General features: G+C 47.0%; 1 protein-coding gene and 1 long non-coding RNA gene across 2 annotated transcripts; one reads left to right on the top strand and one right to left on the bottom strand.

Moving 5' to 3' along the window:
* Positions 1-10632: 10632 nt before the first annotated feature.
* On the top strand, positions 10633-67390 carry LOC122543396 (activin receptor type-1B-like). Its single transcript, XM_043682096.2, has 9 exons — positions 10633-10756; positions 50700-50930; positions 54046-54294; positions 55158-55388; positions 56279-56446; positions 60448-60604; positions 63732-63856; positions 65231-65361; positions 67094-67390. Exons 1-9 carry the CDS (start codon positions 10696-10698, stop codon positions 67217-67219), a joined length of 1479 nt encoding a protein of 492 aa, XP_043538031.1. The 5' UTR covers positions 10633-10695; the 3' UTR covers positions 67220-67390.
* On the bottom strand, positions 28532-44849 carry LOC122543397 (uncharacterized). Its single transcript, XR_015755769.1, has 3 exons — positions 44758-44849; positions 37459-37622; positions 28532-28593 (listed from the first exon to the last, which is right to left on the bottom strand). It is a non-coding gene; the product is annotated as an uncharacterized LOC122543397 (long non-coding RNA).
* Positions 67391-71250: the final 3860 nt, after the last annotated feature.

Here is a 71250-nt window from a genome sequence, read left to right as displayed (position 1 = left end):
CAATTCAGACAGTACCGGCTGGTTAGGTTAGTCAGTCAGGGCTTTCCTGATTGCAACCCCAATCAATAACCTCATAATCAACAAGATCCACCTGGTTCCAATCGCTACAAAACCTTAGGTACAAATAAAATAGAGAGAAAAGGTTACCCAGACAGGGTTTTTCCTGATTTGGACAAGAAAGGGCCTTTTTTTTAAAATTACAGGTTTTTGTTTAAGTGAGTGAATTCAAATTTCACCATCTGCCACAGCAGATCTGCCTCTGGATTCTAATTCAGAGACTGGGACAGGAATCGTAGGCCCCAATCCCACCCTCCTCTAGCTTATCTCTCCACGCTTCAGGCTCTCTGCCTTTATTCCTGATGAAGGGCTTTTGCCCGAAACGTTGATTTTGCTGAAGCTCCTCGATGCTGCCTGAATTGCTGTGCTCTTCCAGCACCACTAATCCAGAACCTGGTTATTGGGCTCCAAGTGACTGGGTCACTATGTTCCCCCTGGCAATGGTGGATGTGTTTTATCTGTATTCAGGATCTACCAGCCTTTCATTAATACCCTGCCTGTCTTATCAGGAAAGATACGGCTGTTACGTTATGAGGAGCTGACTCATCATAGATGGGATTGGTGGAATCCTGAGCTTTCCAATGGATTGCAGCATCAAGGTCAAACTATTTAGGGATCGACTCTGTGGCATTTGTGGCATTGCGAAACCTGCTGAGTTTACAATCTAGAATGCACGCTACCTCAAGACTGGCTCCCTTTGTCCCCACCGCACCTAACTTTTACCTGGAAATGGATTTACCGTGGTGCTGACAGATCCTCAAACACTTCCTGTCTGGCCCGCCATCGGTATTGTTTGTCTGTTGGGAATATGCCCTGGCACCTGGTCAGATTTGTGGGTGGGCTGAGGTTTGTCCCATCGGGAATGGGCACTGTAAATGGATCTAAACAACTCGGCAATGATACAGGAAAGGACAGGGAGGCTAAAACCCCAAGTAATTGGTGAGATTTGTCCCTTTCTTGTCCAAATATTAGAACATTGAACAGTACAGCACAGGAAGGGGCCCTTTGGCCCACCATATTGAGCTGAACATGACGCCAAATTAAACTAATCTCCTCTGCCTGCCCTTGGCCCATATCCCTGTATTCCCTACATGTTCATGTGCTAATCTAAAAGTCTCTTAAAAGTCCCTATCGTGTCTGCCTCCACCAGCACCCATAGCAGCTCGTTCCAGACTCTTTATTTAAAAAAATCTGCCCCTCACATCTCCTTTGAACTCTCCCCTCCTCATCTTAAATGCATGCCCCCCAGCTTTCGAGATTTCGTCTCTGGAAAAAAGATTCTGACTGTTAACCCTATCTATGCATCTCGTCATTTTGTAGACTTCTATCAGCCTCTGCTACTCCAGAGCCTCTCCTTATAGCTCAGCCCCTCTTGGGCGGCACGGTGGCACAGTGGTTAGCACTGCTGCCTCACAGCGCCAGGGGCCCAGGTTCAATTCCCGCCTCAGGCAACTGTCTGTGTGGAGTTTTTACATTCTCCCCGTGTCTGCGTGGGTTTCCTCCGGGTGCTCCGGTTTCCTCCCACAGTCCAAAGATGTGCAGGTTAGGGTGAATTGGCCATGCTAAATTGCCCGTAGTGTTAGGTAAGGGGTAAATGTAGGGGACTGGGTCTGGGTGGGTTGCTCTTCGGAGGGTCGGTGTGGGCTTGTTGGGCCGAAGGGCCTGTTTCCACACTGTAGGGAATCTAATCTAAACTAAACCCCTTTCACACCCTCTCCTTAGCCTCCACATCTTTCCTGTAATGTAGTGACCAGAATTAATGTTAAATTGACCTTACTGAATGATGCTTCAGCTCTACTGGTAGCACTCATATCTCTGAGTGAGGAAAGTGGTGGGTTGGAGTGTCCTGACACAGACTTAAGCACAAACATGTGAACTGGTATTTTCATAGGGTACAAAGGGCTGTTCAGCATTTGTCTTCTCCCAGATGTCCACTTCATTTCCCAGACCTGGCGAAGCTTATTGGCTTAAAAACGGAAGCACTGCTTTCAAACTAGCATGGCACGGAGCCCGGACTCATTTAATGAACGTCACAGGGACTACAGCCCTCAAGAAATCAATCCCATCTTCCTGGCAATAAAGTCTTTGAAATCCGGAAAATTTACAAGGTGTGGAGTACAATAAAGTCACATCAGTGTTGACTGGCAGGGCATTTATGAGAATTTGTAAAGTTGTCTCCATGAGGGAGAGAAAGAGAGCGTGTGACTGCAGGAAGAGTGCCTGCTTTATCCCATGGTATTCGCAGTCCTTAGCTCACATCTCTCACAACAGCTTCCAAATCACTTGACATCTCACCTCTTTGAATCCGTACAAGTGTAGAAGCAGGCCATTCAGCCCATCGAGTCCACGCTGGCCCTCCAAAGAGCGTTCTCCACCCCCCCCACCCCCCCAAAAACCTTGCATTTCCCACGGCTAATCCACCTCGCCTGCACAATTTAGCAAGGCCAATCCACCCCAACCTGCACATTGTTGGAGGGAATCAGAGCACCTCAAGGAAATCTGCACAGACGCGGGGAGAATGTGCAAACTCCACACAGACGGTCGCCCGAGGCTGGAATCGAACCTGGGTCCCTGGCGCTGTCGGGCAGCAGTGCTACCCACTGAGCCACTGTGCCAGCCCCTTGTGCAGCCCTCATCTTAATAGCTCCAGTATCAGCCATCATGCCTTTCAGCTGTCGAGCCCCTAAACTGTGGGAATCTCTCCTTAAACCTCACTATCCCCTCTCTCTTTCACCTTTAAAATTCACTTTAAAACCTTTGACAAAGCTTTTGATCATCCGCTCTATTATTTCCCTAAGTGGCTCAGTATCAGATTTTGCTTCATAAATGCCAGCAAAGTGCCTTGAGACATCTGATTATGTTAAAATGCTGCAAAAATGCGAGTGATGTTAGCTCTTGAATGCTTGCATGTTTCTTTGGGTGTGAGTGCCTGTATATCTGTGAACACAAACGTGCATTTGTGCAGGAGTGTATACCCGAGTGGCATATACCTCCCCAGTGCAGATAACCATGTGTATCTGCCTGAGTGTGTCGACATGACTGCATATCTGTGGGTGCATATACTGTATATATGCACATAGGAACAGCAGTAGGCCATTCAGCCCCTCAAACCTGTTCCTCCATTCAAAGACAGAAGTCGCACGACACAAGGTTATAGTCCAACAGGTTTATTTGGAATCACAAGCTTTCAGGGCGCTGCTCCTTCGCCTGATGAAGGGGCAGCGCTCCAAAAGCTTGTGATTTCTAATAAACCTGTTGGACTATAACCTGGTATCGTGTGACTTTGCCCACCCCAGTCCAACACTGGTACCTCTACTCCATTCAATGAGATCATGGCTGATCTGTGGCCTAAGGGTGACTAAGAGGGTAACTGGACAAAGGAAAGAAGTTATGCCTGGAGTCAGAGAAAATGGGTGAGATTCTTAATGAGTACTTTGCCTTGAGGAGAGGGTCATGATGGATGTTGAATTTAGGGATAAGTGTTTGATTGCTCTAGGTCAAGTCGACAGATGGAGGGAGGAAGTGTTGGGTGTTCTAAAAGGCATTAAGGTGGACAAGTTCCCAGGTCTGGATGGGATTAATCCAGGTTACTGAGGGAAGTAAGAGAGGAAATAGCTGGGCCCTTAACAGATATCTTTGCAGCATCCTTGAACACGGGTGAGGTCCCAGAGGACTGGAGAATTGTTAATGTTGTCCCCTTGTTTAAGAAGGGTAACACGGATAATCCAAGTAATTATAGACCGGTGAGCCTGACGTTAGTGGTAGGGAAGCTGCTGGAGAAGATACTGAGGGATAGGATCTATTTACATTTGGAAGAAAATGGGCTTATCAGTGATAGGCAACATGGTTTTTTGCGGGGAAGGTCAAATCTTACCAACTTAATAGAATTCTTTGAGGAAGTGACAAAGTTGATTGATGAGGGAAGGGCTGTAGATGTCATATACATGGACTTCAGTAAGGCATTTGATAAGGTTCCCTATGGTAGGCTGATGGAGAAGTGAAGTTGCGTGGGGTCCAGGGGGTACTAGCTAGACGGATAGAGAACTAGCTGGGTAACAGGAGGCAGAGAGTTGTACTGGAAGGGAGTTTCTCAAACTGGAGACCTGTGACCAGTGGTGTTCCGTAGAGATCCTTGCTGGGACCACTATTGTTTGTGATATAAATAAATGATCTGGATGAAGGCATAGGTGGTCTGATTAGAAAGTTTGCAGATGACACGAAGATTGGTGTAGGGGAAGATAGTGAAGGAACTGTCAGAGAGTGCAGCAGAATATAGATAGATGGAAGAGTTGGGCAGAGAAATGGCAGATGGAATTCAATCTGGGCAAATGCGAGGTGATGCATTTTGGAAGATCCAATTCCCAAGCAAACTAGACCGCAAATAGAAAAGCCCTGAGGAAAATTGATGTACAGAGAGATCTGGGTGTTCAGGTCCATTGCCACCTTCAAGGAACAACGCAGGTCGATAGAGTGGTCAAGAAGGCATACATCGGACGGGGTATTGAGTACAAGGGTTGGCAGGTCATGTTACAGTTGTATAGGACTTTGGTTCGGCTACATTTGGAATACTGCGTACAGTTCTGGTCGCCACATTACCAAAAGGATGTGGATGCTTTGGAGAGGGTGCAGAGGCGGTTCACCAGGATGTTGCCTGGTAAGGAGGATGATTTGAGTAAATGAAGAGAGGTTGAGTAGATTAGGATTATTTTCATTAGAAAGAAGGAGGTTGAGGGGGGTGACCTGGTTGAGGTCTACAAAATCATGAGAGATATAGACAGGGTGGATAGCAAGGAGCTTTCTCTCAGAGTAAGGGACTCAATTACTTGGGGTCACGTGTTCAAGGTGAGAGGGGAAAAGTTTAAGGGAGATATGCGTGGAAAGGTTTTTATGCAGATGGTGATGGGTGCCTGGAACACGTTGCCAGCGGAGGTGGTAGAGGTGGGCACAATAGTGTCATTTAAGATGTATCTAGACAGATACATGAATGGGCAGGGAGCAACGGGATACAAATCCTTAGAAAATAGGTGACAGGTTTAGATAGAGGATCTGGATCAGCGCAGGCTTGGAGGGCCGAAGGGCCTTTTCCTGTGCTGTAAATTTCTTTGTTCTAATTACATAGGCCTGCCTTTGGCCCATATCCATTAATACCTAAGCTTAACAACAAAAAAATGCACCGCAGACTTAAAATTAACAACTGAAATACATACATGCGAATGCATATATGTCTGTGTGTGTATATATGCACATGCAATTGTGTATATGTGTAAGTGTGTGTAGGTGAGTATATACGAGCGTGTATATGTGAATATACATTTGTGTATGCATGTATATCTGAATGAGTGTGTACATGTGTGTATCAATATACATGGGTATATGGATATGTGAGAGTTTGTGTTTTATAATTTGTCCTTTTGTTCATTCACCCAGTTCTCACATGTTTCTGCCCTACCTTCTCCCCTTCAGGCACTGCCGGTCTCCCTTGTTTACAGCTTGTTTGTGTTCAAGCCCACACAGTGCCAAGGACAATGTAGCAGAGCCCGATAACATCTTTGACCCAGGTTGCCATTGAGAGGCAAGATCAGAAAGCCTGGCAGCCAGTGAAACTCCCAGAGCTGGTCATTGCTGAGTTTGTTCATCAGGATTTTACAGTTGGTCCCTTGGCCACAGCATTATTTCGCTCTGAATGAGGGTCGCCGGACTTGAGGCATTAACTCTGTTTCTCTGTTTCGGTAACAAAGATTTTGTACCTGAGATGGTGCGGTGTACACTTCTCCCTGTACTCTTGCACTTGAGTACACATGACAATAAAACCACAACCTAAATCTCGATCTAATCTCAGCACATATGCTGTCAGACCTGCTGAGTTTCCCCAGCACTTGCTGGTTTTGGCCAGGTTTCCTGCTTCTGGTCATTATTCAGTAACATTTCAGATTCGTCGGAGTAGTACTGTTGTCTTGACATCAGGTATTCGTGATTTTAAGCTCCAGACTAAAGACTTGAGAAGGTAATCTGGGCTGATGATGCCACACTGCTAATTGCCCTTCCAATGAGGGCCTGTCTGATCTCTTAGCAGGATGTAGATGATCCCAAGGCACGAATATTGAAGGTTATGACATCCCAACCAATACTTACCACTTCGACTGACGTCAGAAAACCAATTCTCTGGGCCATTATCAGATTGTTGTTGATAGGAGCCCCCTGTGGACAGGTTTGGTACCACATTTCGATATTAAGAAGGAAAAAAGACTTATTGTTAATTTATTCATAGGATGTGGGCAGCCCAGACCAGGCCAGCATTTATTGTCCATCCCTAATTGCCCAGAGGGCAGCTAAGAGTCAACCACATTGGCTGTGGGTCCGGACTCACATACAGTTCAGAACAGGTAAGGAGGGCAGTTTCCTTCCCTAAAGGACACTAGTAAACCAGGTGGGTTTTTCTGACAATGGATTTGTGGTCATCATTCGACTCTTAGTTCCAGGTTTTATTGCATTCAAATTCCACCATCTGCTGGGTTCCCGGAACATACCTGGACCTCTGGGTTACGAGTCTAACAATAAAACCAAATATTTATCGTCTTTCACAATCCTGGGACATACTACAGTGCCAATTCAGTAAGCCAAACGCAGAGGTGGGGTGGATGGGAAAGCATCAGTTCCATTAGCAGAAGGGTTAATAACCAGGGTGGGGCATCTATTTAAGTTTGAAGGTGAAGAGAAGAGTTGGCAAGAATTGGTTTCTGGGGAACTCACTGCCTGAACAGACAGATAAGGGAGAAGCTCTTGGTGGTTAGCACTGCTGCCTCACAGCACCAGAGACCTGGGTTCAATTCCTGCCTCAGACAACTGTCTGTGTAGAGTTTGTACATTCACTGCGTGGGTTTCCTCCCACAGTCCAAAGATGTGCAGGTTAGGGTGAATTGGCCATGCTAAATTGCTGAAAATGTGTTGCTGGAAAAGCGCAGCAGGTCAGGCAGCATCCAAGGAACAGGAGAATCGACGTTTCGGGCATAAGCCCTTCTTCAGGAATGAGGAAAGTGTGTCCAGCAGGCGAAGATAAAAGGTAGGGAGGAGGGGCTTGGGGGAGGGGCGTTGGAAATGCGATAGGTGGAGGGAGGTCAAGGTGAGGGTGATAGGCCGGAGTGGGGTGGGGGCGGAGAGGTCAGGAAGAAGATTGAATGCTAAATTGCCCATAGTGTTGGGTGAAGGGGTAAATGTAAGGGAATGGGTCTGGGAGGGTTGGTGTGGACTTGTTGGGCTGAAGGGCCTGTTTCCACACTTTAAGTAATCTAATCAAACATTTCAGCAGTATTTAGACATTCACTTGCATTGCCATAGCCTCCAGGGATATGGGCTAAGAGCTGGAAACCGGGACTGGGGTGGTCTGATCTTTGTTGACTTGTGCATCCCAGTGGGTCAAATGTCAACGCTAATGAGTCTACAATCCAATGATTTGGGGGTGTGAAGTTTCTGGGGACGTCTACCATGCATGGAGGTTGTAGGATTCTTTCACTGAAGGATTTCTTCATGCTTCAGATGGTGTGGAAGAAATGTGCATGGAGACACGTTTCCATCGTTAGATGTTGGGTGGGCCCCATCCCCTTCCTTTTCATTGGGCTTTCAAGGATAGACCCTACCATGTATTCCCCACCCCCCACCCCCCTTCCCCCCAATCACCACAATATGGGAAAGAGCCGTGACCAAACTGCATCAGCCTGATTGGTTTTCCAGCACAGAAACGATGGGGCCAATGGCTGCACCATCCTATAGTGCCCTCCAATGCTGAATATGGCTGGCTGAGCTCATGGAGGTGCTTCCGCCATTCCCAGTTTTCACTGGGAGAGATGCAGAGAAACTACTCGAGGAGTCAAAAACGGGAGCGCGCCCATTGTTCGGATTGAAATCAGGAAATGCTTTCCTTTCCAACAGCGGATCAGGAATTCAAGACTGAGATGATTAGATTTTTAATCGGGGAAGTGTGTATAGCTGAGTGCGGTGGCAGTGCCCCTGCATTAGTAAGCCGGGGGCGAATGCTAATGCAGTGCTCCCTGTCCCCTTTTCCTACTGTGACCCCGCTTTGAGGCCTGAAAGCTGTTGGGAGCCCCCTGAGGGATCTCGGAGAGAGTGGGAGGACAGCAGAACAGCTGTTCAAGCTTGCTCATTGCAACCTCGGGCTCATGGGCAGCAAACGTTCTGACTGTGACCCTACATTTTCAGCTTGGGCTCTCGGGCCCCGAGTGTGGGAAGCACTGGTTTATACTTGGGGCACACAGGTTCAAATCCCACAACAGCGGCTGGTGGAGTTTAACCTCAGTGATGACACCCGGTATTGAAAGTCTCAGTGTTGGCGACCATGACAACTATCTGTTGTTATAAGAGCCTATCTGGTTCCCTTTAGGGAAGGAAATCTGCTGTCCTTACCTGGGCTGGCCCACATATGACTCAAGACCCCACAGCGATGTGGTCGTCTCCTACCTACCCTCTGAAATCAGCAAGCACCTCAGCTCAAAGGGCATTTAAGGATGATGGTTAAAAACAATGACTGCAGGTGCTGGTTCCAAACTTCCAGCTCAGCACTGTCCCCATGATGCCTGGAGGAAGAACGCCTCATCTTCCGTCTCGGAACACTTCAACCCCAGGGCATCAATGTGGACTTCAACAGTTTCCTCATTTCCCCTTCCCCCACCTCACCCTCGTTCTAAACTTCCAGCTCAGCACTGTCCCCATGACTTGTCTGGACTTGTCCTACCTGCCTATCTCCTTTTCCACCTATCCACTCCACCCTCTCCTCCCTGACCTATCACCTCCATCCCCTCCCCCACTCACCTATTGTACTCTATGCTACTTTCTCCCCACCCTCCTCTCGCTTATCTCTCCACGCTTCAGGCTCTCTGCCTTTATTCCTAATGAAGGGCTTTTGCCCGAAACGTCGATTTCGCTGCTCCTCAGATGCTGCCTGAACTGCTGTGCTCTTCCAGAACCACTAATCCATTTAAGGATGATGCTAGGGAGGGGAATTCCAGGATTTTGTCCCAGCGACACTGAAGGAATGGGGATATATTTCCAAGCCAGAATGGTGAGGGGCTCGGAGGGGAACTTGCAGGGGGTGGTGTTCCCATGTATCTGCTGCCCTTGTCCTTCTCGGGGTGGTGTGGTGCCTCACAGTGCCAGGGACCTGGGTTCAATTCTAGACTTGGGTGACTGACTGGGTGGAGTTATTGGAGATGGCTATTGCCTGACATTCGTGTGGTGTGAACGTGACTTGCCACTTGTCAGGTCAAGCCTGAATATTGCCCAGATCTTGTTGCATTTGAGTGTGGATTGAGGAGTTTGTGAATGGTGCTGATCATTATGCAAACAGCCTCACTTCTGACCTTATGATGGAGGGAAGGTCATTGATGAAGCAGCTGAAGATGGTTGGGCCTGGGACACTACCCGGAGGGACTCCTGCAGAGATGTCCTGGGGCTGAGAACATCCCCAGCTTTAGACCACAAGACATAGGAATAGAAGTAAGGCCATTCGGCCCATTGAGTCCACTCCGCCATTCAATTATGGCTGATGGGCATTTCAACTCCACTTACCCGCATTCTCACCGTAGCCCTTAATTCCTTGTGACATCAAGAATTTATCAATTTCTGCCTTGAAGACATTTAGCGTCCCGGCCTCCACTGCACTCTGTGGCAATGGATCCACAGGCCCACCACTCTCTGGCTGAAGAAATGTCTCTGCATTTCTGTTCTGAATTTACCCCCTCTAATTCTAAGGCTGTGTCCACGGGTCCTAGTCTCCTCGCCTAATGGAAACAATTTCCTAGCGTCCATCCTCTTCAAGCCATGTATTATCTTGCACGTTTCTATTAGATCTCCCCTTAATATTCTAAACTCCAATGAATATAATTCCAGGATCCTCAGCCGTTCCTCATATGTTAGACCTATCATTCCAGGGATCATCCGTGTGAATCTCCGCTGGACACGCTCCAGTGCCAGTATGTCCTTCCTGAGGTGTGGGGACCAAAACTGGACACAGTACTCCAAATGGGGCCTAACCAGAGCTTTATAAAGTCTCAGTAGTACAACAATGCTTTTATATTCCAACCCTCTTGAGAAAGCTTTGACCTCACGATGGGACGGGCGGGGGAGGGGAGGTGCTTATTTGCTCCGATGGGTCATTTATGTGGAATTTTTAACTCTTCGTTTCTCTCTGTCCACATTCCTATTCTAGGTTCGAGATATTTTTACACATCTGTGGAGTGGCTCGGACCTGAGGCCGGCAACAAGACCCCAGATCTGCTTCTTTTGACTTGTGTCAGGGTCAGGGCGACCGCAAAAGGGGTCAGAGAGGTGAGCGCACGCCCTGTTGACGGCTCTCTGCAGCATCTCGTCAACATTGAGCACGCCGCGGGAGCGGAAGGGTTACAATGTACAGCTCGAGTAACAAAAAAGGTCAAAGCCGAAAGGCCCCTCCCCTCCTGGGGGCTGGTTATTTGTGAATGCAATCCGTGAGAAGGCGGAGTGATCTCTTCTTGTCGATTTCACTCTGTGAGGCGGCCCCGTAGCTGGTTAATTTCACCCCCCCCCCCTCAAAATCCTCTCGTCAGTTTCACCCGCGCTGCATCTCCCGGGCGATGGCAAGCTGCAGGAATGGCTAAAAGCTACCCGTTTTATGCGGTCTTTTTACTCTTGAACGTCCACACCGGCGCCGGTAAGTTCTCTCAGGGAGTTCACCTGCTTGTTGGGGGAAGGAAGAGGACGGCGCCCCGGGTCTTGTTTGTTTTTGAGAGAGGAGGAGGAGGAGGAGGGGGAGGTGTTGCTAAAGCAAACATAAAGCGTCCAAAATATTTATTTACATCTCTGTTCTCGCAACATGGCGCCCGGAATCGGATACAATGTTGTTACAAGGGGCTGGGACCTCGAGAGATTTGCCAAAAATAAGAGGAGCTAGTGAACCGCTTGGATTTAGACCCGCATTGTGTGTGTGTGTGTGAGATCTCTCTCGCTTCCATTTTCATGGATGCTTTGTCTTAATTGTTGCGACTGGTTTAAACAATCCAGCTTGTTTTCCCTCTTCCCACCCATGCGCGCACACACACACACACACAGGTATTTTCTTCCTACCAGGGGCTTTTGTCTGGCCCTGCTGAGCGAGTCCCAGATCACAATGGATCTCTTTCTCCCACCACCCCTCCACTTTAATTGTTTCCCCCGCACGTCACCAGTTCTGTGTCAATCCGGTGAGGGGGAGTCAGATCTTTATTATCAGAGAAAGAGGGGGGCGGGGGTATTTTCTGAGATTAGGTGTTTAATTGGTGACTTCCAGTCAGTACTAACATGAACACCTCACCAACACAACGCCCGCTTCTTTCCCCCTGGTCTGGTTTCATTGGGTTTGGACTGTGTCCCGGTGTGACCCCTGCTTTCTAACTGAGTGAGAATGATGAGCACCGATGTAATTTTTTTTTCTGGGTTCGGTTCCTTTTTTGAACCTCCTGTCTCCCCCGCTTGTTGTGTTTTTGGGGTTTGAGGTGCCTGTGCCCCCTGGGCACTTTGCCCAAAAAGTGCCCATTTTTGTTTTGGTGGGGTGATGTTTGTGACCCTGGCCAGTGAGTCCTGGGTCATCACAATGCTGTGTTGATAAAACATGCCTTTTTGTTTTTAAAAGAAGAGTTACCAAAAGGCTCAGATTTGTTTATTTTTTCAAATTTCTTTACTTTCAACTAGTCAGAATTTTTACAGCAGGGGAAGAGGCCCTTCGGCCCATTGTGTCTGTTGCAGTCATCAAACATCCAATCTGTTCCCATCTTCCAGCACTTGACCCATAGCCTTGTATGCTATAGCATTCCAAGAGCTCGTCAAAATATTTCTTCAATGTCTTGAGGGTTCCTGCCTGCACTCCCTTTCAGGGAGTGAGTTCCGTTTTCCCATTACCCTCTGAGTGGGGGGGGAAATCTGCTCTCAATCTCCTGCTCCTGACCTTCAAACTATGCCTCCCGGTCATTGACCCCTCTGCTAATGGGAGAGGTTTCTCCCTGTCTATTCTCTCTCTTTCTGCCCCTCCGTATTTGTACATCTCCAGCAGGTTCCCCCTCCATCTTCTCTGCTTCAAGGAAAACCACCCCAGCGTATCCAGCCCCTCTCCAGCGCTGAAATGCTCCATCCCAGGCAACATCCTGGTGAATCTCCTCTGTACCTCTTTTTTTTTCTCTCTCTTTCCTTCCTTCCTTTCCCCCCCCCCCCCCCCCCCCCCCCGTGCAATAAGTTCTATGGTGTGGGGGCCAGAACTGCACACAGTACTCAAGCTGGGGTCTAACTAATGTTACATACAGCTCCATCATAACCTTCCTGCTCCACTGTCTTGACTAATACCTGAAAGTATCCTATATGCTGCCTAAACCCACCTTTCACTTCCTATGGACGTGACCACTGATGTTACACCAATTCTTTTTTTTTTACTCTTCCTTGGATCCAACCATTCGCTGGGTACTCCTTTGCCTTCCCACAATGCAATTGTAGCTCAAACCCAGGCCGGAGTTGGGGAAATATTATCTATTACAGAGACTGGCATGTACACGTGCGCACAGACATGCACCATGACACCACCACCTTTTTTTTTGAGCTCAATGCTACAGTTGACTTTGTGTTGGGACCACTTTGGGGAAGGAGATGATATTGATAGGAAAAGGAAGATAGGTGCTCCGTTTTCACTTTGAAACTGCCGGCCCAAAAATGAAGTCTGAACAAGTGCCAACTTGTTGTCTTGCTCCAACGAGAACATCTGAAAATGCTGAAGAAACGCAGCAGGTCTGACAGCATCTGGGGAAGAGAGAAACTGAGTTAATGTCGAGCCCAGTGACCCTTTAGAACTATAAAGCCATAAGACATAGGAACAGCATTCAGCTCGTCGAGTTTGCTCCTGCATTCAATGAGGTCATGGCTGCTCTGATCCCCAACTCCACTTTCCTGCCTTTTCCCCATCACCCCTCCATTCCCCTTCCTGATTAAACATCTCTCTGTCTCAGCCTTGAATATACTCACTGACCCAGCCACGACAGCCCTCTGTGGGAAAGAATTCCACAGACTCATTCCCCTCTGAGGGAAGAAATTCCTCCTCATCTCTGTCTGCAATGGGTGACCCCTTATTCTGGGATTGTACCCTCTGGTCCTAGACTCTCTCCCACAAGGGGAAACAACCTCTCCACATCTCCCCTGTCAAGTCCCCCAGGGAATCCTGGATGTTTCAATAAGGTTGTCTCTCATTCTTCTAAACCCCAATGAGTCCAGGCCCAACCTCCTCAACCTCTCCTCATGGGACAGTCCCTCCATACCCGGGATCAGCTGAGTGGACCTTCTCAGAGAATGTCAGTCTGTCTTTCCTCAGATAAAGGGACCCAAACCTGTTCACAGTATTCCAGCTGTGGTCTGACTGGTGTCTTCTATAGGTTTAGCAAAATCCTCCCTATTTTTATACTCCATTCCCTTTGGAATAAAGAGCAACATTCCCTTGGCCTTCCCTATTCCCCGCTAGACTTGGATGCTCGCTTTTTGTGATTCACAGATAAGGATTCCCAAATCCCTCTGCTCTGTAGCTTTCTGCAGTCTTTCTCCCTTTAAATAATATTCAGCTCCTCTATTCTTCCTGCCAAAGTGGACAACCTCACAGTTTTCCCCACCTTGTATTCCATGTGCCAAGTTTTTGCCCACTGGCCTAACCTGTCTAGATCCCTCTGTAGACTCAGTGTGTCATCCTCACCCCTTGCCTTCCCACCTATTTCTGTGTTATTCACAAACGTGGTTTCAGTACATGCACTTTCCTCATCCAGTAATGTATATTGGCAATAATTGTGGCTCCAGCAATGACCCCCGTGGTACTCCACGAGTGATGGGTGGCCATCCTTAAAATGGCCCCCTTATCTCTACTCTGTCTTTTCTCAGTTAGTTTAGCTTTTAACAAGGTTGTTTTGAGGTAAATGTTTTTGACCCAGAGGGTGGTGAGGGGGTATGGAATGCACTGCCTGGGAGGGTAGTTTAGACTGGTAACCTCACAACCTTTTAAAAAGTACTTAGAGTCATAGAGCATGAGAACAGACCCTTCGGCCCAACCAGTCCATGCCGACCCTAATCCCAAACTAAACCAGTCCCACCTGCCTGCTCCTGGCCCATCTCCCTCCAAACCTTTCCTAATCATGTCCTTGTCCAAATGTCTTTCAAACATTGCAACCGTACCCACGTCCACCGCTTCCTCAGGAAGTTCACTCCACACACGACCCACCCTGTGTGTAAAAACAATTGCCTTGTGTCCTTTTTAAAATCTTGCTCCTCTCACCTTAAAAATATGCCCCCTATTCTTGAACTCCCCCACACCAGGGAAAAGATACTTGTCATTCACCTTATCTACACCCTTTCACAGGAGGGGTACTTTAAACGTTCTAATATTCAAGGCCATGGGCTGGATAAGCGCAGATAGGTCAGTGTAGATAGGCCAAAGGGCCTCTTCAGTGCTGTATGGCTACGACCTGCTGCCATTCCTAGGCCTCGCTTTGTAACACATGCCTGCCCCGCTCCCCCACCACCCCCAACCCTTTTGTCTTCAGCCCCTTGGAGGGGTCAGATTTCCGTGCACTTTCAGAGTGAATCCTGGCACGTGGAGTGCTGGGGGGAGCATCAAGTGAGCATAATTGCCCTCCACCCGCCCACCCACCCACCTCCAGGGTGCTGGAATAGCTGTTGAGGACCCCTCCACTCCCCACCCACCCCCAGACCCCCCCACCCTCCCGAACAATCCAGGCTTGACGACTGGACCTCGGAGCCGAAGAGGTGGATAATGAAATGCAGAAACATGCCTTTCTCCTCTTGCAAGGTGAGATTGCGGTTGCACAAGTTCCCTTTGCAGCACACGATGCGGAGGTGAGGCCACGAATATTCACAGGGTAGATCCTGATATGGATGGCAGCCCTTCCGAATCTGACCCGGAATCCGGCTGTCGACCAAAACAAAGCACTGCACTCCGCTACAAGTCTCCGTTTTACAATAGCCATGCTCACAAACGCACTCGAACCTCACGGCCTCCTGCTCACCTGTAAGCGAGAAATAGACAAAACTTGGCAATGTCACAGTGAAATGGGCCCCCAGGGAATCCTGGATGTTTCAATAAGGTCACCTCTCCTCCTTCTAAACCCCAATGAGTCCAGGCTCAACCTCTCCTCACGAGACTGTCCCTCCATACCCAGGATCAGCTGAGTGGACCTTCTCTGGGCTGCCTCCAATGTCAGCCTGTCTTTCCTCAGGGAAAGGGGCCCAAACCTGTTCACAGTATTCCAGGTATAGTATAGCAAAATCTCCCTATTTTTATAATCCATTTTTCCTTTTTGGAAGGAAGCCTTTTCTTTCCTGTGTATTACTTCTGGAATTGGCAGAACAGCTCCTTTTTTCTTTCACTGTGTTTTGGTTTTTATTTTTGATACAATTATTGCTCGACTCGCCCCTGCACTTTTCTGCCATTGTTGTAGCTGAGTGTGCCTTCCCTTGTGGGATGTGTTATTTTGAGACACCGCCTGAGGATGGAAGGATGCAATGATGTTTGGCCGGATGTGTTTTGTGCTGTTCAAAGCAGATGTTGAGTTAACAGCACTCAATCTGTGTGCCATTATTCTCCCGCTGAAATCCGAGGTGGCAAGATTGTGTAATCTGATTTTCGAGGTAACCAAGTTATGGCATGCGCTGTAGGATCATGTTTGAATGCTTACTGTTTCATTTAAAATATTCCTCTGTTTTAATATGTCAGTAGCTTCTCCTCCTCTCTTCTCCCCCCCCCCCCCCCCCCCCCCCAATATAATTTAAAATCTGCAGATACAAAAGACACGCGCTGGGGTCTTGGAATAGTGAGCAGATTAAAGGGTGGTATTTTGGGATTTTTAAAAAGAAATTAACCATTCCTCCCTTTAGTAAAATACACCGTCTGCCCTGATAAAGAGATGATCTGCTTTTTGTAATGCCTTTCAGAATTTCCCAATCCGATGAATTGCTTTTCGCGAGTCGTTGTGTTGGAAGCATGGCTTCCAGGTGTGTGCAGGCAGATCCCAGGCTGGGGATGTGATATTGAGCAGATAATCTGCATGGTTTGAGGATAGCTATTGATGGGTGCAGCAAGCTAACTCTCCTTGCTCTCCTCGGAAAATTGGAGCAGGAATAAGCCATTCGGCCTAGTGTGTCTGTCCCACAATTCAGTGAGATCGTGGCTGATCTGTGGCCTAATTCCATAGTCTTGCCTTTGGTCCATATGATTTTTTTTAAAAAAAGAAGAAAAATTTATCGCAGCATTAAAACTAACAACGATCCTGTATCCAACTGCCATTTGTGGAAGACCGTTCCAAATCTCTCCCACCCTTTTTGTATGTAGAAGTGCTTCCTAACATCTCTCCTGAACCTTAATTCTCAGACTATGCACCCCCGCCCCATTCTAGAATCTCCAACAGATGGAAATAGTTGATCTTTATTCACACTGTCATTTCCTGTTAATATCTTGAAGACTTTGTTCAGATCACCCCTTGGAATTCTAGAGAATATTGACTGGGACAATACTGCAGCATTATTTTTTTTAAATGTGTGTGTGCAAAGGGTTAATGGCGTTTCCTCAGCATTGCATTCGGAATGTCAGCCTTGTGTTAATTTTTTTTCCCTGTGGCCCTGGAGGGGGTGTTGAACCAAGAACCCTCTGATTCAGAAGTGAGTGTGCTGGCTGTTGTGCCACAGCTAATGGGGGTGTAATCAATGAGTCATTTGTGGGGAAAAGCCCTTCCTCATTAAGATTTAAACTCCGTATGATTCACTGACCTGCAACAGGGACCCTGTCAGGGTTTAGGCTTGGTTCAAGTGGCTGTTGGTCTGTGTGAGGTGTGGAAACTCAATTCAAATTTCCTCCTATCCGTAGGGAATGAATTGGGCCAGTATCTCTTTGGAGGCAGACTGGCCAGCTAGCTCCAGGGCATGGAGATCTAGTCACCCTTGGATCGGATGAGCTGTTCCCAGCTGGTGTGAAAGTTAGCGTTCTCCCTGGTGACTTTGTTAGTGAGGAAGGAAATTGTATAGGATTCACAAGTGAATTAATATGCGGAGCGCCTTCACTTTTGCAGCCAATAGGATATCTTTTAAAGTGCCATCACTGCTGTCACGTAGATGAGGCAGCAACCAATTTGGTATACAGCAAGCTCCCACAAAACCGAGTGCCCAATGACTTCCTAGAGTCCTAGAGATGTACAGCATGGAAACCGACCCTTTGGTCAAAACATGAGGGTCTTTTCCCTAGGATGGGGGAGTCCAGAACTAGAGGGCATAGGTTTAGGGTGAGAGGGGAAAGATTTAAAAGGGATATAAGGGGCATCTTTTTCACACGGAGGGTGGTACACATGGAATGAGCTGTCAGAGGAAGTGGTGGAGGCTGGTACAATTGCAACATTTTAAAAGGCATCTGGATGGGTATATGAATAGGAAGGGTTTGGAGGGATACGGGCCAAGTGCTGCTTTTCGAGTGGTTAATTTTTAAAGGGGCTGAATATTGGTCAGAATATTCCCTGCTCTCTTGGAGTGGATCTCTGTTTAAAGTACCATTCTGAAATTTGCCCTTTTTGTTTTGACAGTGCAGCACTCCCTCAGAGTGTCAGCTTGGATTTTTGTGCTCGACTTTGAGCCGGCACTGAGATTTGTGGGGGTGAAAGAGAGAATGTGGCAGGGGGTGTGATGCCAACTGAGTAGCAGCTAACAAATTGGATGAGTTTGAGGGCATGGGTAATGTTGGGCTGTTGGTTACTACTGTGTGAGGTGCCTGGGGATTACAGTCTGTAAAATCGCAGAGGGGTGTCATTGCAATCAGCTAAATCTGAGGCTGGGTACAATACCAGCCAAGGGCATTAAAGTCTTGTTTGCCAGTGGTGTACAGCAGTCTTCATAAAGCACAAAGATAGTCTGATAGTCTATCACAGTGCACTGTGTGGGAGATCAGGGTGTGGTTGCCTTTAAGTCAAGGAGGTGACAGCCGAGTGATGTTATCACTGGATTGTCAATCCTGAGACCCAGATAATGTTCTGGGGAAAAACAACAAAGGCTGGAGATAAGTGGGCCAGACAGCATCCACGGAGGGAGGGTAAGCTAACATTTCGAGTCACGATGACTCTTCATCAGAGCTGAAGTGGGGGGGGACAGCATTTATGCTACAGTTCAGGGCGGAGGTGGTGGGTGCAGGCTGCTGGTGGGGAGAAGATGTTAATAGCTTCCATTAAGTGATCGGGATGTGAGCAAGGCACCCCATCATTCTGCCAGACTGGGAAGGACAGACAGTCCCACTGGAGTGGGAGGGGGGAGAGGAGGAGGACATGATTACAAGCTGAAAGAAATGGGAGTTGGTTCACAATTTTTTTAAAAGGTGCTTGAAGGCTGTCTGGATCTGGCAGTATCTCATCACTTGGAACACGGCCTTCTGGTCCACTCTCACTGACAGTCTGGTGGGTAAGAACCCCCCCCCAAATTCCACTCTGTCCTTCCCAGTCTGGGAGGTAGACACACCATTGTTCTGCTGTTCTCTCATTCCAATCACTTAATCTGAGCTCGCAACACCCTTTCGCCCCCAGCACAAACCTCCAAACTATTGCACATGTGTTGCCCCCTCCACTCTTCGGCTCTGAAGAATCGTGTGTGTGATCTCCAGCCTTTGTTGTCTTTGGTATGGATTCCAGCAGCTGCAGTAATTTGTTCCTCCATAATGTTCTGGGGACCCGGGTCGAATCCCACCATGGCAGATAAAATTAAAACCTGGAATTGAGGAGCAAACTACGACAGTGAATCTGTTGTCGATTGTTGGAAGAACTTATCTGGTTCACCTAATGTCCTTTGGGAACCATCCTTGCCTGATCTGGCCTACACATGATTCCAGACCCACAGCAAGGTGATTGACTCTTGATACAACAAAAACCTAGAAGTTAGGAAGAGGCCATTTGGCCCTGCACTGCCATTCTTTGCAATAATGGGTGATCATCCAACTCCACAGCCTAATTCTGCTTTCTCCCCATAACCTTTGATCCCATTTGCCCTAGTGCTTTATCTAGCCATCTCTTGAATATAGCCAGTAATGCCACCTTCCCATGAATGGTGGGTGGCACAGTGGTTAGCACTGCTGCCTCACAGCACCAGAGACCCGGGTTCAATTCCCGCCTCAGGCGACTGACTGTGTGGAGTTTGCACGTTCTCCCTGTGTCTGCGTGGGTTTCCTCTGGGTGCTCCGGTTTCCTCCCACAGTCCAAAAGATGTGCAGGGTCAGGTGAATTGGCCATGCTCAATTGCCTGTAGTGTTAGGCAAGGGGTAAATGTAGGGGTATGGGTGGGTTGCACTTTGGCAGGTCGGTGTGGACTTGTTGGGCCGAAGGGCCTGTTTCCACACTGTAATGTAATGTAATCTAATCTAAAAAACAAAATCACGGGACTATATGTACAGCATACATTTTCGTGACAACTTATTAGAATTGTTACTTTCTGAGATACTGACATTTTGCCTGCAACCCTTCCTCCCCATTTCTGACTATGCTGAATCACTGTGTGGTTTACTGTACCGTCCTCCCAGCACAAGAATAGTTAGCCATAAAAATATTGGATAAAGGCTTTGCAGGGACAACTAGCTTGGCGCTAAATTGGTACGCAGGTACCTACTGTCTCCGAAGGGTGGTTAAAGAATACCTGAGGTAAAGAAAACGTTCTTTTTTGTCGGTTCATCTTGCCACCAGGCTGTGAGGTCAACTTGCATTGTGTCACCCTTTGTGTTGTCTCCTGTCTCACATCAGAGTTGGGTTTAACCCCTTGCGTGCCCCGTGAGCCTCTTGCCCAACTGCATGCTTGGAGGTGCCATCTTTGTTTGGCCTCTTCGTGCCGGAAGTTTCCACAGAGGGGGTTTGTGTAGAAAAGTGGGACTTGGTTGCAAAAGCAAAATGCTACGGGATGCTGGGAATCGGGAATATGGACGCTAAAAGGTGTGGGAGGATGGAAGCAAAAAGGGTCAGGGTTCCTGACTGCTCACCGTTTAGCCTGTCTTTTGGGTTTTGGGTGAGTGTAAGAAAATACAGACTCTCTGCAGGCAAGGTCAGCGCACACTATGACTTACCTACCAGACTTTCAGAGTGGACCAGACGGCCGTGTTCCAAGTGATGAGATGCTGCTATGCCCCATGATTGCAGGCCAGGGCTGGCAGGGGGTTAACAGGGAAGGAGTTCAATGCTTTCAGCAGTGGCGCAGGCGACTTATTTTCTCTTCTCGTCCGTGTGTAAGGATACTAGTGAGAGAGGTCCTGTCTAGTTGATGGTCATGTATCCTGGTGGCTTGTTTTCTGCCTGTTTGCCCAATGTAGTGTTTGTTACAGTCATAGAGTTGTAGAGATGTACAGCATGGAAACAGACCCTTCGGTTCAACCCCTCCGTGCCGACCAGATATCCCAACCCAATCTAGTCCCACCTGCCAGCACCTGGCCCATATCCTCTGGCAGCTCATTCCATACACGTACCACCCTCTGCATGAAAACGTTGCCCCTTAGGTCTCTTTTATATCACCCTAAACCTATGCCCTTGAGTTCTGGACTCCCTGACCCCAGGGAAAAGACTTTGTCTATTTATCCTATCCGTGCCCCTCATGATTTTATAAACCTCTATAAGGTCACCCCTTAACCTCCAATGTTCCAGGGTTAACAGCCCCAGCCTGTTCAGCCTCTCCCTGTAGCTCAAATCCTCCAACCCTGGCAACATCCTTGTAAATCTTTTCTGAACCCTTTCCAGTTTCACAACATCTTTCCGATAGGAAGGAGACCAGAATTGCACGCAATATTCCAACAGTGGCCTACCTTGTAAGGTATTTTGTAAATGACATTAGTTTTGCTTGTTGCCTGTATAGGGTCTTAAGTTCATTTAGCTGCTCTTTTTAGTGTGTTTGTGGGCTACTATGATACCAAGGAGTCTGAGTAGTCTGGCAGTCATTTCCGAGATGCCTTTGATGTAGGGGAGAGGTGGCTCGGGTTTCTGGGTGCGTTCTGTCTGCTTGTTGGGGTTTGTTGCTGAAAAATTGGCAGACTTTGTTCATTGGGTGCCTGTTCTTTTTGAATATGCTGTATAGGTGATTTTCCGCTGCTCTGCGTAGTTAACATCACCAACCCAAGGAAACCTAAACTCATAAATGGAAAGTGGGCCATGCCACCAGTGCTTCATCCAGAGGCACACTGAAGATGTTACCTAGTATGGTGACGAAACGACTGAAAATGAACCTTCCAGCTCAGTGAGCAAACCTACATCCAGGACCTCCACCTGAGCTACAAATCTTCTCGTAATGTGATTTTAGACACAAGGGTGGTTGTTGGGGTGGGGTTGGTACAAAGCTGGATTAAACAAAGGACCTTCTTGTGGCGCAACAGTAGTGTCCCAACTTCTGGGCTGGGAGGCCCAGGTTCAAGTCTCGCCTGCTCCAGAGGTGCGTCATTACATCGCCGAATCGGTCGATTTGGAAAAAGCTCTGTTTACGCTGGGAACTGAAAAACAAAGTTTAACTCTACCCTCTAATGGATGCAGTGGTGTCCCTATCTCTGAGCCTGGAAGGCCCAGGCTCAAGATCCAGGGGTGTGTCGTAACCTCTCCGAACAGGTTGGTTCGGAAAATAGGTTAAATGATTTTTTTTTTAAAACAAAAAAAGATTTAAACCGAGCTGTCAGTATGGCCAATGGCTTGTGAATAACAGGGGCTGAAAATGCCCCAACAGCTTTTGGGTTGAGAATATCTTGATACTTTTTTGCCTCTTCCATAGAGCAGAAGATACAAGAGTGTACGGACAATTTTAAGAACCAGTTTCGTCCGCAGTTATTTGACTTCTGAACTGACCTCTCAAGATATTAGAGTTGATCTTTCTTGGCACTTTGGCTGTAACCCTATATGCTACCTTCTGATCTGTTGCCTGATGTCATTATGAAATGATGTGGAGAGCTGGGGTGGACAAAATTGAAAATCTCTCCAACACCCAGATTACAGTCCAACAGCTTCATTTGGAATCGTGAGCTTTGAGCTGTTGGACTATAACCTGGTGTTTGTGAGTGTTTTATTTTGTATTTTTAAACTTACGCAAGGTATAGTTTGTCTGGTTAGCACATAGTACAATACTTTGCACCGTATCTAGGTACACGTGACATTAATAAACCAAATCAGATCAAAAAGTGTGGAAATGTAATTGTGGGGGGGGGGGGGTGGTGAAGAGCAGAAGATTGATGCTTGACTGGCGGTGTGTGCTCATTGTTCTCTCTGTGACCTCTCTAGAAGTTTGCTTGAGGCCGTTGGAGTTTAAGAGCTGTAAACAGGATTAAGCAAGTGATAGGGATCCAGCGCTGTGGAACAATCGAGGTCCTGTTTTGGATGCGTCTCCCTAGACATCACTCCCAAACTGCCTAGACACATTGATCACCTTCTGGCTTTCAGTCACAAACTGTTTTGTGGTGGTTTTGAAAAACATTCTTGCCCTCTGTCAACTCCCCTCTGTGCTGCTTGGCCTACTCTTGTCCTCCAGTCTCTGCATTCTTGCTAATTCCGGCCTCCCTGGAGCATCACTCGCTTTGTCTTCACTGCTTTCAGCTTCCTGGATTCCAAGTTCTGGAATTCCCTCCCAAATGCTTTCCATGCAAAACACAAGTTTTTGCTGTGCCTACGTACATGTGCCAGTAATAATTTTTTTTTAAAAAAATCCATCTTTTAGAAAATTTGAGATGCTTATGAAATCTGCCCCCTGGATCAAAGGTTTGATCCCCAGTCTTTAATATGCCTCTATCTATTTTGTTTAAACCTTGGGAGGGTGGGGTGGAGGTTACATTTTTTTCTTAATATCCTGGAACAGCTATGAAATGTGAATTCAGTGTGTCATGGGAGGAATTTCTGGCTCCAAATTTCCCCTGTTTCCAGGATATTACTCAGTTGGATGGGCTTCAGAAGAGATTTACCAGGATGCTGCCAGTAACAGAGGGTTTGAGAGGCTGAGACTTTTTTCACTGGAGCACAGGAGGCTGAGGAATGACCGTCTCAAAGCTTTATAAAATAATGAGAGGTATAGATCAAGTTAATGGGAGCTGTTTTTTTTCCCTAGGATGGTGGATTTTGAGACTAGGGGGCACGTTTTTAAGGTGAGAGGAGAGAGATTTAAAAAAGACATGAGGCATTTTTTTTTACACAGAATGGTTTGCGTGTGGAATGAACTTCCTGAGGAAGTGGTGGATGTGGGGGCAGTTACAATGTTTAAAAGGCATTTGGATAAGGACATGAATAGGAACGGTTTGGAGGGATATGGGCCAGGAGCAGGCAGGGTGGGACTAGTTTAGCTTGGGATTAGGGTCGGCATGGACTGGTTATAACAAAGGGTCTGTTTCCGTGCTGTATGACTCTAAGTTGAAGATGGGGCTTTGTACCTCTTCCACTTCACTATTTTGCAACCTCTAACTCCCTTTTTGAATTTTATTTTTCTTGTCCCTGCTTGCATATCCGTGTTGCAGGATTCTTGCTTTTTACTGGGCTACAATGTGGCAGTCACCCAGTATTCTGAGGACGTGGCTATATTAAGACTGTGTGTGAGATCAGTGTTGATTAGTGAGACAGTTACAAATGAGCCCGTGCACACTCTCAATCCTTATCGCTCAGGCAACTAGGGATGAAGCAGCTTGCTCTTATCACATATCTAACATTCTCCTGCCCACACCAGGGTGATGAAATCAGCATGACATTGGACGTGGAGTGGAAAATCTAGCTAACACCAAATCTGCATCTGCCCCTTAGGGCATCCGATGAGCCATAAACCAGTTTCCCTTTTTGTGCAAGTCTCAATTTTTTTTTTTTTTGTCTGACTTTTATTTTTGCTAGTGTTTGCTTTGGCTGCTTGTCCAATTTTGCGTGTGCAGTCTTCAGCTGCTTTCTCCTGTCTCGAATCTTGTTATGTTAACGTTTTGTCTCGGAGTGAGAATTTGTTGGGAGGAACCAGCATGAGAAATGAACATAGCACGTTACAGCGCAGTACAGGCCCTTCGGCCCTCGATCTTGCGCTGACCTGTGGAACCAATCTGAAGCCCACCTAACCTACACTATTCCATTCCCATCCATATGTCTATCCAATGACCATTTAAATGCCCTGAAAGTTGGCGAGTCGACAACTGTTGCAGGCAGTATGATTTCTGCTTCTTGGTTTTAAAATTTATTTGTGGACGACTCACTTTACTGGTTTCACCAAAAAAAAAATCGCAGTTGGCATGCTCTTGATTTGTGAATAGTATTTGTGTGCAAGGTTCAGTGCCTTTTTTATCCACCTGAGCTATTCCTCCACATGCAAGGTGACCCCTGATATGAGGAGAAAGTGAGGTCTGCAGACGCTGGAGATCAAAGCTGAAACTTTATTGCTGGAACAGCACAGCAGGTCAGGCAGCATCTAGGGAACAGAAGATTCGACGTTTCGGGCACATGCCCTTCTTCAGGATTCCTGAAGAAGGGCATGTGCCCGAAACGTCGAATCTTCTGTTCCCTAGATGCTGCCTGACCTGCTGTGCTGTTCCAGCAATAAAGTGACCCCTGATATGAGGCTTGGTTTACATAGGCTTAGCCTTTAAGGATTGTGTGTGTGTGCATGCCTGAGTGGAGACTACAAAGGTATTGTACACCACCTTGCCTCTGATCACCTGAAGCACCGTTCTCTCACGCTCACTGCACAACACCCAGGTTACGATCCAACAGGCGTATTTGAGAGTGGTGCTGCTTCAGGTAACTGTGTGGCAAAGGATCATAAGACACAGAATTTATTGCAAATTATTAGAGTCCTGCGACTGAAGCGATATATTGAACAAACCTAGATTGCTGTTAAGTCTTTCATCTTTGAGAATGGGCTGTTGGTTTCTGTTTGTTAATATGTAAATCCCAGCACATTGCTCAAGTCACATTCTCAAGAAAACCTTCAGGTTTTCTCTGTGATTGTTTGCTATAAATTCTGTGTCTTATGATCCTGCTCCACAGCTACCTGATGAAGGAGCAGCGCTCCGAAATAAGCCTGTTGGATCGTAACCTGGGTGTTGTGCAGTGAGCGTGAGAGTACATTGCTTCCAAAGAAACTTGTTGTACTATAACCTGGTGTTGTGACTTTTTTTAATAAGCCTTTTTCCTCCCCAGTCCAACACCAGCTCTTCCACATCATGGCTAACAGCAGCAGGTTCCCCATAACTGCCTACTGGCTTCGTGGTCGCCCAGATGCTAATGTCTGCCAGGAATGTAATGCTTGGAAATAACGGTTGTTGTAATTGCAATGACAAAAAACACCGGTGTGGAAAGGCTTCTGACTCAGACCCACGACCTGAGCTGTGGCCTTCTGCCTTAGTCAAGTACAAACCCATTGGAGCACCAGTTACTGAGCCCTGATGCAGCCCCTGTCCCAAGCTCTTGGTGTAATAAGTATCTGTGGATCCTTCAATACAATGACATCTGGTCCCAGTTTCTTGTTACAGGAATAATGTAATCAGTGCCATTTCAGGTAAAACACCCTGCTGGATGCTAATTTGCACCAATTAGCCAAAAAAAATCCAAAAATGAGAAGGTCTTGGAGTGTTGCTGAACAAAGAGACCTTGGAGTGCAGGTTCATAGTTCCTTGAAAGTGGAGTCACAGGTAGATAGGATAGTGAAGAAGGCGTTTGGTATGCTTTCCTTTATTGGTCAGAGTATTGAGTACAGGAGTTGGGAGGTCATGTTGCGGCTGTACAGGCCTCTGTCCAATTTTGGGTCTCCCTGCTGTCGGAAGGATGTTGTGAAACTTGAAAAGATTTACAAGGATGATTTGGAGATGCCGGTGTTGGACTAGGGTGTACAAAGTTTAAAAATCTCAACACCAGGTTATAGTCCAACTGGTTTAATTGGAACCATTGGCTTTCAGAGCGTTGCTCCTTCATCAGGTGGTAGTGGATAGGATTGAGCCCTCCATTACCCCCGATGAAGGAGCGTCACTCTGAAAGCTAGTGCTTCCAATTAAACCTGTTGGACTATAACCTGGTGTTGTACACAAGTTAAAAATCTCACAAGAATGTTGCCAGGGTTGGAGAGTTTGAGCTCAACTAGCTGGGGCTGTTTTCCCTGGAGTGATGGAGGCTGAGGGGTGACCTTTATAGAGAGGTTTATAAAATCATGAAGGGCATGGGTCAGGTAAATAGGCAAAGTCTTTTTTTTTCCACCCCCAGGGTGGGAGAGTCCAGAGGTTAGCGGGCATAGGTTTGAGGGGAAAGATTTAAAAGGGGCCTGAAGGGCAAATCTTTCACTCAGGGTGGTACGTGTATGGAATGAGCTGCCAGAGGAAGTGGTGGAGGCTGGTACAATTACAACATTTTTAAAAGGTATATGAATAGGAAGGGTTTAGAGTGATATGGGCCAAGTGCTGGCAAATGGGACTAGATTAATTTAGGATATCTGGTTGGCATGGGTGAGTTGGACCGAAGGGTCTGTTTCCGTGCTGTACAGCTGACTTTGCAGGTTAGGTGGATTGGTCATTGTTGAATTGCCCCATAACGTTCCGGGATGTGCGGCTAGGTGGAGTAGCCATGGTAAATCCAGGGTTATGGGGATGAGTATGGGTGAGTTGCTCTTTGTAGGGTTGGTGTGGACTCTATGGGCTGAATGGTCTGCTTCCGCATGGTAGGGATTCTGTATCTGCTGCCCTTGTCCTTCTCGATGGAAGTGGTCGTGGGTTGGAAGGTGCTGCCCTGAGGATCTTTAAAATTCTGCAGTGCGTCTTGTAGATGGTACACAGAGTGGCAGTGGGGGAGGGAGTGGATGTGGTGTCAATCAAGTGGGCTGCTTTGTCCTGGATCATGCCAAGCTTCTTGCCTGGATGGGGGTAGCTCCACCAACACTTGAGTGGGGAGTATTCCATCACACTCCTGACTTGTGCCTTGTCGATGGTGGGACAGGCTCTGGGGAGTTACTTGCTGCAGGATTCCTTTTGTAGCCAACCGGATGAGTTGAGTTTCTGGTCAGTGGTAACCCCCAGGGTGTTGATAAATGGGGGATTCAGCTAAGGTCTCTGTTCTAAGTGCTCGCCTTGCTCATAATACCCACATCCGATGACTGACTGACAGCATATTGGCAACTGTTTAGTTTTTTCAATGTGCAAATCATGAAGAATGGCTGTGCTGCTGAGGTAGCTACTAGCAACCAGTGAGTGCCATGTTCTCTGGCAGTAGTTGGCACCAACTGCAGCAGTATGGGAAGGGAGGGTGAGCACATTACACACCTAATATTAGAGGAGGAAACTCTGGCATCTCCCACACTTTCAGCAGGTGGCTCACTGGCAGTAGTGGTTGCTATGGCAGAGGGGACCTGGAAACAGCTAAACTTTTCACAAGGTTATCATTAACATCTTGTACATTACCCTAGTTGGCTTTCTTTTTACTGTCATTTTAAAAAGTAGACACTTCAAAGTAAGGCTTGGAAATTCTATTTGCAGGCCGGTTACTCGCCCAACACCAACCGCGGTGGGATGTAGGCCCTTCAGCCCAACTAGTCTAAACTAGCATTTGAGCTCTTCCTGGGCCGTTTTCCAGGTGCCTTCATCATGGCATGGTGGCTCAGTGGTTCGCACTGTTGCCTCACAGCGCCAGGGACCTGGGTTCGATTCCAGCCTCGGGTGACTGTCTGTGTAGAGTTTGCATATTCTCCCCGTGTCTGCGTGGGTTTCCTCCGGGTGCTCTGGTTTCCTCCCACAGTCCAAAGATGTGCAAGTTAGGTAAATTGGCCATGCTGAATTGCCCATAGGGTTAGGTGCATTAGTCAGGTGGGAATTGGGTTTGGGTGGGTTACTCTTCGGAGGGTTGGTGTGGACTTGTTGGGCCGAAGGGCCTGTTTCCACACTGTAAGGGATCTAGTCAAATGCACCAACGTGTCCTTCTCTTCCTTTTCCCTCTTGTGGCCTTTTAGCTTCCCATTTTAAATGTATCTATATTCTCCTTCATCAGTAGGAGATGGCAGCGCAGTGGTATTGCGACTGGGCTACTAATCTACAGGCCCAGGTTCAGGATCTGGGTTCAAATCCCACGACAGCAGCTGGACTATTAAAACCTGGAATAATAAACTAGTCCTCTGTCGAATGGTCACCGTTCCTATCAGACTAGTGTAAAATCCCATCTGGTTCACCAAGGTCTGCTATTTGTATCCAGCCAGTGTTGTATGTGACTCCAGACCCGCAGCAATATGGTTGATTCTTAACTGCCCTCTGAAATGAGTGAGCAAGACGTGGTCTTGGGTGTTTAGGGACAGGCAATAAATTCTGGCATTGCCTCAGCCAAACCCCATGTAAGAATAACAAAATTAGACTAATTGTGGCTTGCTGATTTACTTCCATGCCAACTTCTGTTTTGTACATAACTGAGAAATGAAAGTATTCAAACTGGGAACAAACCTTTTTTTTTCTCTGTTTCGAATGCAGTATTGATTTTTTTTTTTCTTCTTCTCTTCCCAGCTGCTCACTGCAGTGCCCTGAAGGCAAATCAGCATGATACAAAGATCAGTTAGTGTTTACCACACCCATTCTAGTGCCCATGATATTACAGCAAACGCAGAATTCAACGAAGGAGATCCCTCATCACTGTTGTGCCAACTTAGACCAGACAGTATTCTGAACTCCAACCCCCCCCGCCTTCTATTTTGTAGATGGAGTTGGTCATGCAGCACGGAAACAGACCCTTCGGCCCAACTAGTCCATGCTGCCCATAATCCCAAACTAACCTAGCCCCACATGCCTGCCCTCCAAACCTTTCCTATTCATGTACTTATCCAAATGTCTTTTAAACATTGTAACTGTATCCACATCCACCACTTCCTCAGGAAGTTCATTCCACACGTGAACCACTGTCCTGTGTTTTTAAAAAAAAAAATACAAAGATTTTATTTGTAAACTGGAATCTGAAATTTTAGTTGGGCTAAAGAGGGAAGATGAGAGGTGAGAATGACTCCCCTTTAGCTGCAGAGGGATATAGATAAATTGAATGGCAGTAGAAATAAAACGTGGGAAAATGTGAGGTTATTTACTTTGGTAGGAAGAGTAGAGGAGCTGAATATTATTTTAATGGAGCAAGACTGCAGAAAGCTACAGAACACGAATTTGGGAATCCTTGTCTGTGAATCAGAGGTCATTAGAGAAGGCAAATGAAATGTTGGCCTTTATTCCAAAGGGAATGGAGTATAGAAATGGGGAGGATTTTGCTAAAACTATACAAGGCACTGGTCAGACCACAGCTGGAATACTGTGAACAGGTTTGGGTCCCTTTATCTGAGGAAAGACAGATTGACATTGGAGGCAGCCCAGAGAAGGTCCACTCAGCTGATCCCGGGTATGGAGGGACTGTCCCATGAGGAGAGGTTGAGGAGGTTGGGCCTGGACTCCTTGGGGTTTAGAAGAATGAGAGGTGACCTTTTATTGAAACATCCAAGATTGGGTTCCAAGAGATCAATTGTGTTAGGGGATTCTGTAGTCCAAGGTACAGACAGATGTTTCTGTGGCCGGCAGAGAAAAAGCAGAATGGTGTGTTGTTTCCCTGGTGCCAGGATCAAGGATGTCTCAGAGAGGGTGCAGAATGTTCTCACGGGGGAGAGGGGCCAACAGGAGGTCATTGTTCACATTGGAACCAATGACATAGGAAGGGAAAGGTTGAGACTCTGAAAGGGGATTATAGAGAGTTAGGCAGGAATTTAAAAAGGAGATCCTCAAGGGTAGTAATATCTGGATTGCTCCCAGTGCTACGAAGTAGTGAGGGCAGGAATAGGAGGATAGAGCAGATGAATGCATGGCTGAGGAGCTGGTGTATGGGAGAAGGATTCACATTTTTGGATCATTGGAATCTCTTTTGGGGTAGAAGTGACCTGTACAAGGACGGATTGCACCTAAATTGAAAGGGGGCTAATATACTGGCAGGGAAACTTGCTAGAACTGCTCGGGAGGATTTAAACTAGTAAGGTGGGGGGGGTGGGACCCAGGGAGATAGTGAGGAAAGAGATCGAGATCAATCAGAGACTGGTACAGTTGAGAACAGAAGAGAGTCAAACGGGCAGGGACAAGATAGGACTAATAAATTAAACTGCATTTATTTCCATGCAAGGGGCCTAACAGGGAAGGCAGATGAACTCAGGGCATGGTTAGGAACATGGGACTGGGATATCATAGCAATTGCAGAGACATGGCTCAGGGATGGGCAGGACTGGCAGCTTAATGTTCCAGGATACAAATCCTACAGGAAGGATAGAAAGGGAGGCAAGAGAGGAGGGGGAGTGGCATTTTTGATAAGGGATAGCATTACAGCTGTGCTGAGGGAGGATATTCCTGGAAATATATATCCAGGGAAGTTATTTGGGTGGAACTGAGAAATAAGAAAGGGATGATCATCTTATTGGGATTGTATTATAGACCCCCCCCCCCCCCCCCAATAGTTAGAGGGAAATTGAGAAACAAACTTGTAAGGAGATCTCAGCTATCTGTAAGAATAATAGGGTGGTTATGGCAGGGGATTTTAACTTTCCAAACATAGACTGGGACTGCCATAGTGTTAAAGGTTTAGATGGAGAAGAATTTTTTTCAGTGTGTACACAAACTTTCTGATTCAGTATGTGGATGTACCTACTAGAGAAGGTGCAAAACTTGACCTACTCTTGGGAAATAAGGCAGGGCAGGTGACTGAGGTGTCAGTGGGGGAGCACTTTGGGGCCAGCGACCATAATCCTATTAGATTTAAAATAGGGATGGAAAAGGATAGACCAGATCTAAAAGTTGAAGTTCTAAATTGGAGAAAGGCCAATTTTGACGGTATTAGGCAAGAACTTTCAAAAGCTGACTGGGGGCAGATGTTCGCAGGTAAAGGGACGGCTGTAAAATGGGAAGCCTTCAGAAATAAGCTAACAAGAGTCCAGAGACAGTATCTTCCTGTTAGGGTGAAAGGGAAGGCTGGTAGGTGTAGGGAATGCTGGATGATGACAGAAATTGAGGGTTTGGTTAAGAAAAAGAAGGAAGCATATGTGAGGTATAGACAGGATAGATCGAGTGAATCCTTAGAGTCTAAAGGCAGTAGGAGTATACTTAAGAGGGAAATCAGGAGGGCAAAACATGGACATGAGATAGTTTTGGCAAATAGAGTTAAGGAGAATCCAAAGGGCTTTTACAAATACATTGAGGACAAAAGGGTAACTAGGGAGTGAATAGGGCCCCTCAAAGATCAGCAAGGCGGCCTTTGTGGGGAGCTGCAGAAAATAGGGGAGATACTAAATGAGTATTTTGCATCAGTATTTACTGTGGAAAAGGACATGAAAGATATAGAAAGTAGCGAAATAGATGGTGACATCTTGCAAAATGTCCATATTACAGAGAAAGAAGTGTTGGATGTTTTGAAACTGGTAAAGGTGGATAAATCCCCAGGACCTGATCAGGTGTACCCTAGAACTCTATGGGAAGCTAGAGAAGTGATTGCTGGGCCTCTTGCTGAGATATTTGTATCATCGGTAGTCACAGGTGAGGTGGCGGAAGACTGGAGGTTGGCAACCGTGGTGCCAGTATTTAAGAAGGGTGGTAAGGACAAGCCAGGGAACTATAGACCGGTGAGCCTGACCTCGATGGTGGGCAAGTTGTTGGAGGGAAACCTGAGGGACAGGATGTACATGTATTTGGAAAGGCAAGGACTGATTAGGGATAGTCAACATGGCTTTGTGCGTGGGAAATCATGTCTCACAAACTTGATTGAGTTTTTCTTTTTTTTTGAAGAAGTAACAAAGAGGATTGATGAGGGCAGAGCAGTGGACGTGATCTATATGGACTTCAGTAAGGCGTTCGACAAGGTTCCCCATGGGAGACTGGTTAGCAAGGTTAGATCTCATGGAATATAGGGAGAACTAGCCATTTGGATACAGAACTGGCTCAAAGGTAGAAGACAGTGGGTGGTGGTGGAGGGTTGTTTTTCAGACTGGAGGTCTGTGACCAGTGGAGTGGCACAAGGATCGGTGCTGGGTCGTCTACTTTTTGTCATTTTGTGTAAATGATTTGGATGTGAGCATACTTAGTAAGTTTGCAGATGACCCCAAAATTGGAGGTGTAGTGGACAGTGAAGAGGGTTACCTCAGATTACAACAGGATCGTGACCAGATGGGCCAATGGGCTGAGAAGTGGCAGATGGAGTTTAATTTAGATAAATGTGAGGTGCTGCATTTTGGGAAAGCAAATCTTAGCAGGACTTATACACTTAATGGTAAGGTCCTGGGGAGTGTTGCTGAACAAAGAGACCCTTGGAGTGCAGGTTCATAGCTCCTTGAACGTGGTGTCGCAGGTAGGATAGTGAAGGTGTTTGGTATGCTTTCCTTTATTGGTCAGAATATTGAGTACAGGAGTTGGGAGGTCATTTTGCGGCTGTACAGGATATTGGTTAGGCCACTATTGGAATATTGCGTGCAATTCTTGTCTCCCTCCTATCTGAAGGATGTTGTGAAACCTGAAAGGGTTCAGAAAAGATTTACAAGGATGTTGCCGGGGTTGGAGGATTTGAGCTACAGGGAGAGGCTGAACAGGCAGGGGCTTTTTTTCCCTAGCGCGTCGGAGGCTGAGGGGTGACCTTTTATAGAGGTATACAGAATTGAGGGGCATGGATAGGGTAAATAGGCAAAGTCTTTTCCCTGGGGTGGGGGAGTCCAGAACTAGAGGGCATAGGTTTAGGGTGAGAGGGGAAAGATATAAGAGACCTAAGGGGCAACGCTTTCACGCAGAGGGTGGTACATGTATGGAATAAACCAGTTGGACTTTAACCTGGAGTTGTGATGTCTGACTTTGTCCACCCACCCAGTCTAACACCGGCACCTCCATACCACTGTGTCCTTCCAGTCCTGAAGATGAGTCCCTCTGGACTCCATGTTAACTCCCCAGATGCTGCCAGACCCACTGAGTTTCTTCAGCACTTTATGCTTTTGTTTGCCCTGAAATCTAAACTTCCATTTTTGTTTTGCCATATGAGACAGTCCTACCACTGAATGGGAATTTCACTCTGCAGGTTTTCACACCACCGTGTGAATCTGTTTATCATGTTTTATGTGGAACAGACCAAGCTGCTCATGAGTGCTTGCCTGTTCAAAGTTTTACTCCATTTGTCAGTAAAGAGCAGAAGTTTGTCCCCACCTGCTCCCTGGCACAGCAATTTCAAAGTTAATTGCAAATATTAAGACATCAAAGATCTTTGCTCTTTTATTTTTGGACTAGTGTCATGGCATCTTTATTACAGGAGGTAGAATAACTCTCTCTTCCAAAAGTGCGATTGTTGAGAATTGTTTTGGCTTCCAAGTCCAAGGGAGACCATAAGACATAGGAGCAGAAGTAGCCCATTTGAGTTTGTTCTGCCATTCAATGAGATCGTGGCTGATCTGATAATCCTCCCCTCTGCTCTCCCTGTACCCCTTGGTCCCCTTTGTGATGATAAGACGTAGGGGTTTTTGTTTGCAGTTACTCTCTGTGTAGGTGTACAAATACAAATCTGTGCGACTGAAATTTGTGTTTTGCTTGAATTAATGTTGGCACACTCCTCTTTCTTCTTAATCACCTGTGTCCTCTGAATACAATTTGTAAACTAACAGCCCTGCTTACATTTTAGTGAGAAGTTTGTCTGAGACTTGCTACAGTCTGTGGAACTTTCCAGAGGACCGTGGCGTCTGGGCTGTTGAGTGATTTATTTTTGAGGCTGATTCTTAGATGTTTGACAGGCAAGGGAGTGAAATTAGAGTTTAGTGGATAGAAAGGCAAGTTGACACTGCAATTGGATCAGCCAAGTGTGTTATCAAATGGCAAAGTAGGATTGACGCCTAATTTTCTTCCCAATTTTTATTGCTGTACGGCATTCTATTACTTTTTTTGTTTAAGAAAAGTGTTTTGTGGTCTATAGTCTGCAGATCTCTTGCAGCAAATAATTTTCTAATTGTCACAGCTTGTGATCTTGAGTCTGATTTCCATTTCCCTTGGGTTTTGGGATCTTGTGCTCCCATAATTCCCCCTCGAGGAGGGTGATGTATGCTGGCTTGTGCATCTCCCCTTCTCCCTCACGGTTTTTGTTTGTTGTTCGAGAAAGCTGTTGCAGATTGGAAGGATTTTGGTGTGGGCAGAGGTGTGGATTGTACTTATTTTTCCCCAGCACCCATGTGGTGTGTGTGTGTGTGTGTGTGTGTGTGTGTGTACTGCGTCCTATACCTGCATGCGCAAAGAATGACAAGTGTGTAAATCTCTTTATATTTTACCATCAGGAAGAAAAGAAACACCTGAGTGGCCAGTGACCAGCAGTGCCCTTTTGAGAAGGGCACTGCTGCATGGTCAAAAAAAGTGAAGGGGAGGGCAAGGATTAAATCAAAATAGAGTTGGAGGGGGGAGTGTGGATTGTATGTGCATGTAGGAGAGTAAGGCTCAATTGAACGAAGCAAATTGGAACACCATCTGTGTATTCCTTCAATTGGCATTGTTTTATCTGTGCGATACACTAAAGGGCAGGCGATAGATGGATGTCTGATATTTGGCTCACTGCTGTTTTCTGCCATTTTCAATGCATTTACAAAAGCCACACATTACAGATATGTGGCTCCTAACTATACAGACACCGTGCAGTGTCAAAGAAAAATCGCTTTAAACACACCATTTAAGCTGACTGAGCAAATAAACGAAGTGATGTTAACTTGAAAGGATAATGTTGGCAAAAAGGCAATGAGTTGACCGTGAGGTGCTCCCTCAGTACTGCACTGGAATCGCTGCAAGGGGAAGGCTTTCTTTTACTTTAAACTGTGTTGATCCCACATGTTGGAAAAATTGAAACTTTTTCTCCCACGTTGTGGACTTGGTTAGGAATTGCTGCGCTTGCAAAGCTGCAAGAATCCCTGCAGTTTGTAAATGCCCCCAATTTCAAGCTAGCTTTCCACTTTTGCTTCCCATTTTGGGAAGACAAGGTAGATCTAGGTTTTAATCCTGATAGCTGATGAAATTTGAATTCAATTTTTTTAAAAAATCTGGAATTAAGAATCCAATGATCAATGATTTGGATGTGAGCATAAGAGGTAGTTAGTAAGTTTGCAGATGACACCAAAATTAGACAGCGAAGAAGAGGGTTACCTCTGATTACAATGGGATCTTGACCAGATGGGTCAATGGGCTGAGAAGTGGCAGATGGCATTTAATTTAGATAAAGGCGAGGTACTGCATTTTGGGAAAGCAAATCTTAGCAGGACTTATACCCTTAATGGTAAGGTCCTAGGGAGTGTTGCTGAACAAAGAGACCTTGGAGTGCAGGTTCATAGCTCCTTGTCAGTGGAGTCGCAGGTAGATAGGATAGTGAAGAAGGCGTTTGGTATGCTTTCCATTATTGGTCAGAGTATGGAGTACAGGAGTTGGGAGGTCATGTTGTTGCTGTACACGACATTGGTTAGGACACTGTTGGAATATTGCGTGCAATTCTGGTCTCCTTCCTATCGGAAAGATGTTATGAAACTTGAAAGGGTTCAGAAAGATTTGCAAGGGTGTTGCCAGGGTTGGAGGATTTGAGCTATAGGAAGAGTTGAATAGGCTGGGGCTGGAGCATCAGAGGCTGAGGGTTGACCTTTTTAGAGGTTTATAAAATCATAGGATAAATAGACAAGGTCTTTTCCCTGGGGTGGGAGAGTCCAGAACTAGAGGGCATAGGTTTAGGGCGAGAGGGGAAAGATATAAAAGAGACCTAAAGGGCAACTTTCTCATGCAGAGGGCAGTGTGTGTGTATGGAATGAGCTGCCAGAGGAAGTGGTGGAGGCTGGTACAATTACAGCATTTAAGAGGCATTTGGATGGGTATATGAGTAGGAAGGGTTTGGAGGGATATGGGCCGGGTGCTGGCAGGTGGGACTAGATTGGGTTGGGATATCTGGTCAGCATAGACGAGTTGGACCAAAGGGTCTGTTTCCACGCTGTACATCTCTCTAACTCAATAACCTTGAATCCATTGTCAATTGTTGGGAAAAATCCATCTGGATTCACTAGTGTCCTTCAGGGAAGGAAATTGTCATCCTTACCTAGTCAGGCATACATATAACTCCCAGACCCACAGTAATCTGGTTGACTCCTAACCACCCTCTGCCCATCCCTCATTGCTCAATAAATGCTAGCCCAGCCAGTGATGCCCTCATCCTGTGAATGACATTTCAAAAACTATTTGCTATCCCCTGATTGAACACAGCAACATATAACATCCGAGAGCGGTAGCATTCATGGCAAGACCCAGTGCGTTCAGAAGGAGAACAAGTTGGGCCAGAAATGAACCCAATCTGATCGAACGCTTCCAGTGCCATTTGATGGACATTGTGGCAATGGTGAAGGTCGTTCAGCCCGTCGAGCCTACTACGCCATTGAATGTGATCGGGACCGTGACCTCAAATCCACATTCCCACCTTTTTTCACCCCCTTCCCCACGTAACAAGAATTAATCTATCTTGACCTTTTTCTTTAAAGCAGAGAATGCTTTTGTTTGGTCTGGTTTTATTCCCTCTTTTTAATGCACTGGCTCTTGTAGGAATTATCTGTGTTGGTACTGTGGTTTTTAAATGTTTGCCAGACCCACATCCATTTGCGGGTACCACCAACAGCATTACGTCCTAATCTGGGGGCACTTGAACAGTGAGGAAAAATACTACTGGCTACTTTTCTTCACCCACCCCACCCCCCCCCAATCAAATGGGGTGTTATCGCAAACTCTGTGCCCCAACCTTCTTGAGATCCCATTTACCTATCGTCCTGCTATGGCTGACCTTCATTAGTTGCTGAACTCAGTCTGGTTTTGAAAGTGTCTGTGTCTCTCAATCAAATTTAGTTAAATGCTCTTTGGGTTGTTTGGTGATTATGAAAGGTGTTACACTTACACACGTTAGCTGACCTGTGCCCTGAGGAGATGTTTGCCTTTTTTAGTCAGAAGACGTTTGACCTTTGGCCTGGAGGTGGGAAGGGTGGTTCAGTTAGGCCATGTCTCTTTTTGAGGCCTGATTCATTTGGGTTTGTTGAAGGTCTCTGGTTTTGATAAGCTACTTGCTGACCTTTTGCATTTCCTATCTTGACCATTTGTGTAATGGTCTTGTTTTTTGTCATGGGGATCTTGGGCAGGAGCATAATCCTGACCTGTGACTGGAGAGCCTGACCACCTTCTTTTGAGAAGTTTATTGGCTGTGTCGCGCCATTCCATTTAAAACCCTGTAGCCAAGCTGTTTGCTGCTTGGCTCACGCCAGAGCTCTGTACAGGGTATAGTCTGCCTGGTGTCAGCATTCCTGTACAGTGAGTGTTTAACTTGTGCGGGGGGGGGAAGAGAGAGAAATCAAACCATTTACCCTTCTCAGGGGTAGTGGGGCTTGTATTTGGAGTCTGTAAAGAAAACTGTTGGCTGCTTAAAAGATCTTGTCTGCGTTGCATGGATGCGGCTGCTTTTTAGATTCTTTTAATTTTGCTGTTGTGGCTTAATGGTGGGTGTTGAATAACTTTGGTCTTCTGCACTCTGAAAGGCAAAGTGAATAGGGTCAGTATCCATTCCCAATCCAAATCTCTGCTGTTTTGCAGAGTAAACATCAATGACTGGGCCCAGCATTTATTGCCTATCCCTAGTTGCCCCTTGAGAAGGTGGTGAGCTGCCTTCTTGCAGTCAATGTGCTGTAGGTTAAATGCCCTTAGGGAAGGGAATTCTAGGATTTTGGCCCAGCCAAGACTGAAGGAACGGTGACATATTTCCAAGTCTGGATGATGAGGAGCTCTGAGGGGAACTTGCAGGGGTTGGTGTTCCTGTGCATCTGTTGCTCCTGGTCCTTGTTGAGGGGACCAGGAAGGTGCTGTTGGAAGAACCTTGAGTTGCCAAAAGAGGTCATGTTTTTTTTAAATTGTGTGTCTTCAGTCAAGGCGATGTAGAAAGTAAACTGGTTTCCACTTGTGGAATGGGGCCCAAAGTTGGGGCCACCCATATACAGTGGCTAGTAATGAATCTGTCAGGGAATTTGGAAGATAGTGGTCCTCTCTCACGTGACAGATTGTGTCTCTGTCCATCCCCTACCCCTGCGTGTGCTCTGGCTTCAAGTCCCACACCAGGACTTTATAGTCAAGCAAAGTATTATTCCCAACGTGACCAAACATGTTGAGGGTCAACAGGCAAATCCTTCCAACACGTGCCAATAGCAGACAGTGAGAGTGTGAGATGTTCTTAGCTTGATCAAACATAAGGCTTCTGGTTTCAGATTAACACCATGTACTTTTGTGTTGTGGGAGGTTAGGGGTCAAACTGCGGAAAACAAGCCGCATTCTTCATCCTGTCTTGTCTTGGATGGGGAAAGTAGTCCGAACCAATTGAGGATAAAATTCTTTACCTGCAAATGTTCAGACTTTGCACATGGCTACTACGGGGAAGTGACTGAGGTAAATAGTTATGGGTCTATTTAAGAGGGAGCTGGATGAACATGAGGCAGAAAGAAACTAGGCCAACATTAGTGAGGTAAGGATGGATGGTATGACCTAGTCGGGCGAAATTGTCTGTCCTGCTGCTGTGAATACTTACTGATTCCCTGGGCCATAGGGAGGGAGTTTCTCCATCTCTCTCTTTATTACCTGCATACTGGGCACAAAGGTATCCAGGGATTAATGACTTTTGGAGGAATCCAGGATGAAGTTAATCATGGCATTAATAGGTTTGTTTTTGTTTTTAATTTCATGGTCGTAAAAGAAAAAAATCAGCAAGAAAATTTTAGATTACTTTTTTTTTTTACTTTCCCCCAGTTGGCTGTGTCTCCAAAATGGAGGCAACTGAGGATAGGATAGGGATGGGAAAGAGATGTCATGGACATTTGAAAATAGTAGGCCATTCAGTCTTTCGAGCCTGCTCCCCTATTAATCATGGCTGATCAGTCAATTCAGTCTCCTGCTCCCACTTTCTCCCCCTATCTCTTTTAGCCCTAAGAACTAATCTGACTCCTTGAAAACATATTTGTGTTTTAGCCTTGATGGGCCAAATGTCTGCTTGCCGCACTGTAGAAACTCTCTTCTCTGCGTGAAGATGTTTTTTTTTTCCTCATCTCAGTCCTAAATGGTTTACCCTGTTTAGATTGTGACCCCCTGGTTCTGGACTCCCCCCCCCACCACCACCATTGGGAACATCCTTCCTGTGTTTACCCTGTCTGGTCCTGTTAGAATTTTATAGGTAGGAGTGGGGGAATCTCAAACTGCACTGCATATAGTCTTAACCTGTACAACTGCAGCAAGACAGCCCTGCTCCTGTACTCGAACCCTCTCGCTATGAAGGCCCAACATCCCATTTATCTCCTTCGCCTCCTGCAGGCTTACTTACAGTAACTGGTGTACAAGGGCACCCAGATCTCACTGGATCTCCCACTTTCCCAACCTATCGCCATTCGGAGAATAATCCACCTTCACATTTCTGCTCCCAAAGTGGATAACCTCACTTATCCATATTACTACATCTGCCAGGTACGTACCCCTCACTCACTCAGTCCAAATCACAATGGAGCATCTCTACACCCTCCCTCAGCCTCTGCTGTTAAGTCTTTTAGAATGGATGCTAGCGTTTTCCCCACCATCCATGTCAGGCTCACCAGTCTTTTGATTCACTCACTCACTCACTTGTCTTTTGAAAGTAGCAGAGTTATATTAGAGGGCCTCCAACCCATGAGGTGAAATCTCCTCCAGGGAGCTGGCAAGCTTTGGCTGTTGGCATAGAAATAGGCGGCAGTTTGCCCGTCATGCCCTCACTGTCAAGATCGAATATGGTTTGGAGCACTGGCGTTACCCATTGTGGGGGTGAAGAGGTTGAAGGGAGAGACAGAGGAGCCTTGATGTGTGTGCTGTCGCTTCTCGACGAACTCTGAATCAATCTCTTCCCCGGCCCTGCAGCAGGATGTCAGCTGTTTCTCTCTTGACTGCATGGAGCCAACACGGTTGTCATGGCGACTGCTTACTAGGCTGTTCTCAGCTGTCGCTGTAATCGTCCTTTGGCGCCCAACCCTTTTCAGGAGGAACTCGACAGTGCCTTCAGCAACTCTTTGCCTTCTCTAGCCTGCTCTGCGAGGAAATATTTCTGAAGGGGATTTAGCTTTTGTTTTGGTCAAGATGAGGTAAAGTAAGGCTTCATCTGATCACTGTGTGTGTGGCTTTTATTGTGCTGTGTCAGTGTCTGTTTTCACGTGTTGCTGCAGATAATCTCAAACCTGTTGTGCATTGACGCGGAGGAAGCCGTTCAGCCCCTCAAACCAATTCCCACCATTCAATTAGATCTGGACTGGCCTGTATTGTAGGTACCTACCAGTTTGTGGGGCAGGAGAGAAGCATTGAAGTGTTTCATTCAAGATGGGCAATGGGTGTACACCTGTTTTTGCTACAGATCTTTTACGTTTCTCTATTTCTTTCAGGTGGGGCATCGCTGTCCATTTGCCCATTTTTAATACTGTGATTTCCCCCTACTGCCCATCCTTAATTGCCCCTTGTACGAAGTGTCTTGTTCCCCCATTTCAGGGGGGCAATTCAGACTCTATCATGTTGCTGTGGCTTTGCAGTCCTATGTGGTCTAAACCAGAATTCTGTAAGAATTGTCTTACAATCGTATTCTCCACAGCCACCTGATGAAGGAGCAGCGCTCCGAAAGCTAGTGTTTCCAAATAAACCTGTTGGACTATAACCTGGTGTTGTGATTTTTAACTTTAGACCAGGTAAGAGCGACAGATTTCCTTCCCTATTACTAAATGTTGCCCAAAGGACATTCGTCAGCCCACGTAGGTTTTTCCAATGTGACTTTATTTTCACCAGTTTTTAGATTTATTAACCGAATTTAAATTCCACCAGCTGTCATGATAGGAGTTGATCCACTGTCCTCTGAGCATTTGCCTAAGCCTCTGGGTAACTAATGCAGTGACACTACCTCTCCGCCACCCACTGAAAACCAGGGGAAAATCTGGAAGTACCTCTGACTTCTTTTTAACCTTCATATAATTGAGACTGAGTTTGGCAAATAAAAGAGGAGCCTCTGATTATTAGATTACATTACAGTGTGGAAACAGTCCCTTCGGCCCAACAAGTCCACACTGACCCGCCAAAGCGCAACCCACCCATATCCCTACGTTTACCCTTTACCTAACACTACGGGCAATTGAGCATGGCCAATTCACCTGACCTGCACATCTTTGGACTGTGGGAGGAAACCGGAGCACCCGGAGGAAACCCCCACAGACACCGGGAGAACGTGCAAACTCCACACAGTCGCCTGAGGCAGGAATTGAACCCGGGTCTCTGGCACTGTGAGGCAGCAGTGCTAACCACTGTGCCACCGTGCTGCCCGTTATCTGGCATTTGATTATGCATTACTCGGCAAGATCGCAATGTCCCAATGCTTGGCTAAATTGTTATCCGGCATTCGAATGAAATTCTTCCCACCTGTGTCCTTCGGATAATCGAGGTTCCTCTGTAAACCAAAGATGAGGCAAGTCTTGGTGCATCGGTACAGGGCCCTGGTGAGACTATGTTTAGAGTACGGGCTGTAGTTTTGGTCTCCTTACTCGGGAAAGGTTCCACTTGCACTGGAGGCAAGTTACAGCAGGTCTTCTGGGGATGAAGGGGTTTATCTTGAGGAAAGGTTGAGTAGATTGAACTCCAGTGAGTGTGGGGACAGAGGAATAAGAGGGTGATCTTATGGAAACATCCAAGTTTTGACTAACTGCTGAGGAGATGTTCCAGAACTAGGGGATCACAGTATTAAAAATGATGGGAGACCCCTTCCTTACTGAGAGGAGGGTTGGAGAGTATAGCTGCTCAATATCGAATGGTGTTACTGTCACTGAATTCTCCCACTATCAACATCCTGGGGGATACTGTTGATCAGAAACTCATCTTGCCACAAGCACAGTGGGCGGCACGGTGGCACAGTGGTTAGCACTGCTGCCTCACAGCGCCGGAGACCCGGGTTCAATTCCCGCCTCAGGCGACTGACTGTGTGGAGTTTGCACGTTCTCCCCATGTCTGCGTGGGTTTCCTCCGGGTGCTCCGGTTTCCTCCCACAGTCCAAAGATGTGCAGGTCAGGTGAATTGGCCATGCTAAATTGCCTGTAGTGTTAGGTAAGGGGTAAATGTAGGGGTATGGGTGGGTTGCGCTTCGGAGGGACTTGTTGGGCCGAAGGGCCTGTTTCCACACTGTAATGTAATCTAATCACAGCAGCCATACAAAGCAGGTCAGATGTTAGGAAACCTGCTCACCTCCTGACTTCCCAAAGCCTGTCCCACCATCTACAAGGTGTTAAGAGTGTGATGGAATACTCCCCACTTGCCTGGATGGGGGCAGCTCCAATAACACAAGAAGATTGACACCATCCACGACCAAGCAGCCCCCTTGATTGGCACCACATCCACTCCCTCCCCCCACTGACACTCAGTAGCAGCAAAATGTACTGTCCACAAGATGCACTACCGAAATTCACCAAAGATCCTCAGACAGCACCTTCCAAACCCATAACCGCTTTCTTCTAGGCTAGAAGTAGGGTGAAGGCCACAACCACATCAGCCATGATCTTAACGAATGGCGGAGTGGGCTCGAGAGGCTGACTAGCTGCCACCTGTTCCTATTTTTCAATGGCCTTACAAGTTCTTGATTCAGGCTGGCACTGAAACTAGACAGCCCTGGTATTAGGAGTGAATTCAGGCTGATTTTTAGATAAAACACTTTGGTACATTTTATTTTATTTCAAATGAAGTTGCCCTGAGACACCTTTATTTTGGCAGCGCTCTGTTCTGTGCCTAGATGCAGCTCGCTTGTATGGTGATGGTTTTTTTTTCTGCAGCTGAGCTCCAGGGTTTAGAGTCTGACTCAGGCAAGGAAGAAAGCTGGAACACTATCTCTGACACCTTTTTTAAAAATTTTCTTCTGAGTTAGACGACAAACGTCTGAGAGATTACGACTCTTTTTTTTTAACCCAATCATGCCTGTCATGTAATGGAACAGGACCAACCAGTGAGCTCCTTCTATGCCATGTCCTGTGCCCTGTTGGCCTGAGTTGCTGTGAAAATGTTGGGGGATATCTAAATCTATCTGCTGACACCTCGCACTCCCCTGTAGATTTCTTGGGAGGGGGGTGGTATTCTGAAGGAGAGAGTAAGTGATTCCTGGAAGGGGGCTTAAAGCATTAGTGAGTCAGATTTGTGAATAATGAGTTTCTGGGCAAGATGGTGCCCAGCCTTGGGCAGCTGCCCTTGCATCGCCCCACCCCCAGGATTGCACAAACAAGAAGGGAATGCTTCCTGTCAAATTCCTGGAATAATCATCATCCCCTGGTGATTTCGACATTAACTTGAGATGAGCTTCGGCACTGGCTTTGCTCTGGGGTCTGGAGTCCTGGGCTGGGTGGGGTGTTTTTTTTTGGAAAGTTGCTATCCTTCCTTTTTCCTTCTGAGGTGTCAGCCAGGAAGTGCTCAGTGTGAGCTGGTTTTCATGTCTGTTTTGAAGCGAATAATGGGACATTGCTCTGGAATGAGTCCTCTTGGATCTTCAGCGCTCTGTCTCTCCCCACCCTCCGGTAGCCGGGAAATCTACCACTGAGTAAGAGGAACGGGAGTTCTGTTCCTTCCCCTTATTCTGACCCCTCCAAACCTTTAGTGCTTGCAATGAATTAAAAATTAGCATGCTCTGTGTCTTCACAACTGGGATTGTCAAGAATCGATTGATATTTCACAAAGAAATTGGAGGGGGCAGGATTTATGAATGTTGGAAATGCACCCCAAGAGATGAACAATTCGGATGCAAGCCCTTGTCTCAAACTTTAGTCAGCTTTGATACCACTGCTCTGTTTGCCTCTCCTGTTCAGGGTGCTGTGTATTTTCAGCAGTGACATGCCTTGTGTTCTCTTAATCCCACCGCACTCATCCACCATCTACACCACCAGCCCTCCCACCCAGTTTTCTGATCTACATTGGCTCCACACCACCCATCTCCCACCATGCTCACCCAGTCTTCAAACCCCTTTTCTAATTTTGCCCCTTCCCATTTCTGTTGCTATCTAACCCTCTTGCCTTTTCTCCATCACCTCTCCTGCCTTTTCGACCATTTTTACTGGTGGCTGTCCCTTTCGCTCTCCAGGAACGATGCCATGGATTTTCCTCTGTTAACATCTCCTGTTTTTTTACGTCTACCTTTTACCTCACTGGCCAAGTTTAGAGGTGCCATTTTACTCCCTTTCCTTTTGTGGCTGTTTCTGTATGATTTACATTTTCTGTGCAGTGCCTTGGAACATTTTTCTTAGGAACACTTCTGTGATTCCCTTCTGTCGTCCCGGTTTGATGCGTGTACCAACCAAAGCAGTTGTGATCCATTTTTTTTTTTGCGGCTATTCGGCCCACTGGGTCTACATCGACCCACCGAAGAGCATTCCACCCAGACCCATTTCCTGTTGTTCGGAGCGGCTGCTCTATGCTGTGTTCTGACTTGCTTACAAATTTCCGAACAGCAATGGGGACTTATTCGTGACCCGCGGACTGCCTTTTTCTTTCTTTTTTTCTCTCCAATTTCCCCCACCTCCACCCGAATTGCAGTCGCGAAAGCAGATTATCCAGGTGGTTGTGGGGAGCTTGCCGTGCACCAATGAACAGCAGTGACTTACATCTCAAAAGGCACCTCCATTGGGGGTGTCCAGTGGTCATCTGGGACCGGCATCCGTTGTCACGGCGATTCTGGTTTCCAGCAGGAGTCTGCAGGGCCGACTTTGGAAAGATCTTGCATTCTTCGAGTGACCACTTGGATTCACACAGTGGGGTGGGTGGGGCGGGGGTGCAGCGCAGTCTAACTCGAATTGGCTGCGATTGGAAGCTGCTGCTGGGAGGCGCCAGTGGATGTTTTTGTTTTTGGGAACGGTTGCTTTTGTGGGCGCGCTGACGTGAGGTCTGACCCTTTTTTTTTTTGCCCTAAAAGGTCGCCTTTTTGTTTTTGGAGGAGTTTGGGTCTTATGACCAGGTGAGCCGCCATAGGCTCTGGATTGAAAAGGGATGGTCCCTTCCTGCCGCGATGGCGGAATTGTTTTAACACTTCAAACCGGCGTTGTGGCAGCATTAAGTCCTTGTGTGATTTTTAAGGGCGCAGGGCCTGTCGTGTCTGTGCAGGTCTGACACTGGTGATCACTGAGTCGGTGGATGCCAAACCAATGTTAGAAATTGGATTGGGTGTCGATGCTGGGGGGGGTGGAATGAAGCGGAAGATGCCAGACCAATTGGTTTTCTTTTCTTTTTAAATGGGGGGAAGGGGATCGACGGTTACTGGGGAAAAGGCAGGAAAGTGGAGTTGAGGGTGATTGGATCAGCCATGACCATCACTGATTTAATATTCATTGTACCTTGTTACAAAATACATGTGCGACGTGTATTGGGACTCTTGACGCCATCTTAAAACACACACATGAACCAAAACACAAGATAAAGGCAGAACATAACGAAATAGTGTCCAACTTTACAGTCCTTCCTGTAAAATGCTGGGCTTGGTGGCCAGGCACTAGACCTGATGAAAGGCTGATGCCTGAAACGCTGTTTTTCCTGCTCCCTCGGATGCTGCCTGACCTGCTGCGCTTTTCCAGCAACCTCCTCTGGACACTGATCTCCAGCATCTGCAGACCTCACTTTCTCCTACCTAGACCCTTTCACCACGTATTGGATGCCTCGATGGGCTGAATGGCATGTCATTACTGAGGCCAGGGGTCTTGGTGCTGTGCTTCCCTATTTTTTTTTTATTTATATACACACACACACACACACACACCTTCCTAAACCCATTCATCCCAGACACTGGGAGGCGCTGAGCAGGGCAACCCAATACATTTGCTAAAGCACTGAGGGAGTGCAGACTGATTTTACGTTGGGGTGGGGGCAGCCTTGTTACAAGTTCCTTTCAAATGATGGGATTTGTTTTATTTTTGTTTTTGACATTTGGATTGTTGCCAGCAGCTAGCTCTCGCCATAACCTTGGTGATGGCCTCACAATGTCTTGTTCCCATTAATCATTGAAACCCTACAGTGCAGAAACAGGCCATTTGGCCCAACAAGCCCACACTGAATCAACAAAATCAAAAAGTTACTCTTCAGAGAGTAAGTCCGAGAGCACCTCATGCAAAGGGTGGGTGACCAGAGCATTCACTTGACTACATCTGCTTGGGCACTTGCTGACCTACTTTGGTGCCCACTCCAGTGAGGCTTCAGCTTTTTTTTGAATAAAAAGTTGAAGCCTTGTTTTCAGTTCACTCTTCGATCTCTATCTGGGTTTTGTTCTAACCTGTCTAGTATCCCCGATTTTGTGATTTGCTGGCTGTGCTTTCAGCTTGCCTGGGCCCCATGCTCTGGAATTCCCCCCCCCTGCCTGAGGTGTGGTCTCCTGATGGTTTGAGAGGGATTTTCCACTCCCCAGTGGATACTCTCACAGGAAGGCTGTCCCGACAATCACTCTGCAAAGTGAATCGATGCTCGCTGTTGTTATATTGTGTACATTCCAAAGTTTATAGCCTTTTTCCCACCTTTGCATTTAGTCTCCTAATGCCCTCTTTCTATTTACCTTTTTTCCTCCTGTTTCCAAACTGCCCACGACATTTCTGATTTCTCCCTCTCTGTCTCCTCCAAACGTGTTCAGTTGATCCAGCTAACTGAGGTGTCTCTGCACTTTTGAGGCCTAGTCAACAATTGATCTCAATGTTGCAGTGAGCCCCTTCTTTCTCTCTCCCCACTCTTGCCCTAACTCAATCAGTCAAGCGGGCAGGGGGCACAAATTTAATATGGAAAGGAATTGAAACTGAATTGCTCCTTCCATCTCCTGGCCCATTATTCAGTCCAACTCGCTGTTTCTTCACAAGAATAGAAGAAACAGGCAGGAGTAGGCTGAAACTTGCTTGGCCACCCTGTAATTGCCGGGGATTGGAAGCTAATTTCCAGTTTACTGTTACTGATAATAGTGCTAAGCAAAATAAGACCTCTGAGACATTTATAATTTTTTTTTTAAAAAGTACTTCTGTTCACCAAGTAAACCAAAGATGTTGGATATAAGAGAGAGAGGAAAAAACTGTTTCAAGCAGTGGAAGAAATGAACGACCTTTTCTCCATTCACCTTGAAGATAGGGCACTGTATTGGCAGCATTAAAGAAACCATTCAGCCTATCTGCTCCTCCATTTGATACAATTGTGGTTGATCTTTCACCCCCACCCCTTTTTTTTAAATGTGTTCAACAGTGGAGGAATTCCCCCCCCCCCCCCCCCCACATGTCTCCTGATCTCGGCACTAAACCGAGATATATCCTTATATCCAACATCCTGAGACCTCTTTCCTCCTTCCCATCCCTGTGTTCTAGATAACCCCAGTCAAAGGGCAGCAACCTTTTCAGTACAGACCTGGTCCCAACCTTTCAGAATCGAGTCCTGTCTCAATGAGATCCCTGCTCGTTCTGCTCCACTCCAGAGAATATCAACCCAATTTACTCCGTCTCTCCTTATGGGATCGATTGAGTGAACTTTTGCTGTGCCACCTCCAATTTGAATGTAATCTTGAAATATGAAGACTAAATTTGCACACAACATTCTAGATATGATACCACCAAAGCCCTATATGATTGTAAGCAAGCCTTCCTTTATTTCTATGTGCTCATCCCCTTCGCCTGCCTATGTGGTCATGTGATACGAGGAAGCTAGTGTGACCCCGTTATGTCATGTTTGTGCCCCAGATCGAAGCAAGGTGATTCAATGTAGCTGCAGGAGCAGGATGGAATTTCTGCCTGTCTCTGGAAAACTAACTCCGCCTATCCAGTCTCTCTCTTCACACTGCATCTCTCCAGCCCAGGCAACATACTGGTGAATCTCCTCTGCATCCTCTCCAGTGCAATCCCATCCGTCCTGTAGTGCAGTGACCAGAACTGCACACAGTCCTCCAGCTCTGCTCTAACTAATGTTATCTACAGCCCTATCCTAACCTCCCAGCTCTTGCGTTCCATGTGTTGACTAATAGAGGCAAGTGCGCCATATGCCTCCTGAAAAAGAGAGAGAGAGAGACTGTGTGTGTGTGTGTGTGTGTGTGTGTGTGTGTGTACATACAATCGAAGGGCAAAAAGAGACGAAGCAAGTTTACTGGTAATTACAAAATATGGATTGACAGTTGGAGATGCGAGCATGAAATATTGGATAAAATGATCATGAGCTTTAGTTTAAATGTCAGTTACTGGGCTCGACAGCACAGAAAAGTCCTTTCGGCCCATCGAGTCTACGCTAGTCCAAATCAACCCTCTAGCTATTCTAATTCCATTCTCCGGTACTTGGTCCATAGCCTTGTATGTTTGGACATCGCAAGTGACCCATCAAAGTCCTCCTTCAATGTGCTGAGGGTTTCTGCCTCTCCCACCCTGACCAGGCAGGGAGTTCCAGATTCCTCACCACCCTCTGGGGGAGAAAGGGGTTTCCTCGCGTCCCCTCTTAAACTTCCTGCCCCTTCCCTTAATTCTATGCTGTGGTCGTGCGATATAGTCATGTGGACTTTGTGAATAAGTGGTGATAGGATTGAGTAAATGTGACTTTTTGGAAACAGTCTGTTGAAATGGGCAATACCATTTTGAATGTGTACGTGAATCCCATGTGTGAATTCGGGTTTAAACACACAAACCTGAGCTTTGTGTGTCAGTGGATATCAAGGGTCAACTTGCCCTTTCACCTCCTTAGACAGCTTATCTACTTGCCTGTATTTAGAATTGCCAGCTATAATCTGTGGATTGTAATTGGGAGGGAAATGTTTACAGATGCAAAATTGGCTTAGCCGTAGAAGACCGAGGGTCGAGGGGTGTTTTTCTGACTGGAGATCTGGGACCAGTGGTGCTCTGCAATGATTAATGCTGGAACCTTTTTTGTTTATTGTTGTGGTTCTGTTCACCGAGCTGGAAATTTGTGTTGCAAACGTTTCGTCCCCTGTTTAGGTGACATCCTCAGTGCTTGGGAGCCTCCTGTGAAGCGCTTCTGTGGTGTTTCCTCCGGCAACAAAAAATTTTTTTGCAACAAAAATTTCCAGCTCGGCGAACAGAACCACAACAACGAGCACCCGAGCTACAAATCTTCTCACAAACCTTGAACCTTTGTATATATGTAGGAGGTCTGATTAGTAAGTTTGCAGATGACGTGAAAAATTGATGGAGTTATGGGTGGTGAGGAAGGTTGTCAAAGGATATAGATCAGTTGAAAGTTGGGCAGGGAAATGGCAGGTGGAGTTTAATCCTGACAAGGGTGAGGTGATGCATTTTGGGAGGTCAAATCCAAGGGGAAAGTATACAGTAAAGGGCAGGACCCTTAGGAGCATTGATATCCGGAGGGATCTTGGGGTACAAGCCCACAGCTCCCTGAAAGGGGCAGCACACGTGGGTAAGGTGGTAAAGAGGGCAATACAGCATGTTTACCTTCATCAGGCAGGGCACTGAGTATACAAGGTGGCAGGTCACATTACAGCTGTATAAAACATTACTGAGGCCACATTTGGAGCATTGTGTGCAGCCCTGATAACTTTATCAGGGTCATGGATAGGGTGGGCGACTGGAGTCTTTTTTTTTCCCAGGGTGGAAATGTCAAATACTAGAGGGAGTAGGTTTATGGTTTGGGGCGGGGGGTGAAGTGAAATGAGATGTGCAAGGAAAGCCTTTTACCCAGACCGTAGTAGGTGCCTGGAACACACTGCTTGGGGGGAGGTGGTAAAACCCGATACAATAGCAGCATCGAACAGGCATTTACACAGACACGTGAACAGGTAGAGAATAGAGGGATATGGACCGTGTGCAGGCAGATGGGATTGGCTTAGAATGGCATCATGGTCAGCACAGACATGGGCCGAAGGGCCTGTTCCTGTGCTGTACTGTTCTGTGTTTTTAGTGAGGTGGGAAACAGAGGATTTATCATTGTAAGGCCCAGGCTGATTGAATTTATCTTGTCTGCACGATGAATGGAGTTTGACTTTGGGCCATCTTTTGTTTAACCCTGTGGGTGTGATTGCTGTGGTATTAGGTCCCGTACTCCAATCTGTCTTGTGTCTCCGCGCTAAAGCGAAGCCTCGCTGCATTGCAATCTTGTGTGCTCTGTGCATGCGCAACTTTCAGCTTGCGCCATTTTACCCTGAGCGTGGGGCGGCCCCGGTGTCTATGTCTGGGGAGCTCTGTCTGTAACTGGTGCGTTCCTGGACTGGTATTGAGGACTCTGGAAGTTGGCTGAAATCAGGAAGGGTGCAGGGTGGCCGGTGAGGGGTTGGGGATACCGGAAACGTTTTGATTTTGACTTTGCTTTGTTTTGCTGTAAGAGGAACCATTTGAGTTTTTTTTTGTGGGATCTGGGTGGCTGGCTTTTTTTTTTTAAACCCTCCCCACTCCAATGAGTCCCACAAATGTGCTGCATTGTGATGGCGCCCAATTGTATTGACTGACATGATAATAGCTATTATCCTAAAGTTGGCTTCTCTGCCCTGGATGGGCCTTGAGGCCACTGCAGGTGGGAGCAGAGTCCATTTGATTTCTTTTTCTGTGAGAGTCTAAAAGGCTTCTTTTTTTCTTCTTTCAAGCGTTGAAGTGCTTTTGTAAGGATTGTTTGAAGACAAACCAAACTTGTGAGACAGATGGGGCGTGCCTGGCCTCCCTCTCCCGAATTGGGGGCGTTGAGCACGAGATCAGAGTGTGCGTGCGGCCCCAGGACTTGGTTCCACCTATCTACTGTCGGAATAACAAAGAGTATGTGACTACAATCTGCTGTTACAAAGACTTCTGCAACAACCTGGAGCTACCTCCTCCAGAAGGTAGGTTCCAGGGAAGCTCCCAGTAACTTATTACTGTACCTGCCCTCGCCCCTCTCCTGAGCTCAGGGTTCTGGCGGCCCCCTGCTGCCACCGTCCTCTCTCCCAAGAAATGGCCAGTCCACCCTCGGCACTCCCGATTTGTGAGCTTCCATCACATTTTCCCCAGTCGCGGCTTTCCATACGCTCCTCGGGAGATTGGTACTGCCTTTCCATGCCTGTTTTTGCCTCTATTGTCTGGTTTCAACACTGCCTGCTGGGCAGGTCTTGCCAGCACACAATACCAATGGATTGGTTTAGACTGGGCTAACTATGCCCAGTCTGGTGTGTTCAGCAACTGGGCACTGGGGTTTTGAAGTTAAAAGCTGTTCATGTGCTCTCGTTGCTCCCATGCTGGCACCATCTCTGGTTGTCTAAGCGGTCAGATTTTGGGCTGGGGGTGTTTTGGGGCTATGCATGTTGAGTGAGGTGCCCAATCTATGACCCAGAGCCCCTAAGCAGGAAGCACTGGATTGCAAAACGAGGGCTATAGTTTGTCACTGCTCTGAGGTGTCCTGCCAACTGAAGCCAGGGTCAAATATATCCTGTGCAGTTGAGGGAATGTGTTTGAAGCACTCTAGGGCCCATTGACTTCCAAGCCACACCCAGCCTGCTCTGGTTTTAAAGAAGGCTGTGTCCTATGTCTACCTAGCTCCTCAAAACACTCAACCAAGTTTTGTTATAACTTGCAGAGTGGTATTGGCACATGGGCATTCCTAAATTTCTGTCCAATCGCCTGTTGTTCTGAGACATTTAATTGAGGCCTACCTAGACCTGTATCAGGTTGGTATTTATGCATTATTATCCTTTTTTTTAAAAAGAAAAGACAAGTGAGTTGCTGTCTTGGCCAATTCGTTTTTAAAAATACGTCCCCCCCTCAACGACTGAACGATTTGTGTAACTGTCTCTCGATCTTGCCTCTGTTTGGGAAGGCTGTGCGCAAAATGGTGGCAGTGTTTGCCTACGTGCCAACAGCAAGTGCATTTCAAGGTGGTGCATTGGCCCTGAAATATTGCGGAGGGAGCCTGCTGAGATGTGCGCTAAATGAAGGCGAATTGAGAAAACAAGACCTACTTTGTTTAAAGCATTTCATCTTGCCACTCATCAGGACAGTCTGCGAGAACACCAATTTGAAGGGAAAGCTGACATTCCTCCTGCAGGAGGATGGGAGTTCCGATTGGACTCTGGTCGAGGTGTTTCTATGAAAAAATGCCCCTATTGCTGTTGATTGACAGTTAACAGCCGCACTCTGTTAAACTTTTCATCAGGCAAGTCGATGCTGCTCAGGGCATTATCTTGAAAAAGGAACCAAGAAATGGCTATTGCCCATCTTGAATTTAAACTGGCACAATATGTACTTTTTTTGTGTGTGTGTGTGTCTTTACTTGAGAAAATTGGCCAGATGTTCTCCCCTACTGTTGAGTGCAAACCAACATTCACTGGTCAATTGAGATTCCTACAGTTCCACGTAGGATAATATGGGCTCTATTGGTGATGGTGTAAAAAGGCCCTGAAATATTTGTTCACCATGTAAACCTGGCACTGAAATATGGTGCATAAAAGCCATCTGTTGGATAACCGTTAACCTAATCTGATCGTTTTCTTGTATACCACCCCAAACCCCTGGGCTTAAAGTCTGAAAGGTGCCAAGATGTCTCAAAAGGTTGCATGACACTGTGCAGCAGCAACGTTAGGAGGGGTTTGCCACCAATAGGATGGTGCCACTGAGTGTAGTATGTGAAATTCAGTGCCAGCTATGTGGGCAGTCTGTCCCAAATTACAGACTGACCTATATCAAACAGCGCATCCTAGATGAGACGAGTACTGGCTGCACCCAACCATCTGCACTTGTAAAGTACCCAACGTTAGATGGAGTTCTGCAATTGGACAATATTTGCTGGCTAATCCGGTGTGCGTAAAGCATTATGCTGACAACCCATATCGCAATATTAGTCAAGCTCGTGCATGCGCCAGAAGCTACCTATCCGAATGCAAGGGGCCCACTCTTTGCATAGATAGAGAACGTGGATGTGTACTGCACCTGTTTCAACTCCACAAAATAAATGGCAGCCATTTGCTAGTTCGTGCCTTGTCTCTCCTGAAGTTCGTCGAAGCGTGACTGTTAACTGTCAATTGCCATCAATGAGTGCATTCTCCATGGCAGCAACGTTTTTTTTTAAACCAATCAGAATCTGTTTGCCAACCAACCAGCGCAAACCTTTCAGGCAAAATAAGTGATGTTTCTTCCCCACCCCCTCCCTCCCCGGTGACTAGTTGATAAAGTCGAGGGTGGGGTGCGTGGGGGCACAAGTCGTCCCGTGCCACCACCTCCCTATTTCCTTCAGTTGGATCTACTGCTCCGAAGCCGCCATTTTGTTGTGGTTCCTCTGGGCTTGAGCTGCATGTGCGCAAATGGCAAATTGGTTTGCTGAGGGAATTTTCTCCTTTTTCTGCCCTACAATGATGGTTGGAGGCTGCAATTCTTCAGAAGGGTCGTGCTTGGCATTGTTGACCTTCTGACTGTGGGTATTTACTGGCACTGTACAGCTTCACTGTTGGGTGGGGGGCATCTATGTGCTGTTGGTACCATCATTTTATCCTCTTGAATATCAAGTGGCACCATGGGTTTGAGGGGTAAGTACATGAGGTCAGTGCCATGTTCCTGTGTACCCATCTTTTGGACAGGTGCTTTCAACCTCTCTCACCATACTTCTGGTGGCAAGACCTCCTGGTATTACTCTTGACGTGCAAGGGGTGGGTGGCTGTGAGTGTTTTGTTGATTTTAGGCAGTGCCACAGTCCAAACTGAGGAAACTGGCAGCCAGCCTCCCATGTCACTATCAATGAGTGGCACGATGGAAAGTTGGGGTTGGCATCATTTTCCCAGGACTTGGGTTGTGACTAAACACCGAAGAGTGCCCCCGATGTATGTTTGACAATTTAATTCCACGTTGGTGGGAGCAACGTCCTGTTTGAAGTTGAGAGCTGTGTGAGCGGCCATTTTGACATGTTTGTAACCGCAGACATTTTGATTGAATTAACTGCTGCCTTTTCTCATTGTCTCTTACCCCCAACACCAGGTCCAACAGATGATGCATTTGATGGCTGGGGCCCAGTGGAGTTAGCTGCAGTAATTGCTGGTCCAGTGTTTCTCCTGTGTGTGCTGTTGATGGTGACGGTTTTCCTGTGCCACTACCATCACCAGCGAGCCTACCATGACCGCAACCAATTGGATATGGAGGAGCCGTCCTGCGACCACATGTACGTCTCTGAGGGGAAGTCGTTGAAGGACCTCATGTTCGATATGACCACTTCAGGCTCAGGATCTGGTAGGGCTCAGGGTTGCCGTGTGAACTGAGGGGGTGGCTGGGTGAGGGGACGATATTGGTGGGTGGGCAATGTGTTTGATCAATGACTACCCCTCGCACGCGCCCTCCCCCTCGTTCTGACTGTTGGATTCTCCCCCCCCCTCCCCCGAATGAAGGCACTCTGGTGACCGACTGAATGTCAGAGGTGCGATTGCCACTTTGCCTCACCTCCCCTCCCCTCGCCTCCCCTCCCCTCCCCTCAACATGGCCCACGACCCCTGTTCATGAAGACTCCCACGTGGTGTGTTACTGCTCCACAGCCCCCGTGGTCTCTTCCCCCTCATGAAGGTGCTGACTCTGTGGTCAGAGAGACTCCAAGGATGTGTTCCCTGAGAGCCACCATGGCTGTTGACGTTGCTGTTCTGCACGTGCTCCCACACTCTCCCCCTCTCTGTGTGCAATCACATGGCGGTGATCTGCATCTGGAAAGCCAGCTGATTTTTTTTTTTTCCCTGAGGGCATGTTGCCTGACTGAATTGGTGTCATTTGGGGTATTAACCCAATTCTTTGCCTGCACTTTTGAGGTTCACATCCAAGCTCCCCCTTGGTGCCACTTTGAAGAAGAGCTGGAGAGGTATTTCCAGTCTTCTGGCCAATATTCATCATCACCACCTCCCTCCCCTGGGGGAGAGAAAAGGTCACATTATCTGCGTCTTGTGCCTAGTTTGTGCTTGCAGAGTTGACTTCTCCTATCTGGTTACTGTCAGCACCCTTCAGAAATAGCTCCCCCGTGTGGTGCTGCGTGAGTGTTTCGGCAGCTCCACCCACCAAAATGGCGGCCTGTGGCCTGGGAATCGATGGCCAATGATTTGTTCTCCCTGCAGGCTTGCCGTTGTTCGTGCGCCGGACCATCGCCAGGACCATTGTCCTCCAAGAAATAATCGGCAAAGGCCGCTTTGGCGAAGTGTGGCGTGGGAAATGGCGAGGTGGAGACATTGCCGTCAAAATCTTCTCCTCCCGGGAAGAGCGTTCGTGGTTCAGGGAGGCAGAGATCTACCAGACTGTCATGTTACGCCATGAAAATATTTTGGGATTCATCGCTGCAGACAATAAAGGTATGGCAGCCATTTTGTTTGGCATGGTGTTCCTGGCTGAATGGCCATCTTGTGTGTAGTGTCAACCTCCTAAAGGGGTAACACTGCTACCCCAAATGGAACGGAGCGGCTGATCTTGAGATCCACGGCATTGCCACTGCCTTGGCACTCTGAAGTGCTAGCTGGCATTCAGTGTCTTTGGGATATTCTCAAGCTGCCATTTTGACAGAGGAGTGGTGGGTGGGGGAGCGGGGTCATGCGACCAGTTCCATTTTGTTCAGTGGATCCAACTAATGTCTCAACAAATAATGCGATTCAATTATCGTCCGAGCACGCAAGTTTTAAACAAAAGCGGTGACTTGCGCTGTTCCCACGCCTCTCCCTAAAACAGCAAAATCTTTCGCTAAAAGAAAGATTACCTGACCAGAATTTGAAAGTGTGCCACATCCCAGCATATTTGGGAAGAGTGACTGAAATCGTGGTCCAATAAGTGTGTCTTTTATAAGTGAATAGGTGTCTTAAACGGAGAACGGAGAATTTTTTTCTTAAAGGGAAGGCATTCCAGCGTGAGGGCCTTCCGGAACCTGGGGCCTTGGCATCGGAGACAGCGAGTCAAAATTCAGGAGGTTTGGGCCTATCTGACACCCGGCTGACCACTCCGGTTTGGCCAATGTGTTTTGACGGCCCAATACAGGAGGAAGAAAGGATGAGAAGTATTTTGGTTGGGAGATGTATGGAGCAGGAATACTGTTCCCTTGCTGTCACTCCCATGATTAATGTGGTTGTTCTGAATTGGGAATGTTTTGCCTCAGTTGCTACGAAGAGCCCTCCCTTTCTTGTGTCAGTTTTATTTTTAAGTTGTGTTGCTTTCGTTGTAACTTTTTTGTCCCCCAACTGTGTTTGCAATCCAGATAATGGGACGTGGACTCAGCTGTGGTTGGTGTCTGACTACCATGAGCACGGTTCCCTCTTCGACTACCTGAACAGGTATACAGTCACTGTCGATGGCCTGATCAAGTTGGCGCTCTCTGCCGTCAGCGGGTTGGCGCACCTGCATATGGAGATTGTGGGCACTCAGGGTAAGGCAAGATTGTGGTGTCCTTTCCTATTTGGAAAGTTGCTAGTGCTATATTGCAGCCCCCACTTATTCTGTGTGATCTATCTTCGGTCTGATCTGCCTGTACTGCATACAAAGCAAAGCTCTTCATTGTACTTGGGTGCATGTGACAATAATAAATCCAAATCCAATCAAAAGCAAGGAACACTCCCTTTCTTGTATCTGTTTTATCTTGTGACTGAACGTGCTTAACCACTGCTTTCCCATAACCCTGTGTGCCTCTGGTCAGCAGCAAATCTATCACTCTACCCTTTTTCTGTTGACCAAACCCCAAGATTCAGCCCTGTGGTAGAGAATTTGAAAGATTCCCCAGCCTGAATAAAAGAATTTCTTATGTCAGACCGAATTGGCATCTCCTTTTTTTTTTTTTCTTTTCGTCCCCACCCATCTTGAAATTTTGCCCCCCCTGTTTTGAGACCGAGATTTGTTCGGTATGGTTAGCAGGTGACTGGTCAGTGGCATCGCAGCGAGCTGAACGTTGGAATTACTCCCCCTGGAGATGTAAGGGAAGTGGGCACTTTTTTTTTTCCTCTCCCGCTGGGTTCCGCAGATTACCCGTGCGCAGTTGGACAGCAAAGGGTGACAGCAGGCCGGAAAGTTAATTCTCCCAAAAAAGAGAACCTGTTGAACTGCCCTCGATCTGAGGGAGGGCACAGGAAGAGGGCCGCGCCACTCTGCAAAGAAACCATTCCAACCCCAGCCTGTGTGACTAACGGGCGAGCTGGATGAGCAACTTTTCTGGCCACAGATTTAAGCCCTCTGCAAATCGAGGGATTAAATTCTCTACCACTCCCTCCTGCACAGGAATGCAATTGCACAACAGGAAGCATTCACTCTCTCTCTCTCTCTCTCAAGCTGCTTTGCCTTGAGGTAGTTCAAATGTGGGAACTTGGTTGCATAGGAAATCACGTTTTGAGGGAAGGCTAGACTTGAACACTGTGCGAAAGGGGGTATGGAGTTAAGTTGAAGGTGGGTTGTGAGGAGGCTCATGGTAGCACCCTGTGTCTGTGCTAACCATTCAGGACTCCCCCCAGCATTGTCCTAGAGCTGTGTGGAAGTGGTACCCACTGTAAACATCAACTCCACTGAGTCTCTGCCTGAAAGTGGCGCAAATGGTTCTGCAGGAATTGTGAAACCCATATTGATACTATATCGGGGCATTGGTTCAAAGCCCAGCATGGCAGCTGGCGGAACTTAAATGCCATTCTGAAATCTGTTTTGAAGCCAGATGGTGGTGACCACCGTCAATTTTTATTGTTGGAAGAATGGAAGAACCCCAAATGGGTTCACTGATGCCGTTGAGGGAGAGAGGTCTGCCATCCTTGCCCTGGTTTGGCCCGTGTGTTGCCAGACTGAGAGTCCATGTCGGTCAGCCATGTTGCTGTGGGTCTGGATCCACATCTCTCTCTTTAACCCTCTAACTCTTGTCCTTGCTTTCAAATCCTCCCATCATCTCAAACCACTCGGATCTCCACTCTTGTACCTTTGGGATGTACAGGAGGATAGAAGGTGATCGCTTCACCACTGAAGTCAAAAAAAACTACAGTCTGTTACGCTATAACGTGGTAGTTACGTTCTTGTGTGACCTAGGGTTCGAGAAAATCGCAATAGAAGTAACGCGGCCTCGGGGGGGGGAAACCGGGTTAGGGGCAACACCAAAAATATCAGTTAAATTCCGACATGCTTTGCAAGAGCAATACTATGTTCTCTGCTGGAAGCTCCTCTGATGGTTCAAAGTTTTTAAAATCATGAAGTTACTGCCAAACTGCATTCAAGCAGGCCTTACTGACATCACCCCAGGTCTCCACAATGATGTCAATGGCGTTCTTAATGTTAAAGCTCTTCCAACATTGAACAGCACTGTCCTCATTATAGTTTATGCCTTTCTTGAAAAAAAAACGTTCGCCAATCGTGTTACAGCCAAATTGCGTTGCCAAAATGCACATTATTGGTACCTCTATGACCAAGCTCCCTTGTCCTGTTATTCTCCACCAAGCCACGTGAGGTCCTGTCTGAAAGCCGCCATGTTGTTGGTCCCTGCATTCTCCGTCGTTATGGTTTTGCTGTAACCTGGGTAATGGCGGTCTGGGATTGAGTGTGCAATTGTCTTTTGCAGCCCAGTGGAAGTGCTTAGTGTTTAGCCAAGTACATGGTGGCTGTGGTGTGACGAGGTCACGGGCATCGGTGGGATTCTCTTCAGCATATCACAGAATCCCTAGAGTGTGGAAACGGGCCACTCGGCCCAACAGGTCCGCACTGACCCTCCGAACGGCAACACACCCAGACCCCATCCCCTCTCTTTTCCCTGTAACCCTTCATTTCCCATGGCTAACGTATCTGGCCTGCACATCCCTGAACACCCGTATGCCCAATCTTGTGGGACTGTGGGAGGAAATGGGAGCATCCAGAGGAAACCCACACAGACACTGGGAGAGCGTGCAAATTTCACACACAACGTTGTTGTCCAGGTAATTGTGGGTGACACAGTGGTTAGCACTGCCGTCTCACAGCATCAGAGTCCCAGGTTCGATTCCAGCCTCGGGCAACTGACTCTGTGGAGTTTGCACGTTCTCCCCGTGTCTGTGTGGGTTTCTTCTGGGTGCTCCGGTTTCCTCCCACAGTCCAAAGATGTGCAGGTTAGGGTGATGCAGCCACTGATTCCATTCAGTCGGTGATCCCTACAAAGCACCCACCCGAACTGTCTGGTTATCCCGATGTCTCGGATCTGTAATCCACCATGTGATGGAGCCTTGTTCGTGGGGGGAGTTCCCACCGTTCCACCATCCGTTATTGTTGCACAAGTGTTTTCCGCTTTGGCTCCACGACCCGCTCCAACGTTCTGTGCCATTCACCTGAGATATCGCCTCCCCAGTACCATGCCAGGGATTCTGTCTCAATTGGAGGAGGGAACCTTCTGCTCAATGTTACCGCCCTCCAATCAACAGGACCCGTCACGATGGAGAGAAAGCAACAGGAAGAGTATGCACCGAGCCCCCAAACTGCAAGCTCCCGAGTGGCAAATGAGACCCCTGCCAGGGAGTGCCAATGGCAATAGACAGGGTGCTGCCTTGAGCCAAGACTTGGGTTGGTGCAGAGGGTGGATGTCAGGGCAAGTTGCGCATGCCTTGGCGTGTTGGCAAAGGATGTGATGGATCAGTGTTAGGGTTTGTCTGGGGTGCCTTGAGCTGCTGTGGTAACGCAAATGTCTATCTGTACGTCAGTTCCCATCTGGAGCAATGGAGAGTGATGCTGGAGGCTCCAATGTAGCTGAGCTGGTATGGTCTCCCACTCTTACTGCCCCCTTTTGGAACATGTGGGGCCTCCACTACTTTGTGTGTCTAAATGCACCTTCCTTGTCCATCAGGTCCTGGAGCAGAGCTTGAACTTCCAGCTCCGAGGTGGGGGCACTACCCACTGTCACACTGTGGTTAGCACTGCTGCCTCACAGCGCCAGAGACCCAGGTTCAATTCCCGCCTCCAGGCAACTCTGTGGAGTTTGCACATCCTCCCCGTGTCTGCGTGGGTTTCCTCCGGGTGCTCCGGTTTCCTCCCACAGTCACAAAGATGTGCAGGTCAGGTGAATTGGCCATGGGAAATTGTCTGTAGTGTTGGGTGAAGGGGTGGATGTAGGGGAGTGGGTCTGGGTGGGTTGTGCTTCAGCGGGTCGGTGTGGACTTGTTGGGCCGAAGGGCCTATTTCCACACTAAGTAATCAAATCTAATCTTAAAAACCTCCTAGGGATGTTCAGGGGTGTTTATTGGCTTGAGGCATTTTCTTTTGGGGAAAAAAAGACGCAATTGGAAATGCCCAGCAACATTGGAGAGCAATGCATTTTTAAAAATCTTTTATGCAAAAGAAATCACTGGGCAGAGTTATTTCCACTGGGTCCCACTGAGTGTGTTGATTTGTGGGGTTTTTTTTCTGTCGTGTGTGTGATCCCATGTTTACCTTGTGTCCTTGCAGGCAAGCCTGGCATTGCCCACCGAGACCTGAAGAGCAAAAACATCTTGGTGAAGAAGAATGGCACATGCGCGATTGCTGACCTGGGCCTCGCTGTCAGGCATGACTCGCTGACTGACACCATCGACATTGCCCCCAATCAGAGAGTGGGCACAAAACGGTACCAGCTCCTTCACCTCCCTCCCACTTCCATTTTGAATTTGCTCCACCATCCAACTCCATCCCCTGTTCCCACTTTCCCATATCCTTTTGAACCCTTTAGCCCCAATAATAATATCTAACTCCTTCTTTTGAAAATATGCTTTGGCCTCCTGCTTTCTGTGATGGAGAGGTCCACCCGTGCTGTCTTTGAGTGAAGAGATTTTGCATTGCATGCATTGGTCTCTGGCCTTTCGTTCTGATGGAAGGTGAGAAGGCTGTGGGTTTGAAAATCGATTTGTCTGTCAGGGACAAAGTAAACTTCAACCGATTTTTGAGTCATTTGAATGCAGTCTGGAGTCCAGGAGATGAAAACTCTCCTGTTCAGCGTGGGATTTTGTGTTGAAGGTTTGGACTAGATTGTTCTGTAGCCAGATGTGTTCAATTCCTCTGGCATTTCTTTGTTCCCGGTTACAATTTCCCTAGCTCCTGACTGTGTAAGGAACCTATGTTGAGCCCTTGCTCGTTCTTTAGTCTACATGTACTTATAGAAGTTTTTATAGTTACTATGTTTCCTGCAATTTTACTTGTACTTTCTTTCTTTCCCTCTCGTTCAAATGTTTTGCCTTTTGCTGAATCCCAAAATGCTCCCAATCCTAAGGCTTGTTGCTTTTCTTTTCTGGAACTGTTACATGTCTCTTTTTGAATCTGGTAATATCCCTGATTTTCTTTTCTAAACCATAGTTTAGTCGCGTATCTTTTTTATATTTAGTAAGGTTAATAAACCTTGTGCTCACATACTCGTAGTTCCCCTCGTGTAGTTGCCGGAGTAATGCCCTTCTGGGGAGAGAAATCTGCCATCCTTCTCTGGACTGGCCCACATGTGACACCAGAACCTTCTCTTTTTTTTTTTTTTTCCCCTGCCCGCCCAACCAAAGTGGTTGACTCTTGCCAGACATTTCACAGGGAAGTCCAGTCCCTCATGCCAAGGATGCCATGTTTGCTGCCCCTGATAACCGCATCCAAGGAACAGACCACTGGTGGAGGTGTAAGGATAACTTAGTGGAATAACCATTCTGCCGACCAGAAAAGACTCAACAGGTTGCTGTTCTGCTCCCCAATGAGGGGTGACTGGAGCGATGACGATTAGGATGTTTTGATAGGCTGGATGACTGGGAGAAGGCAGAGGGTGGGGGGTGAAAGGGTTTTTTTTTCTTCAGAATGGCAGCCAGTGACTGGTGGAGTTCCACAAGGGTCACTGTTGAGACCACAGCTATTTACGTTTTTATATATATATCTCCTAGCTCATCCAATGTGGGAAAGGGTGTTACGACATGGGGTAAACCCCTGTGCTAATTTAAGCCAGACACGCACGCAAGCTCACCTTGCACTGTAATCTGTTAAATTGAGTGTCAAAAAACTATGCCGGATATCACAGTTTAGAGAAAAAAAACTAAACTTTATTCTTAAAGTCCAAAAGAAGACATTGGGCAACAACTATTTACAACCCCTTTCTCTTTAAACCTATCTTTTACCTCCCACTCTACAATACTCGTCTGACTTTTTTAAAAAAAAAACTCAATTAAGATTTACAGAAAAAAATCACGTTTCAAAACCAGCCAGCTTTGCTGATATTTCTTTGTAGATTTTCCTCTGGGTCATCTTTGGTCGTCTTCTGCTGCAGACTTTTTTTCTTATGGACAGGTACCTTTCCAGAGAGCTATTCTGCTGGCAGTCTGTTGGTGCTTGGCTGTTCTTTGCTATTCTCCCCAGCTTTCAAAATACCTGATTTTATATACCCCGAAACATCAGACAGTCTCATTAGTTTGATGTCATCAAAACATTAAAATTCAAATTCGATTGGTTTTTGGTATCTTGGGGCATAATTTAAACTGGCCGAATTCAAATTTGTGTACCATGGCAACGCAACTCCAGCTATTTGCTTCACAACCAAATGTTACATTTTGAAATTGGTCAGCGCATTGCTTTCAGTCAGCTTTCATTATCCCTTAAAGGTACAGTACACAATGAGACCTTCATAACAGCTAGGACAAATAGAGATGTGGAGTATTCCCTAAATAGGGAAAGGCTTTGGAAATGTGAAGCACAAAGGGATTTGGGAACCATAGTACAGGATTGTCTTCAGGTTAATGTGCAGGATCAGTTGGCAGTTAGGAAGGCAAATGCAATGTTAGCGTTTGTTGTGAGGGGGCTAGAATACAAGAGCAGGGATGTACTGCTGAGGTTGTTAAGCACTGGTCAGACCGCATTTGGGATATTGTGAGCAGTTTTGGGCCCTGCATCGAAGGAAGGATGTGCTGGCCTTGGAGGGGGGGAGGTCCAGAAGGATCCTTCTGGGGATGAAGGGCTTGTCATAGGAGGAGGGGTTGAGGTCTGCACTTGGAGTTTAGAAGGATGAGGGGGAATCTGATTGAAACCTACAGAATACTGAGGCCTGGATAGAGCAGACGTGGCGATGCCATTTCCACTGGAGACTAGGACCTAAGGGAACAGCCTCCGAAGTGATGACCCTTCAGAACTGAGATGAAGTGTCATTATGTGGAGGGGGTGGACAGAATTTAACAATCACCTGACGTCTGTTTATAGTCTAAAGTCTTTGGAAGTACTAGCTTTCAGTAGCAGCAATGCTACAAAGGTTTGTATTTCCAAATAAATCTGTTGGACTATAACCTGGAGTCGGGTGATTTTTAATTTTGAGATGAGATGGAATTTCTTCAGCCAGAGGGCGGTGAATCTGTGGAAGTCATTGCTTCAGAGGGCTGTGGAGGCCAAGTCATTGAGCGTCTTTAAGATGGAGATGGATCGGTTCTTGATTAGTAAAGGGATCAAGGATTACAAGGAGAAGGCAGGAGAATGGGGTTGAGAAACATAACAGCCATGATTGACTGGCGAGCAGACTCAATGGGCTGAATGGCCTAGTTCTTACGGTCTGATGTGGAGAGGATGTGTCAACGTGCAGGTGAGCACCAATGTTGGAGCCCAGTTCCAAACTTGGTCAAGGGTATCCTCCTTCAGAAAGACCAAGCTGTTTTAGCTTGACGTTAGCCTTTTTTTTTTGTCTCTCTTTTTTAATCTCTTTCTGTTCTCTTTTTAAGAGTCTGTGTCTCTTTTTTGTTTTCTTTTTGAAGCTACATGGCCCCTGAGGTACTGGACGAGACGATCAATATGCAACACTTCGATTCCTTCAAGTGCGCCGACATTTACGCCCTGGGGCTGGTGTATTGGGAGATTGCTCGAAGATGCTCTGCCGGAGGTACTGAGCTTCTACCAGACCTTGTTGTTCCTCTTCACAGTGTGTGTGTGCCCAGCCTCACTGGGTGCTCTGGTATCTGTGCTGTGAGCTCCTGGCCTCACGCTGTTGCGGCTTTGTTCAATGTGAATCGAGTATCCTGGCCCAAATTTTCACTTTTGAAGCACTGGAAAAGGCGTCTCAAGCCTGTCCTGTCCTTCTATTGGATCACAACTGATCTGTATCTCCCCACCTCTGTTCAGTAACCCTTTATCCCCTTTTTTTACTGCAGCAGAATTGTATCCGAGCAGCGTGTGGTTCCTTTTGTTTTTCACCTTTTCCCCTCGTTCCCGCCTTCATAACTGGCGTTTCTGGCTGGAATGAAGTTGCCAACCCTTCAGGGATTGGAGATTAACCTCCAGATTTTGCTGGGAGCGGATATTCAGGAGTAAAATTTATTGGGGCGTTGAAAATACATTTTTTTAAAAAAAAAAGCTAGTCACGCGCAGCGCAAAAACGGACCCTTTGATCCAACCCGTCCATACCAGATATCCTAACATAATCTAGTCCCATTTGCCAGCACTCGGCCCATATCCCTCCAAACCCTTCCTATTCATATACCCATCCAGATGCCTTTTAAATGTTGTAATTGTGCCAGCCTCCACCACTTCCCCTGGCAGCTCATTCCATACACACACCACCCTCTGCGTGAAAACGTTGCTTCTTAGCACCCTTTTTAAAATCCTCCTTCCCCCCCCCCCCCCACCCCCCCCCACCCGTACCTTAAACCTGTGTCCTCTCATTTTAGACTCCAGTACCCTGGGGAAAAGCCCTTGACTATTCACTCTATCCATGCCCCTCGTGATTTTATAAATCTCTATAAGGGCATCCCTATATGAAAACATTCAGTGCAGGGATTGGGGTTGTTGAGATGGTGGGACAGGCATGATTTAATCTGATTGGGTTCACCTCTGGGAGGCAGATAGTCGAGGAGGTGGATCGACTACAGGCCAGGGTGGTCTGAGGTGGCCAGTCATGTGAGCAAACCTCTGGGAATCTGGCCAACCAGAGTTGGCGACCCGAGCTGGGGGATGGAACAGATGGGGCACCATGATGGCTGCAAAGGTGGCCATTTTCTGTCTTGGTGCGCGCTTTTTTCCTTCACTGAACGCGCTCTCTGTTGCCGAGGTGGCATTTTTCCAAATTTTGATGGCTGACTGGGGCTTTGTTGCCCTTGCTGGCAAAAATTGACCTTGTTTATGTTCCTTGGCAGAATGTTGGTGCTTATAAGTTGTCTTTTCATTTCCTTAATTCTTTCAAATTCTATTAAGATAGTGAACTATTGGAAAAGAGAGAGCATTTGGAGTTTGACAGGATGTTTTAACATTTTACTCCTAGGAATCCATGAGGATTATCAGCTGCCGTACTTTGACCTCGTGCCCTCTGACCCCTCCATAGAGGAAATGAGGAAGGTCGTTTGTGAACAGAACCTGAGGCCAAATGTTCCCACTATTTGGCATACTAATGAGGTAACTGTGGAATTGAATGTAGGAGTAGGCCCTTCCCCTCCTGTTCCGCCATTCATTGAGATCATGGCTGATCTGTGGCTTAACTGCATAGACCTCCATCAGGACGGCACAGTGGCTCAGTGGTTAGCACTGCTGCCTCACAGCACCAGGGCCCCGGGTTCGGTCCCAATCTCTGGTGACTGTGACTGTCTGTGTGGAGTTTGCACATTCACCCAGTGTCTGCGTGGGTTTCCTCTGGGTGCTGTGGTTCCCTCCCACAGTCCAAAGATGTGGAAGTTCGGGTGGATTGGCCTTGCTAAATTGTCCCATAGTACCCAGGGATGTGCAGGTTAGGGTGGATTGGCCATACTAAATTGTCCCATAGTGCCCAGGGATGTGCAGGTTAGGGTGGATTGGCCCCCATAGTGTACAAGGATATGCAGGCTAGGTGGGTTGGCCATGGGAAATGCAGAGTTACAGGGAATGGGATGGGTCTGGGTGGGATGCTCTTTGGAGGATTGGTGTGGACTTGATGGGCCAGATGGTCTGTTTCCACACTGAATTCGATGATGCCTGCCTTTAGCCTATATCCCTTTTAAGACCTTTCTTCGATTAACAAAAATTTATCTGTCTGCAATTTTTAGAATTAGCAAATGACCCTTTTAGATGTGTGGTGGTGCAGAGCTTCAATATCGCTGACGAGCGAGACAGGCTGCTGAAGCTCTTGCGATTCTGTCGAGCGTCAAAATGGAAGCATACCAAATCTTTAAAGGGAACAACAATTGAGAGCAGAATGGGAAGTGAGGTTGGCAAGTGGCCTCTACAAGGGAGAATGCCCCTGGGAATGACTGCGCCCCCACCCCACCTAACTTTTTTTTTTCTTTCGTTAAGAAAGCTCTGCTGCTGGGAGGGAGCTGTGGGTATTCCTTTACATAGCCTGGAGGGCCAAATGCCACTCACTGACGAGGCAGGAATTATTGCCTCACAGCAACAGGACGGTGCCTCCGGAGAATGGCTCTTTGGATATGTAATGCGGTAATCGTGGAGGTGATGGCCTAGTGGTATTATCGCTAGGCCATTAATCCACAGACCCAGGTCATGTTCTGGGGATCTGGATTCGAATCCTCCTCGAGTGGAGTTTGAATTCACTGAAAATCTGGAATTCTCAGTCTAATGACGACAAATCCGTTGTTCGAAAAACCCATCTGGGTTCATCTAATGTCCTTCAGGGAAGGAAACTGCCATCCTTACCTGGTCTGGCCTACATGTGACTCCAGACCCACAGCCAATGTGGCTGACTCTTAACTGCCCTGAGGGATGGGGCAATAGATTCTGGTGGAGTCAACGATGCCCACGTTCTGTGAATGAGTTTTTGTGCTGTCTCCAGTGTGCACATAAGCATTGCGGTCAGTGTTGTCTTCTGCCTGTCCCCCCCCCTCGTGTATGTGAAAGGTACCTGTGGCAGTATTTCAAAGAGAAGCAGGGAAGTTTTCCCCAGTGTCCTAACCGATATTTATCCTCTGGCTATTGTCACAAAGAACAGAAGAGCTCCTGTGACTCCTCTCCACTGTCTGTTTCTCCCACCCCTATTGACCTATCCTTCAGAAGTTTGATGTTGTACTGCTTGAGGAATCTAGGCTCTTTCTACTGCTGATATGGAGGGTCCTCTGAGGTTGAGGGAGCGGGAGGGTCACCTCTGGCCTCATACATGAATAATAACCGTGCCTCACCTGTGTGTCTCTCTGCCCGCCAGGCATTACGAGTCATGACCAAGATCATGCGGGAGTGTTGGTACGCCAATGGGGCTGCCAGGTTGACAGCTCTCCGCATCAAGAAAGCATTGTCACAGCTAAGCATTCAAGAGGATGTGAAGATCTAAGTAAGGCGAGGGGGAGAGAGAGAGAAAATGTGTCTGAACGAAGCAGGGAAGCATGGCATTGTGGACGCTAACCTACACCACCTGCCACTTTAGCTGCAGAGCAACGTCTACCTCAGTACACAGAGCCAATCCTGCAGACGTGTTGACTGTTGTATTTGGGGTAAAGGGGGAGGGGTGTCGGGAGGGAATGCAACAGGGTGGTGGGTGGGGGGGGGGGGGGGTGGGGAGAGAAGGGTGTGATTTTTGAGGCAAGCAGAAGCCAAACTTGACTACAGTAAGTATTATGGATAATTTTAACAGCAAATTACCACTTTCCATAATTTGGAATGAACAAGAGGGGCTTCCTGGCAACAGTGAAGCTTGGAACAGCTTGTGATTTTTAAGAATTGGTAACTGCGTGTTTGTTTTTCAACAAACAATGACTATATTTGACTTGTTTTGAAATTGCAATGTGCTCCTTAACCAACCCCCCCACCCCCAACCCCTTGAGTTGTGATATCTCTTTTAAATTTTGTTTTAGGGATTTTTTTGGTTGTTTTTACTGCCTTTGTTTTTTAAAAGGTCTGCATTAGAAGTGGAGAAGACTGTCCTCAGTTGTTTTTTATTGTTGTATGAAAGAATTTAAATAGTCAGGTAGAAGGAACAGGAGAAGCGATTTATTGAGATGTGTTCTCTGATCCTTCATCTTAAGAAACAGGTTTTCTGATTATTGCATGAGACAAGTTGACGTATCGGAGATCTACATCTTTTCATCTTCAGTGTAGCCTGACTGACCTGAGTGTATCCCTCCATGATGCATCCTTTTCAACTCTTCAAATGGGTGTTACCCATTCAATGGTTCCTGATGGTAGAATCTGCTACCACTGCACTCATGGTGCTTTCAAGGGGAAGCTCCCAGGATTGGGGGGTGGGTGGACAACAGTACATCGTTGTGGAGCAGAATTAACTATATTTCTTCTGAACAACACAGGAATGCTTTAAAACATGAGCCCTTCACCACACCAAAGGCCCCTTCTGTTGCTCTGGTGTGAGATATTTGCACTACTGTCACATCCTCTGAGCTGGATGATCATGAGTTACCATTTGTGGTGACTATCATGTATTATGGTCACCATTTGCTGTCTGTCTTTTGGGCCTTTTGTTCCAATAGACTTTTTTTTTATTGAGACAAGCAGCCTAGGAGATTTCCCCACTCCACCCCACCCCAGCAACATCACTGCAGTTTGTCCGTTAACATTTTTTAAAAAAAAGCTGTTTTTCACTGAGATGTCAGAACAGCAGGGCTAAAGTGGCCAGCAGGAAAATGGGGGAGGCAAGATGGCCGCCATTTTGATCCCCACCGTGTTTTTTTTCCCTGGACATGAAGTGGGCCCATTTTGAGGTAATGAATTCTTGAACTGCGGTGAAGGTGTTGACTTAATTTTAATTTTAGTGTCATTTCTTCCCCCACTCCCCAATTACAGTATCTTTAGGGGGCAGCTTTTGAATATGCCCAGAAATAGCCCAGGCTGAATTATTTAGGACAAACGTTGGGCCCTAACCTCTGAGGGGTTTGCTTGTCATGGCCAAATAGGTAGTCCCCATTTGGGGCTTTGTTCCAATGAACTCCTTTTATTGAGACAAGCAGCCTAGGAGATCCCACAGGAAGGATGGCATTGCTGGGACTAAGGCCTTTGTTACCAGGAACCTCCTGTGTTCAAGTCCAAAACAGCTCAGCACTGCCCTCTGGTGGTTGCGTATTTATGAAAACTGATGGACAGACTTCTCGAAGCACACTGCACGGCACCTTGGGCCTTCACTGACTTTCTTGAGAAAGGAATGTCAGTATGTTTTATCTTGATTGTTTTTTTCCGTCTTCCTCTGTCCCCCACCACCCATTCCTCTTTCACTTGTCACCGAGCCAGTTTTTGTTTTGCAACTGGCCAAATGACATTCTTTTAGCAATTTGTTTTTTTTATTGAGCTGGCTGTGTTTTTTAAATGAGCAATTTTTTTTTTTTTTTGAAGTGAGCCTTTGGGATTGCTCCAAATTTGAAGCAATTTAATGCCACATGAGGCCTGCGTAGTCAGCTTTGCGGCTGGCATGAGGCAGTTGACTTTGGGCACAAGGGGTAGTTGATCGAGCTCTTGGCACCATTCCAGGTAGCGGTGGGAGGGTGGGCAACACTTCCTCAGTGAGGGCAAAGATCACTGATTTCAATCTCTCCATACGTCATTTTTTTTTTACGAAGGCTCGTGAGACGCTATCTGTGCAGGCAAGGGGGTGAAACTTCAAACCTGATTTGATGTGCTACAGATTGCGTTATTTATGAAGTGAATCGTAACTTGGCTTTGTGGGGAGCAAAATAAAGTAAAATGCACTTTCCTTGTTTCTCCAACCGCTGGGCATTTTCAGTTGTCGGCCACCTTGAAAGCATGACGCTTTGGTCACTTTTTGATTGCTTTTAAATTGTGGATTAAAAGATTTATTGTCTGAGCAGCGCACTCTCTCTTGAGTGAGGGGCCTGCTCTTTAAAATTTGAAAAAGGTGTTGCCAAACCAATCTCCTGGACAATGAGGATATCGCTGCTTGAATACTGATCTCATGTCACTGAGGCAACAATGATGTGTGAGCTGTAGAAACAGGGCTATATTAAGGCTTTTTTTTTTGTCACCCTCTCATCTTGGCCCTGATTTGGCACAGCGTTAAGATCAGTGCTGTTGGGACTGTACCATTTAAAAAGGTTGGTAGATGCTTTTACTATGGCAGCTGTGCCCTTTTTTTCTTAGCCTTTTTGCCTCTCATGCAGCTGGTGTGAGCTGTCCTGGCATTGAATGCCCACTTGAATTGGCACTGAATGCCAAAATTGATTGGCATGTACTGCACGTGGGAATCTGTTACTCATTTAACTCCAAACTACTGACTTCTGCTCATCCTTTTTTTTTTAAAAAGAAAAGAAAAATTACCTCACGGTATGCAGATAGAAAATGTTACAAGTGTTCTGATGTGAAACTTGATATTTTAGACCTTGTATTTTGACTTTGACATGCTAGGTAAATTTAAGACTACTGCTGTTGTATAAACAAATCACTTGACATTTTGAATATTTTTGTATGGGGGCTCTATGCTGTTGTGGCTGGTGACAATATTTGTAAATCTGTTTCTTGCTGCTAATAAGACTTCAAATGCTGCACGACCTTATTTTAAAAATGAAAAGGGCCCACTGTACGATTGACTGGCCGAAATCTTGCTGGCGAAGGTCATCGGTGGGTAGAGGATCTGTCATTTAACCATCTGCCTGACATCCATTTTGGGTGGGGAGAAGTCTTTTTTTTTAATGTTTTCTGCACGTACTGCTTTCAAAAGGGCAATTCCTTCCTTCCATGCCATCCCGCACACACTCCGAGGGGGCAATTACCACAACACTTGACATCCTTGCTGCTCTGAGGGGCAATTCCACTCCCAAAGTTTTTCAATGCTCCTGCCCTTCAAAGAAAAAGCCATGTGCCCCTCCAAAAGCAAGTTGCCAACATTTTTTTTTTTTGAGGCATTGCAACACTGGATGGACTGGAGGAGTGTTCTTTGAGTATTGGCTGTAGCCATGCTGCACCACAATGCATGCTGGGAACCAGAGAAGCCGTATTGGAAGGGTTAAGTTACTTTGCTGAAAGGTGCAACTTGGGTTTCAGGTAAAAAGTTCTTTTGGATGGGGGGGAAGGGGAGAGAGATTCATACCCAAGTTTGGTTTTTGTCTTTAGCCAAAGTAATCTTGGCCTCCTCTCCACCTTTGCTCACTTCCTTTTTGGTCCACTTGTAGCAATCTTGTCATTTTACTTTTGCCTGAGCTCTTGGGTGGCATTGACCAGGCCAAACCTGACTCTGTGGTGCCATGACCAGCCTGCAAGTGGCACACTAGAAAAGGAGGGTCGGCCATCTCCATGGTTGTTTTCTAAAAAAAAAACACTTTGGGGTGTGCCAAGGTTACAAATAGAGGACTTTTAGAAGTGTTGCCACTGTAACATTGGAAATGTGGCAGCCCGTTTGCACACAGC

This window comes from Chiloscyllium plagiosum, unplaced genomic scaffold (assembly GCF_037043375.1).
Source record: "Chiloscyllium plagiosum isolate Xiang-an unplaced genomic scaffold, Cpla_swu_hap1 HiC_scaffold_53X, whole genome shotgun sequence".
Taxonomy (NCBI): Eukaryota; Metazoa; Chordata; class Chondrichthyes; order Orectolobiformes; family Hemiscylliidae; genus Chiloscyllium; species Chiloscyllium plagiosum.
Note: the sequence above shows the minus strand (reverse complement) of the source record. Positions and strands in the feature narration are given on the sequence as shown.

Excerpts from the sequence above, each read along its gene's own strand:
- LOC122543396 (XM_043682096.2), top strand. The coding sequence starts at position 10,696 with ATGGCTAAAAGCTACCCGTTTTATGCGGTCTTTTTACTCTTGAACGTC. Across the intron at positions 50,931-54,045 it reads GGAGCTACCTCCTCCAGAAG|GTCCAACAGATGATGCATTT; the intron begins GTAGGTTCCAGG and ends CCCCAACACCAG. Across the intron at positions 60,605-63,731 it reads CAGAGAGTGGGCACAAAACG|CTACATGGCCCCTGAGGTAC; the intron begins GTACCAGCTCCT and ends TTCTTTTTGAAG.